The 72,089-nt window shown below is 44.5% G+C and overlaps 1 protein-coding gene across 2 annotated transcripts; it reads left to right on the top strand.

Annotated features, from left to right (window-relative positions):
* The first annotated feature begins 9,992 nt into the window (after positions 1-9,992).
* Positions 9,993-43,027, top strand: mxi1 (max interactor 1, dimerization protein). Of its 2 annotated transcripts, none has more exons than XM_056409265.1 (6): positions 9,993-10,338; positions 12,834-12,936; positions 16,951-16,980; positions 33,931-34,045; positions 38,299-38,485; positions 38,998-43,027. In XM_056409265.1, the coding sequence occupies exons 1-6, from the start codon at positions 10,110-10,112 to the stop codon at positions 39,159-39,161; spliced, it is 828 nt and encodes a 275-aa protein (XP_056265240.1). In that variant the 5' UTR covers positions 9,993-10,109; the 3' UTR covers positions 39,162-43,027. The 2 variants fall into 2 exon arrangements, with proteins under 2 accessions (XP_056265240.1, XP_056265241.1); XM_056409266.1 differs by lacking the exon at positions 9,993-10,338 and adding an exon at positions 12,163-12,634.
* The last annotated feature ends 29,062 nt before the right edge of the window (positions 43,028-72,089 follow it).

Consider the following 72,089-nt stretch of genomic DNA (forward strand, 5'->3'; position numbering starts at 1 on the left):
TGAAGTAAGACCCATAATGTTGTCCATTTTATTGAGCTGCTGCGTTGCACTGGCTGACATATTTCCTTTATTAAGATGAACAGAGGCGTGCAGTTTGTTTTGAGTCAATCCCACACACACCTTGTCCAGCTGCTCTAGTACTTGAACACCAAATCTGTATTAATCCACTGCTGAAAATAGTCCCCAACAAATTACTCCTGTGTGAATAACATTTGCTAAAAACTGCACTGCACAGCTCTTTTAGGAAATTTTAAATAATTTATAAAAAATAAAAAAAATCTATTATTTGGGACCTGTTTTTAAAAGTATTAAGTAAGAAGTAATGGAGTAGTGACGCTGCAGACAGTGGTCAGCAAGTGTTGACATCCAGACTAACACATTGTCATTTTTGGTCTGTTTATGGGATTTGTTGACAATATTTTAGAAACTTCTGAATCAGGATTTTTTTTTCTGTTATATGTAACATTTGCTATTTGATAAATCAGAGGAGAACGGCTTCAGGGCTCAATTGCATTCATATTATCTGTCACACACAAACCAGATTGGGATAACCTCTCTGAGTGTGGACTAATCAACAGGAGAGACGTTGCATATGGTTTCCTGTCAGTCGTGAGATGAAATAATTACTAGTTCATTTATCTGGTTAGGGAGCTCGGTCACTACGTCAGCAAGCTTCCAGTACACACTATTTCGTGAAGAAACGAATGTGCGACTTCCTGATCTGATCGGGTTAAACCATCAACAGGGATGACGTATCTTTCTCGTCTTATTTCTCCACCGACTCCCATTACTGCCCTCCTCCTATACAGGTCATTAGCTCTTTGAACCTGTAATCTCTCTCTCTCTCTTTTTCTCTCCCTGTCTCCGGCCTTCCTCTGCTCTCTCTCCTCTAATTTGCAGAGAGGACACACTACCCCAAGGCCCTCCTGTCTAATTTGGCAGCATCCCACATCAGAGACACGAGGTAGAGGCGGGTGGCAGGAGGAGGAGGAGCAGGAGGGTGGGGGTGTGGGGGGTTGTAATGTTTTAGGGGAGCGCCGTGCCACACCTCCTCCAGTGGAGCTGCAGAGGTACAGAGACAGCAGTCTGAGGCCCCCGCAGATAAATGGCAGGTTAGCACGGAAACCAGCAGCAAACAATGTTCACAATGGTGTGTCGTTGCCTAGAGAAAGGACACGCTGTGTGCCCCCGCTCGGCCTCCCCGCCGAACTTTCCACTTTAACTGGGTTAAAACGTGCTTGTGTGCTGGTTTTATGTGATCCCTTAAACCAGGGGTCCCCAAACTTTTTCCTTAGAGGGCCACATAACGTTTCCCTTGGCTGCTGGAGGGCCAGCCCGGGGGGGGGGGGGGGTGCAGTGTTGCCAGGTCCGCGGTTTCCCCCCCCCGTCGACAACGCTCGCAGTGGGTCACTTTCCTATCTCAGGGGGGCATCATGAAGGAGTTATGGGCATATTTTGAGTTCTGATATTGGGCTGCTTTTTAGGCTGGTTTTATAGGCCATTGGGCTGGTTTTGGGCTGGTTTTGATTGGCCATTGGGCTTGTTTTGTCACACAGACCTGGCAACCCTGGGGGGGTGCTAGTGAGAGGTGAGAGTGTGCTCACCTGTGAGCGCGCATCACGGCTGAGTGATGCGCGCGCCACTCGCTGTCTGTGAGCGCTGCGCGTGCAGACAGCATTTAACGGAGCGGAGCTATGGAGGACTTAAAATGACTTAAGTATAAATAAATGAATGCATGAATAAATACAAGAATAAATAAATAAATGCTTAAATAAATGTATAAATAAATAAATAAATACAGGAATAAATAAATAAATGCTTAAATAAATGTATAAATAAATACAAGAATAAATGTATAAATACAGAAATAAATACAGAAATTAATATATATAAGTTATAACTCAACAGGACATCATTAAATAAATGTATTTCTACATTTCTGGATTTCTTCATTTATTTATATCTCTATTTGTGTCCACACGTATTTCTTCATTTATTTATGTGTGACATTTACGTGTCCGTATATTCAAATGAGCTGGGCGGTCCGAACCTCATTGTTGAACAGGATTGGTCAAATCAGGGAGCAAGACAGAAGCAATCGATCCCTAGCACTTGGACTTGTCGACGAACAGTGTTTATTATGCATTCTTGTCTGTACATTCTAAATACTACTGTTGTTGAGTCACGGAATGTAATTTAAGGATGTTTTCAGCCGAGAAGTTAGTAGTTTAAGCATAAAATGTGTGGTCGGTTTATCGAGATTCAGCCTAATAAGGATATGCGACGGAGATTTGAGGTCCTGCTCGCGGGACCTCTGAGCTCCGGGCGCTCAGCGCGCTGTGTGGCCGCCGAGAGCAGCCTGATCTCGGCAGGACTTTTTGAAATGCTCAGCTGGCTCTGATGTCTCCGTAGCGGCTAAACATGAGATATAATTAGGTTTTGGAGGATCTAAAGAGCACAACGAGTTTATTATTTATTAAAAGATAACGTTACGTCAATTTGACTGAGGGTTAAGATTCATAACTTCATATTGTAGCGACCCTGGGTCAGGATGGAAAGCTACGAGACGTTGTATAGTTATTACCGTTTATTCGTAGCCTACGCCAAACAGTGAACACCGCAACACATTCTACTCCACTGTAAAGTATTTTACAGTGAATAATTGGAGTAAATTCATGAGCAAGAACAGTTGATGTGGTGACGTCACACGACCAGAAAGACCGTCCTGCATCCTCGAGAGTCCGGACTCCCAAGACCAGACTCCAAAGACCAGACTCCAAAAGAACATGAGTCTGTACTCAGTGTACTTGGAAATGATAAACGGCTGAAGTCAAAAATCTGTCTAGGCTAACTTCTGCTAACGGTTAGCTGAGCGAGCCAACTTCAGCTTCATGTGCCAGGCAGAAGTAGTAGAGCACAACACACCAGGTGCATCACACTCCTGTGACCAATCATGCTTCAGACAGAGGTTCGGACCGCCCAGCTCATTTGCATACCAGGACACGTAAATGTCACACATAAATAAATGAAGAAATACGTGTGGACACGTAAATAGAGAAATAAATAAATGAAGAAATACAGAAATGTAGAGATATATTTATTGAATGATGTCCTGTTGATTTATAACTTATATTTATTCATTCCTATATTTATTTATACATTTATTTAAGCATTTATTTATTTATTCCTATATTTATTCATGCATTTATTTATTTATACTTAAGTCATTTTGAGTCCTCCATACGGAGCAGCGCGTGCGCTCTGATCGCTCTTTTAATGAAGTATCGATACTAAAAATATGCTAAATCACATCGTTTTTAACGTACGGGTACTTTGTTAGTATCGCTACACCGTGCAGCGTGACAGCAGCAGATGTAGCAGACTAACATTCAAGCTAACCTAACTTCCCAAACGCTGTGGACATCTGAACGCTGATTGGCCGAGACGTCCCATCAAAGATGTTTTATTGCGAAGAGCACCACTCCACATTTTCGCCGCGTCTCACTGCAATCTCAACGGCAGCGGGCCAGGTGAAAAAAATAATAAATCGGAACGCGTCTCTGTTATTGTTCAGGGGGCCGGTCCACATGGGGAGGCGGGCCGGATAAGGCCTGCGGGCCGTAGTTTGGGGACCACTGCCTTAAACCTTTAATAAGCATGTCTGACTTGTCTGCATTACTTTGTATGGCTCTGCATGTACCCCTGTGTGTGTGTGTGTGTGTGTTTGTGTGTGTATGTGTTTGTGTGTGTGGGCGTGTGTGTCACTCTGTGTCTCGCCCCTCCTATGCCCGGGGGAGTGTGTGCGTGTGTATAATTGTCTGCAAAAGTGTTTGTTTGTGTTACACATTTTTTTTATTCTGTTTACAGATGTAGTTTTGCGTCTGTGTTCATAACTCTGTGTGTGTGTGTGTGTGCACTCAGTGTAGCCCTTTGTATCAGTTCCTTACGCACCCAAGTTTGTTTGTTTCTCTGATGTCTGCAAATATTCTGTATGTGTGTGTGTGTGTGTGCATGTGTGTGTGTTGTATGTATTTGTGTAAGTGTGCACTCACAGGCTCTCTTTCCGCCGAGGCCATTGTCACCAGATGTCAGTGCCTGGGAACAGAGGCGAACAATGGTCACCAAGAGCCAAAGAGCAAGTCTCCTCGGGAGGGGCAACACCAGTCTGCCGTCCAACGGGTTTATGTTTCATCCACCGTGTCGTTTCATCAGCATGTTTGTGAGTAACTTGGTGCTTTGGGTGTTGTCTCTCTCTCTCTTCCTCTCTCTCTCTCTCCCTCTCTCCGAAGACAATGAAATATATATTTTTTTAAAGAATAGTGAAAAACAAATATGCACCAGGGGAGAGTATCGAGACAGGAAGTGACAATTGAGATAGAGAGGTGCAGATGTAGTCGCATCAGCAGCGCTGATTTGAGGAATAGGGCGGGGTGCAGCTGTATAATGTGTTGTTTTGATACTGTATCGCAAGGAAGGGCTGAGAATATCCTGCAATGGAGATAATACCCAGGAAGCCTTTCCCAAGCGGCCGCACGGTTCGAGCCAAACAAAAGAACAGCCCGACTGCAATCTTGATGGAAGACAGATTTGTATCTTGGACAGAAAGCCCTGACAAAGCAGACAACCGCACAGCTCGGGCCCTTGGGAAAATCAGCACTGCGACGGTAGCGTAGCCCGCGGTGTCAAGAGGAGGTCAGCTGAAGAGGCTCCCACGAAGAGGAAAAATCGGGAAGAAAACAAAAATGCTTTGTCACTCTCACCCCGGTCATTTTCCTTCAAAGAGCGTTCCCTCTCTCTGATGGACGGCGGTTTGAGCAAGCAGCAATTACGCTCAGGCACCTGTGCTAACTTGCTGTCGGTTTGCACACCGAGTTTTGTAAATACGGTGCGACGGAAACACAGTGGCAGCTATTTGTTGTGTACCTCGGGACAATTCAAACTGGGATTTGCAGATTTGTGTGCGTTTGTGATGTAAAGTGCCACCGAGGTTGGTTCACATGTAAGCCGGCAATTACAGTAATTGATCTGTGGAAGGGGGGGAAAAACAGGACATTCAGTGTTTGTGTGTCAGGCTTGACCTCCCATGGAGAACAAATACACATTGTGACTGATGAGGAGAGGACATAAAGGTTAAGGATGAGGGTTTCTCTCAGAGGCCAGTGGACAGAGGCCGAAACAAAAGAGAGAGGCTGATTTAGGGCGCATGGTTCCACCCTGCAGCTGACACTCGCGTGCTCTTTATTCAATCGACGGAAGTAACCGTATATAATGTATTCTGATATGCAGCTTTTAATATGAAATGCGAACAGTGTACAGTGTTTTAGGAATGCCGCTCTGTTTTGTTTCACCTTTACGTTCATTAAAAGTTCATACTTTTACTCATTCATCTTGTGGAAACAGCAGAGGGTCAAAAGGCCGACTGGATGAATTGGAAGCACAAGGGTGCTTCTGGTGTTTTGGAAAGCTCAACAGACTACGGGATACCAAGCTGTGAAAAGGTCAGCAGACTGAATGGCCACTCTTCAAATATCTACGCCCTGCTGTCAGGACAAAGGTTTCACTCTGGAACGCTGTGCATGTTTATCGTCAAGAGATTCGATGATATTACCTCAACTATCACTCAAATTCTTTAAACCCTTTTACCCTCTTTTCCTCCTCACTCAGTCGCCCTTTCTTCCCATTTCTTCCCGCTCTACCTCCCCGAGTTGCACGTTGTAGACGCTGCCTAATTACCCGTGAACGCCACCAGTTGAAGTGGTCCCCAGAGAATGATGTAAATCTCTGACATTTACGAAAATGTCAGTGACTTTTTAGGGGAAGCGATGAGGGCCGAGAGAGACCCATTACAGCTTGACGTTTTTTATTGCGTCGATGTGTCTCCCATCCCTACGTTACCGCCTATAGAAGATTTGAGAGTTTCATTTTGTCGGATACTTTAATATATCCTCAATCCATAGAGACTGAATAGATGATATGGACTCTGGGATGAAGCAAGATGGCTCCGGCAAACAAAACTGCATTTTTTCCCAGGAGATTTGTAATGAGATCAATGTTCACCGTGCCTGAAAATGGTTTCACATCCCTCGAAAAGAAATGGCTGCTCATGATAAATGCTGGGCTTGCGTTGTCGTCATCGTCACATTATGATCTTCATCCTTGTCAGCTGCAACATCAGCTCTACCATCCTCATATCACTATTGCGCTCTCCCTTCAAACTCTCCAGACGTCACCTAAGCATAAGTACTTAAATAAATTGTTGATGAAAAAGAAAAACATTCCGTTTTTTCTCTCGCCGCCGGCTTGATGTAAACACTGGAAAATTACGTCATCAAAGCAGAATATCTTAAAAACAATACTTGATATTAATCCTTGACTTCTTTCTTTTTCAGGGATTGTATAAAGGCAGTTTTTTAGTCCATGATTATATGAGTTGACAGTTACTTACAATTCCTCCTTAACAATGATTGTGAAGTTTGGTTAATGCTGTTTTGCGAGTTACATTCGTGGAATTCTGCCCTATGGCATTTCTGAGAATAACACCACGATGAGCATTAACACCTGTGTGCGGGATCGTAGCTTCCACTCCATCTGTGGAGGACCAGCGAGAGTATAAACCAGGGGTCGGGAACCTATGGCTCTTCCGGTGACGGCATATGGCTCCCAGACAATTTTGAGTTAAAAAAAAATATATATCTCTATCGCGCCAGATTACAGCAGAAGTAATGTAAGGTCCCTTTTCTTAAAGAGCACGTCTTTATTCTTTTATTAAACTAAACAGCCGTCTGTTATTGATCGCATCTAACCAGCAGCATGTCACTTCTTTCTCTACGTGTCGCGTTAACACTTCTCGGCTCCCCGTCTCGCGTGCGCAGAGCTCCGATGCCGGCGTGTGCGCGCGCATCAGGGCGAAGCGAAGAAAAAGTCACCTGCACCCCCCCCCCCCCCAATATTTGTCTTTTATGGCTCTCCCAGTCAAAAAGGTTCCTGACCCCTGTTATAAACAAAGCCTAAGACTAGAGAGAGCCACCATGCTAACATTCTCACAATCACAATGCTAACCGGCTTAGTTTAGCGGGCTAGCACTCTTACATTTGGTAATTAGCACTAAACCCAAACCTAGAAGTTTTAAATGATAAGTGTTGGTCATAAACAAGAGTTTTGGACAATTTAAAATGTATAGATAAAGTGAATTTATCCTGCATGAAGCCTGAATATTCCAAGCAAATTAAGCTAATTTTATGGCAAGACAACTGACAGTTGACAAGAGAAATGTCACGTTTGTGTTGGCACGAAAAGAAAAGTGGGGCGATCGCCAAAGCCAGTAGGATTTATTATCTGGGGACCATGAACCAATTTCATGGAAACCCAACAGCTAAAGATATTTAAATCTTGACCTCAGTGAAGGAGGAAACGTCCAACATTGCCATCACTAAAGCCACTGGCATGATTAAAAACTCTAAATATCCCCATGTACCAGATTCTCTAGTGTGAGGACTCACTGATTCTTTACTAGATTGTTTTGAGTTGAATACTTTTGGCTTTAAAACAATTGGTTGGAAACAGAAAGCTTTTGGTAGCGTCACATTGGGTTCTGTGAATTTGGGAAGATGTTTCACTATTATCTATCTTTTTTTATTATCGACATATTTAACCACAATTAGCTATATTGCAGCCCTAATTTAAATTGATTATCCCAGGTTCATTTCCATGTAGGAGCACTTCATTTAATTTGCATTTAGGAGACAGTAGTATTTGTTTTTGCTATTTGTTGCTTTCCTCCCTTTCACATACAGAAGTGTGGGAGGTTGTTGTGCTTTGCCTCTCAGTTCCAGAAAGCTCAAAACTCAAATGTTTGACCTCGGTGCCTTTGTCTCCTATGGCTTCAATCTCAGGTTGTTTTGACATACAGTACGTGTTGCATTTTTATTACTTTAACTGGAAAGATAGATAGATAGATAGATATATACTTTATTAATCCCCAAGGGGAAATTTGTCGTGACAGTAGCAGCAACACACAAGAATAAAAAACAAAACACAGATGAATGAAGAGGAATGGTTTGAACTGTCATTGTTGGTGGAGGCTACAAACAATGTGTCTGTCGGACATGTGCTATACCTCTGAAGTCTTTACCTTCATACTGTGACCAGTGATGCCAAATGGAGCTGCTTTTCAGTATTCCACTATTCTCCCTCCGTGCAGTAGGTGACCTGACTGGTCCCACAATGGCGTGTGACCTGTTGGGCTTGTCACCCTGTGTGATCCTTTTTGAGAAGAAAATATGGTCAGGCCATAACAACTTCTCATGCCTGTGAGTTGAAGGACATGCACTATAGGGGGAAAACGCAACCTAAAAACAACAGCCATGAAGGATACACTATGTAACATCAAATGGGGAAGCTGGCCTAAAATCTTAAAGAGGGTGTGGCCGAGTGCTTTTCTCAACAACATCTTGTCAACGTGCAGGCGGTGGCAGCCTCCAGGCTCTCGTGCGATCCCATGGGACTGCTTTGCATTGGGTTTCCTTCCTCCACAGCTATACCCCTCACTGGTGGTGGAGAGGTGGGGCAGGGGCGGCAGGGACCTTCAGAGATTCCCTTGTGCGTCCGACTTGAAAGTTGCTGTCTCTGTGAACTATACATCAAACGGTCATGGGCTGCTGCCGGCTGTTTGAAGTAGCAGGAGGGGAGGGGGTATCTGAGCTGAATACGGGCCTCTGCCTCGACACGTTGCGCTACAAAACGGCGTCTGCAGTAGTGTAAAAACAGCTCAGCTAAAGGTCTCGTGAGAATGGCACAAGATCAAGGCTAAGGGCTTATCTCTCAGTTACCACTGCTGTCATGTAATGGAGCATCTACTCACTATTGTTATTTTACACATCATTTTTAAAGCTACTCGTCAAGATTAGTGTTTCTACTGCAAGGCTCGACTGAGTGTGATGCGTTTCAGGTGTAGACTATCATGAAAGCAAACACTAATCACAAAGTTACCACAGCTGCTACTTAAATGATTTTTCTACCAGCTACTGATGCCATAATAGTAGCATTAGTAGGCCTGCTTCTGCTGCAACTAATACATCAGTTGGCTACTTTAAGTAAAATGTCAATTTATTTTGTTGCAAAGTAACATACTTCATAAGCAATGAAAATAGGAAATCAGTGAAGCTATTTCCTAGAAATCAGGGTTGAATTGTGTCCACTCATCCTCCTGATGTCAGACAGGTAACACCCTTTGTTATATTTTCATTTTCTATTCCTGTCGTAAAGGCAAGATAACCACTGCTCCATCTGAATTGAGCTTAACTAAAGGGCTGGAAGTACAAACTGATAGAATAGGCATCTCTGCATTGATATATGTATAGTGTACTCTGCATAGATCTATGTGTGCGGGTATCTATTATATATATTACTGTGTTACACAACTTTCTGAAAGGAACACATGTGGCTATGCATTTATACCATACCTAAAGTTGATATTAACAGAACATCAAGCCAGATTGTTTTAAATCACGTCAATAATATTTCAATGCAAAATCTGAACAACTTTTTTAAATTTAAAACCAACACTTGACCACAAATGATAAGTACTCATGTGCATGTGTTTATCATTTGCCGACATAGTAAAGTGGCACGTTGATTTAAGTGAACTATCAGTGGACTACTGTAAAACTATTCAGATAACAAATACGTGTATCTCTTCTGATACCATCATTAGGCTTCATTGTACTTACATATACCTACATAATACAAATACATATATACAACCCAGATTATCTATGACATGACAAAACGGTGTGATCGTACGGTCATATTGACATGTGCCTGTTTATTTGTTTTGTTTTATTCTGGATAGGTATAACATAAATAGTTCTGACCGACGGGCACAAGGACCATGCGGACTCCTCAGACAGAGGGGGGGCCGGCCTCTCGTTTTCCCATGCACCACCATCTACTGACATTGGCCACTGCTCCACATTAAACACCCCGCATTCAGATAAAGCAAAGAGGAACCATCGCACCAGAGCAGCATCCACCGGTAGCTGCCTCACTGTCCACCGCAGCTCAGCCCGTCTCCACAACCGAAGCCGCACACACACTAAAGAGGGGGGGAAATGGCCAAAAGTGAGATGCAAAGAGGAAGTTTGAAGAGTGAGGAGTTCTTTTTTGATTCCGAGGCGTCTCTCATGGATCAGCAAGATTTCGACATGTCGCGTTGCCCCTTCAATGACGTCTTCAACTCCAAAGACTCCCACATGGAGCAGATCAACACTTTCCTGAAAAACGTACAAGTTTTGCTGGAAGCTGCTCGGTTTCTCGAGAGCGCCGAGAGGAAGGACGGAAGTGAGTTTTTATGTGCTGCGTTTTGATCCTTGTCATTTGTCTCTGAATTTCAGGAAAACAAGACTTCATTGTCAATAGTCTCAGACAACAAAGGGCTGAGTTCATTCAACTCAGCACCACTGCCCGCTATAAGCACAGCCTGCACCGGGCGAATAGGACTGAGTTATCCTCTGGAAGTATAGGAGAGGATAATAGGCTCAATGCTTTCATTGGGTTCCGGACTATTTTTGTCTGCGTTACCTGCATGTTGGGCACCGAGCATCGCTTTGCGCCTGCACAACTCTCATTTCAGGAATCTGTAATATGTTTCCCATATTATGCATAGATAAAGTTATATGACATTACGATTGTGTGTGTGTGTGTGGGTGTGCATGTTGGCAACCACTCCGATGTGATCTGACCACATTGCAGCGCCCTCCAACTCAGTTTAAGATGATGTCATTGTGCCCCCGCAGACTCGATAAAAAAAAACATGTAACTTTATAGGTATATATATATATATATATACCTATAAAGTTACATGTTTTTTATATATATAACGCAAAGGAAATTACTGAATGGTGAATCGGACATCTGCCACACATGGAAACGTCTCGCAGGGCTTTTTGATTTAATTTGTATAATTTATAAACCCTTAATAAAGGGTTAATTGCAAGTGGCCTCTAAAATTGCAAATACATCATGACCCACGTAGCATTTAATGGCAGATCATTTGTTATACATGCACTATTAAAAACTACTTTTCAAGAATGAAATATTAATGATGTCCTAGTTTCCTTTTAACAAGTCATGATTCAAAGACAGTGGGAACAAAACAGTTTTTTTCCATCGCTTTTCGTTCAAGGCTGTCGAGCAGAAAGGCAGCGCATAAGGGCTTGTGCGCGTGACAGAACACCTTTGAGTAATATAACCTATTATAATGTAACGTGGCGATTTTGCAGCTGCAGTTCGCAGCACCACAGCTCTTCTCCGGATTGTTTGCGTCCTGCTATTTGTGGGCGTGCCCAACCGGTTTCCACATGGCGCAAAGCTCCTCTGCGGTTGGTCGGTTGCGAGCTCAACCCTCAACGCCTGTCAAAGCCATCCGCCAATCAGACGCCCGGTCGGTAGTGACGACATGTGTTGCTGGGCCTGGCTTCAGCCAGCAAGTACACCCTTTGGTCGTGGTGGATCATGGGATTTGTAGGGCTTTTTCTTTTTTTTGTAGAGAGGAGATTAGTAAGAGTGAATGTGAGAGGAAATAATGGCACAACATGAGTATCTGTGTTTTATCAGTAACATATTAAACAACCGCTTCAATCGATGACTGGTAGCTCAAATTAATTATTTTTTATTTTGCAAAGAAATGGCCTGTGCATATTTTTCATATCATACTTATTTCAGGCCTGTGATCTAGAATTATGGTGAATATTTGATCATAATCTAATTATAATTTATTTCATCATTATTTTTCTTAAGCAGCAATAACCTCGACTAAATTTACCAGGAATAATAATCAGATTAACGAAAACAATATATGTATATCCTGACCTGTGCACTTTGCAACAGATGTATTTAATCTTTAAACGGACCTGTCATGATTAAAGGTCAGTCATGAAATAATTACGGACGGTATTTTACTTGATATATTGCAGTAAAGCCGTGCTAAATTGTTAAAATAATGTATATTGGTCATGTTTGACAGTATTGTGTAAACGCGCCGAAAGACTCGGTTTCCCAGAATCCACCGCGCAAGACCGGCCTCTCTTCCACTCGGTCGCCGCCTCTCAGCTGTGCAGCTAGGTAAACAAACAGGAGAGGAGAGGAAACGAGCAGCAGCAGGTACTTTGCTGGCTCACTGCTCCCTCGGGGGGATTTTATATTGTTTATATCCGTTTTTGTAAACATTTAATATCGTGTTTCCTCGGCACTTTTAATACTTTAATACACTGATTTTGACATTTTTCTTATAACGAAGCCTAGGCAAGGATTGGCTGTAGCTTGCCAGTTTGAAAACACTGGATTTTTTGTCTTCTTCTTCCCTCTCTTCTTTCAACGAAGGCTGCAGATAAATCAGCGAAGACACTTGACTGAGATAATATCGCGACGTCTTTGAATTACCACGCGGCGTAATAAGAACCGGTGTCATTCAAAAACGACCTGTCGGTGCTGCTTTTCGGCGAAGCCAAACGCGAACCTAAAGGGAGCCTCGCTGACGTCAACAGCAGCCAGCCTCGGTGCAGAATGACGGCTGTTCAGCTCATAAATGTCGAGCGGTTGCTGGAAGCTGCGGAGTATCTAGAGAGGAGAGATAGAGGTATATCATTCTATGCGTGTCAATAAAAAAGCTTTTGCCGTTTCACGACACACACACACACACACACGACGAAATAGGAAGTGTTGTCCGCAAATGTCACCGAATCGGCGACGCGTACGTCCGCGTCAAGCTGAGGGATTGTTGGATGTGCTCGCGAAAAAAAGTGCCCAGAGCTAGCTAACATATTTTCTTTCAACAGAGTGTGAACACGGATATGCTACGACGATTCCATCAAGTCCGAACACAGACTACCAGAGGCAAAGGAAATTCCGAAATAAGAAGTTTAGCAGTAACCACAATCGGTAAGAAACGTCTCTCTCGCTCTCTCTCTCTCTCTCATCCCCGTGGCAACTGTGGGCACTGTTGACACCGCATACTTGTTTTTGCTTTTACCGGTAGGTGCTCGGAATGTGAGCTGTCTTTTACAGGAGCTGTAGGGGGGGGGGGGGGGACTGTTGCGGACAGCATGTGCAGTTTGGTCGATTAAGCTAAATTAATTACAGATAAATAAATAAAGTTTGCAGGTAGGTTTCCTTAAACCCGAGATGTGTTTATTACATGGGGGGGGCCTCCAACGGCTCCAACGGCTCTGCTGGCTTTTCCTCAGCTGATTGTCAAACGGACTGCAGTGGCTGAGGTTAGGGACCGTGGTGAGAGTGTCGGTAAAAAAAAAAGAACAAGATCTGTAACTGTGTGCATTTCCTCTCCCCCTGGTTGAATACGGCCACAGTTATTATTACATATATTTTTATGGAAGTCCTGCTCATTTCCCCCAATGCCAAATGTATCTTCCAGAGGGAGAGAGGGAACACTTTGCCTTTTGCCCTAAAGGTGTGTGTGTGTGTGTGTGGGGGCACTGCTATTTATAACAACTGCCAGTGTTGTTTGCAGCTTTCCAAAGGTGTGCATGTGGAGACATTTTAAGGATTAATGCTTTTCAGGGTAATCCAACATTTGTTGCTAGACTTGTTTTATAGAATTGAAAGAAAAGCATGTTGGCACCCCTCGTGTTTACTTGCTGTATGCATCATCGAGCATGCGCAACATCAAGCTGATGATGTGTGTTCTGGAGCTTATGGTTTATCGTCTGTTCTTTTGTGCAGCTAGATGTAACACTGTCTGATAATCACATCGTCAGCTGCTTGAGCTCTTGTCAATCACAATGCTCTGACTGGCGAAAGAAGCCTTTAATAGTAGGAGAAGCAGACGAGAATCTCCCAATTTAAGACTCATTGGGATTGTGTTTTTTTCTTTTTCTTGGTGCTAGGCTGTTCTCATTAATCTGTCCATTGACAGTCATAGATCAAAAGCAAGCCTCTCTCTCTCTCTCTCTCTCTGAGCCTTTTAATATTAATGTAAGAGCGGGCTACAAACAGGAAGTGCGCATTACTCATCATGAGCGCAGAACGCTGCCTACTAGTTCTGCACGGCAACAGTCGTGATCAGATGTAGGTCTGAGGCTGTTGTCATAAAGCCCCCGAAGAGTTGCTCCTAATAGGGATCTTCTTCATGAGTACACAGAATAACGGCGTTTTTGGCTCAGTATCATCTTCAATGTAAATATGAAATCCGCTGGCACATAAACGCTTGTCAGGAAGCATCTTGGCCTCTTTAGGAGGACGAGGAGGGTGCACTCATCGAAGAAAGTCCGCGCAATTATACACATAAGACTGCGGGGATGACGTTTGATGTCGCTCCCTACAGAGACGCGTTCACATCTCACTCAGTGAGATAACACCATTTAGCTTTTAACACCTCTTCTCAGCCTCGTGTTTTTTTTCTCCATTCCCACCGGATTTGCACAGCTCGCAAACCAACAAAAACAACATTATTTGTGTACGCGTGTCTGCGTCTTTAGTGACCTGCGTTACCCAGTTGTCTTATTTATGGCTCCCCAAACAGAGAATGAGGATAAATCTTGATCATGAGTTATAGATGTGAATCATTTTTTTCCCCACCTCGCAGTGACATATTAAGAAGAAGCCCGAGAGAAATAACCTGCAACTGAAATATACATCATCTTCCCTGTGTGTGTGTTCTGAATGTCAACCGGAGATAATTGACCAGCGCCAATGGCGTCGAAATGAGATCACACAGCACCTGCACCTCAGTCATGTAAATGCTCCTGTTTGTTCCTCATTTGTTATCACATTGAGAACATTCCTCATTGAATGTTGAACTGACTTCTTTGAAATATGATTACATATTGATTTCAATAGCTGCGAGAGCCCGTTTTCTTCAACCCCCAGTGTGCGGCGGCGGCGGCGGCTACCCAGTAGCGCTACCTTCTCAGTAGCGTGTTGAGGCTTAAAGCGATAGGCTTATCTGACTCTGTCCTCGCTTGTCCACCGTTTATAGCAGGGTTGCTTTATCTCATTGACCCACTCTGTGTGCTGCATATACACACACACACACACATACACTGCAGAGTATGCTGCAGTTGTGTGTGTGTGTGTGGCCAGTGTGTAATCTGTATTGCGTTGTTGTGGAGCTCCAGACACAGAGATATCTGATTCAGGAGAAGGGGAAAGCAGGTCTGTGATGATAAAAGCCAATGGGAACGCAAGCTGACTTAGTTTGATCTATAGGCCATACTAAGTGTGTGTGCGTGTGTGTAACAGATGGTGTGCGTTACATCGGCATTGCCCTAAAATAGACTCTTTTAAAACACGCTGTACGTCGCTTGCCATGGCCACAATTGTAACATTGAAATACATTTATAATCAAATTGTGATGAGGGTTTCCAAGCAACACACACAGTGGCAGCCGATGACGCAAGTCACGCTCTCCAAAGAATTTGGGGTAATCAATGCCATTATAAAGTCATTTCGTATGTCATTATATTCATTTAATTTCATATATAATGATATTCATTTTCCCTTCAAATGAACCGTTTTGGAGCAGCGAGACCATATCTGAGGGTAGAAGTAGCCGAACCTTAAGGAATCCCGCTGTTCAAGCTTTATTTGTGATATGTGCCTGGTTGCAGAGCACAGCCATGCATGACGACGACGGAGCCGTGTAGAATACGTGATGTGTGAAACGCGCCAGAAGAATGTGTGTGTGTGTGTGTGCGTGTGCGTGTGCGTGTGCGTGTGCGTGTGCGTGTGCGTGTGTGTGTGTGTGTGTGTGTGTGTGTGTGTGTGTGTGTGTGTGTGTGTGTGTGTGCGTGTGCGTGTGCGTGTGCGTGTGCGAGCACCTGGCCACACACCTGTTCATGTTAAAAATCACACACACCGCCACAGTTGACTGAACATCCAGTCTCGCGTACCCCAACGTCAGGAAATGTAATTTATTCAGATAGAATGCGCACTGTGTTTTTATTGGCGTGAATAATTCAACTTGGGGGGGGGGGTGGGAATAATAATTTCCGCAGGGCCATTTTCCTTCTGGCTGAACCCAGAGCCTCGGACGGGTCCCTCTGTCTTATCCCGCTCTGCCTCCTTCCTCCCCACATTCTTATCTCCTGCCTTCCCCACATTTCCCACTTCCACGTTTTGGCAGCTCGTTATTAAAATAACAAAAAGAAGAGGAGGCGACGGAGGAAAGCGTATTGCACTATTGATTACCACACACACACACACACACACACACAATACAGAGAGTGCTGTGTACATGACTCAGGAGAGGTTGTTGTCCGTCATCCACCCCCTAACCCCCTCCTCCCCCGCCCCCTGAGGCGAGCCGGAGTGCAGCTCGTGTGTATGTGAACTTGGCCGTTGGAGCATCAGGAGGCGGGCTCGCCTCCTTTCAGTATGTGGCCACACAAAGAGACTCTTAGGAACCAGCTGATTCACTTTACATTATTAACAGAGCACTGAACCCTGACTGCCGCTGTGTACGTGAGTGTGCGCACGCCCACACACACACACACACGCACAGTGAGAACTCTCGTGGCTGCAGTGTCACACACACACACATAGGGTTGAGCCGTGCATTACTGAGGAAGAGGCTGCACGAAGCCACGCTGAATGCCTGCCTGTCACATTGACGTCTCTTATAGTGTACAGGCTCCAGTGGCCCCGGGGCCTTCGAGTTGGTCTCGTTTGAGATTAATTAATAAGCCCATAAATCGAAATCCGTCACGGTAATTCACTGTGCCGATCTCTGGGCCCCCTGCTAGTCTCGCTCATAAAGTTCTCATCTTTTACGTCGTGCCCGTTTGGCCCATCAGAATGGGCCAAACGGGCACGACGTAAAAGATGAGAACTTTAGACAGACACTGTGTGGCTCTCGACTATTTTGCTTGTTGAACATGTCCAAAAAAATCTTGAATTTGCTCTCCGTTTGACGACGTCTGTTTTCTGTCTCCGCAGGTCCACACACAATGAGCTGGAGAAGAATAGGTGAGTCGGCGTTCCGTTCCCCCCCCCCGCCAAAAATGCATTTAACCTTTTGAATCGCAGAGCACGCGGGCACACCAGCACGCCCTGCAATGACATGTAAACAAGTCCATCAAGTCCTACTTTCATCGTGGCCCACAATGTTTTGTTCGCCCTTCCTCGTGGGGAACTCTTCCTCTTCAACAGGTCGTCACATCTTAACCCTTGTGTTGCCTTCGGGTCATTTTGACCCGATTCAATATTTAACCCTCCTGTCGCCTTCGGGTCAATTTGACCCGATTCAATGTTTAATGTCGGTGTTCTTTCGGGAGTCAACAAACAAACATAAAGTACCTCACACTTAAACTTGGAAAACAATATTAATTCTAATAATTTTCTGGAGATTTTAATAGCTGGGGTCATATTGACCTCAAGGGTAAAATATGTTAGTAAATATAAAGGTAATAGGAGGGATAAACATTGAATCGGGTCATATTGACCCGAAGGCGACAGGAGGGTGAAACATTGAATCGGGTCAAATTGACCCGAAGGCAACACAAGGGTTAAAGTCAAGGACATTCCCTTCTTCCGCGTTTCCTCCTTTTTCGAGCGCACACCTTTTTCTTTCTTTTTTGAGAGTTACGCAACACGCTCCGGTTGCCAGGCGAAGGGCATCGAGTTACAGCGGCAGCGCATGCAGGCGGAGCCGGAGCTCAAAAGTCAGTGTTTGTTTTGATGCAAATGTGGCTTTTTTTCTTCTTTTTTTTTTTTTACTGCTGCGTCGAGTTGGCAACAATGTCCGCCTTCTATACGCGGACAACATGTCCTTTCAGTAGCTTTTGCCTGCTTGATCACGATTGTGTTCTGGAGTTATATCTCTGCATTCATGATCGTATCCACAGTGGAAGAAATGTGGGGTATTCAGAGGAGACGATGGTTTACCACGTCATCGTCCGAGGGAGCGAACGCGGCTCTCTCTCTCTCAGAAGCCCTTATCAGATGGAGTTCACCCACATCGGGCGCTCGCTGGTGTTAATGCTCTGTGGCTTCGCGGGCTTCAAGAGCCATGTCGTTACGGTTTGTTTTCTTCTTCTTCGACACCGTAAATAAAGAGCGGCTAGACTTTAGGGTAAAAGGAGAAAAGAAGCACGCCTTCCATGTCATTATCTGTGAGGCTGTGGGTACAATGAAAGCATGTGGGAGGCCGGATCCATTCAGCGTAATCACTCATCACCTCGGGCCTGTTTCTCTCACCATTCTCCCTGGCAGCCTTTGCTAAAAGGATGGGAACATTGGAAGGAGAGGCGTCCAGTGAGTTAAATATAGACAGGAGTTGATGTGTCATCTTGGTGCTCTCATACGCGTTGCCACACAAGGCCAGCCGGTCGGCTGACTGGCCTCGGCAGATTGCAGCACCCGTGCGGTTTTGCATTTCCCTGTATTCCACCCACGCAAATCCATTTAAAAAAGAAAAGAAAAAAGGAAGGGTGCCGGCTCAAATGTTGTTTTCCTAGGACCCAGTGCGGAGGCTTTTTTTTCTTCTCTCTCGTCACTCCTTCCACGTTCACGCGGCCAGGCACTTTTTGTAGTACGGCCTGTTCCTATGACCATTTATGGGCTTTAGTCCTCTCTGCCAATCAGAGCGGACTAGTGTAAAGCCTGTCTTCGTCTTCAGAGCGTGGCGCCGTTGTTTTGCTCTCAGTAGTTGAACAGTACACGATGAATTAAAATGTCCATTCGCAAAGAAAAAAAAAGGGGTAACAATTGAAATTGTAATCCATCTTTTTTAGAAGCACACTTAAAGTCAGAATCATTTATAATCCACCCCCACCCTCTTTTTTGTTGCCATCTGTTAATCCAATTCCCACATGCCTTAATGTAAGCTATATGTATCGGGCATAGTTGTTCACCCAAGTGTGTCCGGCTTACGCTCTGTGATTCTACAGCGGCGGCGGCGGCCTTCGTTCCATCTCAGCAGGCGTCCGAGTCGTGTAATTTGGAGGCAGCTCCTTTATGGTCCAGCCTGTCTGGTGGGGGCCCTTCTTTTTTTTTCTCCAACACTTATCACCCTTGTATATCTGCCGCCAGCCAGACGATATGCCTTGCATGGCTACCGCAGGCCCCCTTGATTACCTCTTTGGTGAGTAGAGTCGCCGTGACAGCGGAGACCAAAGGATTTGAATAAAAGGTACAGAAAGAGGGGGGACCAACATTCCAGATGCTCACACTGTGCGGCGGGACCAGATAGCATGGTGCCTGTGCTGCTTTGATCATGTACCTCCTAACAGCCCCAGTCCACCTCCTCATGTCTCGACTAAATGACGCTGCAGTCAGGTTTAACAGTGAAAGGCCTCGATGGATGCCGAGCTTTGATCTCACGGCCTGTTAGTTCTTTTTTCTTGACAACATGTTGATAACAAATGTCCCAGCTCAGGTTAGTTGGCTGGTCCTTTTTGTCTTGAAGTGTTTTACAGTGAAATACTATATTCCACAGCCCAGGGTTTAAACTGGGTTCAACCAGTTTCTCTTCCCTTTGGATGATGACTCTGTTCATGGATAATCAATACAGGAGGCTTCTACTTGCTACAATGAATCCTGTCGCTAATCATTTACCCTCCTCCTCCATGGCGACCTATTCATTTTAATATTGTTTATCAAGGCCAGGCTTATATACACACGGCAAATAATTTGTTCCCCAGTGCTCAGGAGGTGGAAGCAATATTAGCTTTTCCACGAGATTTTCTTTCTCTGTTTATTTTTATTTTTACGAGGGCAGTTAAGCAAACAGTGTGGGTTAAACACTTCTCAGTGTGTGTGTGTGGAATATTAAAAAGGATCAGTCTTGCCCATTAGACTCTGGAGGCAGAGCGCTCGTCCTTGGTTGGCATGTCAGGAGCATCCATGATGTCCACTCTCTCGGGACTTGTTTTGGCTCAGCGGTATGCGAAATGTCAAATAAAGATAATTACGCCTCTTTTTTTTACGATCACATTTGAATTGGGGTGGCTGACCTCCACGATCAGTGTTTCTATTTCCTGTGTGTGTGACAAAGTTTATGACCTTGTCGAGACATATATACGGTCTGATTTTAGAGCTCGCTCCTCTTATTTAGCGTTGAAATATCCTTGAATGTTACTGATCCACGGTTTACGTTTTAATAACATGTACACCCAGGCAATTCAACCCATTGAATATCACTGGATTGGTGTCACATTATCAAATGCTACATAACTCATGTATTTCCATCTTATCTTTTTTTCTTTTAACCAGTGGGCTATAAACTCGGCGCTCGTGTTCCTTGCCTTGAGGTTGGATGAGCGGTCGAACATGAACAATAAGCCGGGGCTACATGTTCTCTGTCTGCGCCGATGCTTCTATGAAGAAAAGCCAAACTGCCGCAGCCGTGGTTCCGTTGTCCGCCCGCTGAGTGCGCGGCTATTCTCGGGCTCTGCTGCTGGGGCCTAAAACCCCGGGACCATTTGTCCTGACCGACGTGACGACTTGTAAGCTTTTCTCGGCTCCGACAAGCAGCTTAAGGGGACTTGACCTTTGAGTCTGGTGAGCCCAGCTAGAGCACGCACACGTGCAGGGGCACCCCTATCCCTCCCCCCCCCTGTCGCTTGCCACCCGGCGCTCGCCCTCAAGAGTCCTATCTTGGCTTTCGGCTTAGCCTGAGCGGACGACGGGGTGTTTCAGAGGAAACAGGAAGTCAGTGACAGGCTGACGTCATTGACAGGCTGATGGGATAGGTGGAATACACCTGACTCAGGGAAGCCTTTCTCAGCACTCAAGCCGCGTTGCACACTCCCACTGCGTCAGCGCGCCTGAGCATTCCCAACTAGTGATTAACACACGAGCCGGTATCAGGGCGGGTCTAATCACCACGAGCGGTCAGACAGGTGACCAGTTGTGGCTGCGCGGCTGCCCCCAGGGGCCCGGCTGTAACGAGGAGATCGTGTTATGTCCTTAAACTTAAGTTGGCTCTTAAAATGGTGAAACTACCTCGTTTAAAACGGTGTGCTTTGCACTGACTATACTCCCTTCAACCAAGGCACGATACTTGCGTTTTCACTTGTGCCGTGTGGGCGTGCGGCTCGGAGTCGAGGTTGAGGAGGAGTGCATTATCCTGCATTGATTCGCCTCTCTGTCACACCCACCTGCTCGGGGGTTGCCAGGTTTCTGACGGTCAAGAGTTGTTCCAGGGTTGGCACCATGACTCACTCACCTTTCCTTAAAAGAGGCATCCAGAGAAAATCCATATGCCCAAAGAGAAACAGTGAGTTGTAAATACACATACAAGTTTTCTTCGAAGCCGCATTGCAATAATATGCACAATATATGGAATGGCATCTATATAATGGATTATTATACCATCAACTTATATATAATGTTAAATTTTCTGTTATTTCAATATCAAATGCCGTAATTTGAGCGGATATTCACACACGCCGCGGACATATAATCGACATTTCCACCGGCTCGCTGTCAGGTGGTCTCAGGAGCCGTCTCCACACAGATGTTCTGGAGACAGGTGTAAAGTCGGCCCTTCGCAGGGGATTGGATGTCGGACGCTTGAAGGCTCCCCCATCACTCCAGTCTTGCCTCGCCCGTCTGACCCATGACTCGTGCCATGCTCGCGCCTTCCTGTTGTGCCCTTATCCTGCAAAAGTGCGTCTGCATAGCATTCCCTGGCAGGACAGTGTAACCACACGGAACACCGTCCGGAATGGCACACAGGCTTATTTTTTAATGACCGGAGCGGGAACATTTTCAGTGATTTATTTGTGGTTTTATTCTAAATGGATCAACTTCAAAGTGGGGACTGTGTGTCCAGACTGTACTGCAATAAAAAATGTTTGCAAAGTGTTCAGTTCCTCCCACATACTGCGCTGCTCAACTTGTTCCATTACTGTGCAGAGCTGGTTGATAAGCCCACTTTGGGCTCCGTTGAGTCTGCGATCACACGCTCTTCCTGAAAGATATGTTCCGGTTTATCCCTCCCCCCCTTCCCTGAGAGACGTGTCACGTTAGCAGCCGAGCTAACTTAACCTGTACCTTTAAGGAGGGAGAGGGAGAAAGAAAGAGAGAAAGGGGGGGTGGGGGTGGAATAGGATGCTTGATAAAGACACAAGACAGACTGAACTCGGCTAAATCTGACCGCGGCTTCTATTTTTAGCCGTACAGCTGGGGAAAAGCGGGGAAACACCACTGACTTCTGACCAATCACAGAGCTGAGCGTTTCACCAATGAGAGCCGCGAGATGCCGGAGCAGCGAGTCGAGTCTCCTCCTCCACCCCTGAGTCTCGTAAGCGGCTACCTCGCGTCTTCTCTCATCGCGCTAAATGTCATTATCAGTGTTGGGACGTGATGTTCTCCGTGGCAACGGGGCTAAGCGAATTAGCAAGTTCAATTAGTGAGTTTAACCTAAGGGAGCGAGAACGTGAGAGTGTGTGTGTATTAAAACACATCCACAGCTGTAAAGATGATGTGGTCTGACAGGGCAACCCCTCCCTCGGAGTCCCTCCCACACACCACACAGAGCCTACATCTGGCTGGATCCTCGTGGCTTTACACCTCGCCCGTTTCCGGAGCCATATTTAAGTTTTTAATCCAAAGCCTTCAGGTGCTAAAGGGCAAAGGTAACGCGGGTGCAGCGGGATTTAGGAGGCAAGCACACACAAACCCGGTCACATGATCTGTAAGCGCGTGTGCTTTTAAAGGGATTTGGGGGAATTCACTAGTGACGGTGAGATGAAGCCTCATGAGGCATCGAACCACTTCAGCCGATTGGTTCGAGAAAGGGTTCATTTCTCGAAGCTTCATGTGCTCACGAAACCACCTACTGGCCAAGTGTATAATCACAGGCAGCTGTATCAACCACATAATGTGATGCATTGCATTTGTGTGTCTGTTATGGCTGTTGGGAATGACTATGAATTACAAAAATATATGACCAAATCATTTCTGTACATAAATTATCACATATGTGCATAATACAATATTTTTTTTAAGTATTCTGTGTGTGTAAATATTCCCAAAATGGTAGTATCGTATGATATGGCAGGTTGTGTAATAATGTTATTATGTCACTTTAGGAAAATGGCATGGGCTTAAGCAGGCAGAGGACAGTGAACGTGTGTGTGTGTAACTAGGAAGAGGGGACTGAATATGCGTGTGTAACTTGGACAGTGATGTACACTAGGACAGGGGACATTGTATTCATTTTTATTCAGAAATAACAGTTTCTCAACAGTTCCATCTTATCACCTCTCCTTCTCTCCTCACTCTCCAAACTATCTCTCTCTCTAAACTCTCCAAACTCTCAACCAACAACCCACATGTTGAATGGAGCCTGAGGGGTTTATATTGCTGTCAAACCTCCCGGTAATATCTGAACCACTTCCCGAAGCAGTCACGTGGTACAGCCGGGCAGCGAGGCTTCGGACGTCATCATGTTTGGCTCCTCCCCTAAATGAAGCAAGCCTCGATACGCGCTTCGAGGAAACGCCCCCTCCATTACTCGACACACGCTTCGAAGCGTCGGCACATCTCGTAACAACACTAGAATTCACCAAAGACGTGGGTGCGTTGATTAAATTGGTCGTTTCCCTTTAAGGTGGCACAGTGCACCTGAAGGCCCCCTCTGGCTCTGTGCTTCTCTTTCATTAACTCTCTCTGTCTCTCTCTCTCTCTCCTCCAACCTTTGTCGGCGGAGCAGATTAAAAGGCAGTGTGTGTGTGTGCACGTGTGAACTAGTCCGCGTGTTGGTGATGGGCTTCGGCCCAGAGTCTCTTGGCCGCACCCCCTCCCTCTCCCCTCTCTCTGATCCCTCTCTACTCCGATGAGCTCCAATGCACGTGTGTGCGTGTTTGTGCACGTATTCGACTGCGGTCAACTCAGCCGACACTCGGATCTCCGTGGTCAACTCAGCCGACACTTACATTTCTGTGCACCTATAGACTGATGACGGGTAACGCATTCGATTCGAGGAGCGCGCGCGTTTTTTTGAGTTAAGTTAGCGGATCACGTGACAAATACACAAATTGCAACTCAGCCGACACTCGGATCTCCGTGGTCAACTCAGACACCCACATTCATGCCTACCTATGGGTTGATGTTGACGGTAAACGATCAGGATCAGGAGCGCGCGATTTTTTGAAGTTAGCGGAAAGAACTACTTGAAACAACATCCGTTTTTCAAAAAAGATGGCGACAAATCATACACTAACATATACAAGTAAACAATTAACAAAGTTTTTCAAACCCGACCGCCTCGCTTCGCCTCAGTCTCCTCCGTTTTCTCTTCATCACAATCTGTCCTCCATCCCTCCTCTGCACTCCTCTCTGACGCATGTGTCTGCCCATATAATCAACTGTGTTTTCGCTTTATTTACCAGTGGCGGCCTTGCGATTGGTTGAGCGGGAGTGGGGTGCGTGGGTCGGGTTTTCCTGCGAGTCCAAATTGATTTTTGACCACCATTTGCATTTTATTGCCCCCCTGATTCCAGTGCGGGTTCAGCCGCAAATCCATATGCGTTTTTTTTTTACAGTGAGCTTTATTGCAAATTGGAAAGACACTCTCGATCTCTCGCTCTCTCTCTCCTCCAATCATGCTGAACCTCTTTTCGATTGATGTCAGCTGAAGTGCTTTATATATGTTTTTCCTCATAAGCCCCAGCATTGACTGATGCAGCTGTGTTCAGGACAATCTTGACTTCCATTATCCTGGGAATCAGACATCATCATCCAAATTGGGAGATTTCAAATTAAAAGTCCTAAATGTTTAAAGAAATGTCATTTCTTATTTAGTGCTTAATATGTTTTTCTCATATGGCCCTTGAGCCCCAGCACTGATGCAGCTGTGTGTGGGACAAATGACTCTTGAAATCTGGAGAGAGATCTAGGGGAGATATTTCAAATTAAAGTCCAGTCCTAAATGTTAGAGAGAGGTCATTTCTTTCATGTTTGAAGTGCTTTATATATGTTTTTCCCATAAGCCCGGCATTATTAAAGTGCAACTGTTGGGACAATCTTCATTTGTGATCCTGATTATCAACAAATCCTCAGTCCCAAATTGGGAGATATTTCAAATTAAAAGTCCTAAATGTTTCAAAGAAATCGGTCATTTCTTTCATGTTTGAACATGCTTTAGTAAAAACGACTGAATCATTACGACATGGGCTGCAGGGAGGGCGACACCCAAGAAAGAGCAGCTTTTATTTTTTTTGAAGAGCATCTGGATGAATTGAGCTGTGTTCAGGACAATCTAAATGTGTTTCAAAAGTCATTTCTTTCAAGTTGGAGGACTTTTCTAACACTTTATCTGTCACTGTCAGATGACAAAACAATCTTGACCATGATCCTGGGAATCAGACAAATCTACGTCCAAATTGGAGAAATATTTCAAATTAAATGTCCTAAATGTTTCAGAAATCGGTTTCATTTTCCATGTTTGATGTTATATATGTTTTTCCATAAGCCCCGGCATCTACAGCTGTGTTCAGGACAATCAGCTTCCATGATCTGACATGTGTTTTATATATGTTTTTCCATTGACTGCCCCAGGCATGTGACTGCAGTAGCTGTGTTCAGAGACCCTTGCTCCAGATTATCCTGGTCCAAATTGGGAGATATTTCAAATTAAAGTCCTAAATGTTTAAAGTAATCGGTAATTTACTTAATGTTTGAGGTGCTTTATATATGTTTACCCGAAAAATCAGGAAATAATTTGGGAATTGTTAATAAAACATGATTTACCCTTCAACTTCCACTGATATGCATGCAAACTAATACATTGTTTCACACACACACACACACACAAACACACACACTGACAGAAACACATAGACACTCACTGTAGCGTTCCGTTCGTTGTTGTTTTCTTAATCCACTAAAGAGCTGCAGAGACAGTGAGTTTCCTCTCACGTGCATGACAGGAGACCGTTCATTTCCTTTTCTTTCGATTTTATTTTAAACAGCAAAAACGCTGACAAAGTAAACAAAATAATAAACGTTCAAAACGATCTCATGGTCTTACGTTAAAAAAAACTATATCTCTCATGTCTAATGCGGCTCTGTTCTTACACCTGCTGCCGTCATGACGCCATTAAATAGCCTGGCTCGAGCGTCAGTCATTAACATAAAGATCTTGTAATATATTCAACTTATAGTTCCTCCAAAATGAGCATAAATCTAAATATTAAATTATAAACAATTCTGAAACTTAAATATACTAAAAACACAGTTGTGGCTCTTACACTCACATACGTACACACACACACACACAGGCAGAGACACACATACTCACACACAGACACACACTCATACACACACACTCTTACACACACACAGACAGACACTCACACACACACACACATACTGACAGACACACGCACACACACACACACACACACAGACACACACATACAGACACATACATACAAACACAGGCAGAATCTCACACACACAGGCATACTCTGCAGACTGACCCTTGACCTCCCAATTGTCTCTCAGATATAACCTTACTGCTTTATATTTAATATATTATATTACCTAAATACGTACACACACAGTCTTTTAGTTAATTGTTCAGTCTTTTAATTGTTCATAAAGATCTGGATTCTTTTCAGATTCAAAGAGGGGCCTCTGAATATGAATACCCGTCATGTGAGAGGAGACAAACCCCCTCCCTCCGCTCCACAGTCATAAAGAGTCATAAAAACCAGAGGATCCTATAGGAGGCATCTTTAGCAGAAATAAACAACCCTGCCCTTCTTTTTGTGTTAACGCAGCGTTTCAGAGTAAACCAAGGCGCCGAGCAAACACAGAGGCCTGTTGTGTTTCCCGTAGTTGGTTGTAAACGCTCGTGTGTGTGAGGGTAAAGCGCCTCGGCCATGATTGTTAATGCACATTTCAGGTTTGTTCTACTGTGCAAATAGTTGCACTCAATTTCCATATGAATCGAGCCACATGCAGGTACTTTATGTCGTCGTGTTCCACTGCCTGCGAACAACATTTGTTTAACCCTTGTGTTGCCTTCGGGTCAATTTGACCCGATTCAATGTTTCACCCTCCTGTCGCCTTCGGGTCAATATGACCCGATTCAATGTTTAACCCTCCTGTTACCTTTATATTTACTAACATATTTTACCCTTGAGGTCAATATGACCCCAGCTATTAAAATCTCCAGAAAATTATTAGAATTAATATTGTTTTCCAAGTTTAAGTGTGAGGTACTTTATGTTTGTTTGTTGACTCCCGAAAGAACACCGACATTAAACATTGAATCGGGTCAAATTGACCCGAAGGCGACAGGAGGGTTAAATATTGAATCGGGTCAAAATGACCCGAAGGCAACACAAGGGTTAAAGCTGCGATCGTTCGCCCTCAGTTAGAATATTCGTTGTGATCCACAGCGGATTCCCTGCAGTCGCAGCAAAGCATCATGGGGGACGTGTGCATGGATTACCACGTGGGTTGGGCCTCCGCTCCTCTCCGCGTACATCGCATGTCAACATCTGCAGAGTGCGGAGGGCTGTGCCACGTGTTTGCATGCGATGATGTATTTGGGATGTTGTGGGGAAATTATGCTGAAAGCGAAGAAAGAAAAAAACATCTGTGACCAGGTTTTTTTTTCTGTTTGACTGAGCTGCCCCTGCAACACATAGTGAGATCATTTGCCCTTTGATTTGATGCAGCGCTCAGTGGACGTGGCTTAGTCTACTTTAAATGAGGCTTTTGTTGCACTCAAATCACTCCAATAGTCTTTGACATCGCTGTGAATCGTGAGCCGTGGCTGCTTGAAATGGGCCTCGCTCCATGTCGAGTCGGTAGAGGAACAATAGCGCTCCCTTTCAAAGTCAAGTTTCTATTTTATTTTTCTCTCTCCAAGAGCGCCCCGTGTAATGATGTCTTAATTTCCTTTTGCATGTCAATTTAGGAGATTTATCGCTGAGACGGTCATTGGCAATGTGTAATTAATGTAATATCTGGGTGACGGGTCACATTTCCTCCCACTCTTGTATAAGTGTGTGTGTGTGGTGTGTGTGTGTGTGTTAAATTGGTTTGAGAGAGTGTGGGATTTGCCAAAGAGCAGTGTATTGACTGTGATCTGGGCTGGAGATCTGACCCTCCCCTTATAGGAGCACATCCAGTAATTATGTCAGACATCTCGGATGGCCTGAGAAGTTATCTATTATTTATGTATTCACAAGTTTGGAATCTAGGGCAACCATATTTTCTCGTTCCGCCCATCGCCCGCGCTTCGACTAACGCCGTCGGTTCCAGGGGACTTCGGATGAAGAAGCAGCAGAAACTCTGCACGCGTAGTCGGAGCTGTTTTCAACACGATGCAATTCTGTCCGTGCCACTCTTCTGGCCCACGTGTTCTTGTATTGCCTTTTTTAATTTTAATCGCACACAAAGAACACTCGCGTGAATATGCATTCCCCTTGTTGTCCGCTCAGCCCCTTCCCCTCTCGATACTCGCCGCCCTCGGGGGAAAACAACGCCAGGCGTCAGACGTACACACACGTCTGACTGCGCACGAGATAATGAAGTGAGGCTTTGGCTTTGTGTTATTAAAATATAACGGAGAGCGTAATTGTCTAAATTGCTCCCTCGATGTCTACATAGCCAACGAGAAATGTAATTAAAGTAACAGGAAGCTCCCCGAGCAAGTGAAACGAGGCCTCGGGTAATTAAGTCAACGGTATTACCTTGCAGGTAACAAATCAAACATGTTGATGACGTGTGCCGAAAAAACGCCTGAAGATTAGACGCTGACGGTGTCGGATAATGTCGGACATTAAAAACCAAACCGTCTCAGGAGCTAATTTGAGGGCTACGTGGCCTTTTGAGGCCATTAAATATATCTGGCAGAATGCTGTAAAAAACTAGAAGGAGGATGTGCTCTCGCGCTCCTCCCTCGCATTAATCCCTCCAGAGAGTCGCCGGAATATTTTCCAACACCACACTGCGCCGATTGCTCCATAACGCGCCGTCCACGTGACAAAAATATGAAAGGCTATTTGTCTGCCTCTTTTGATTAGAGAGATATCAGATCTCAGAGTGTGTGTGTGCGTGTGTGTGTGTGTGTCCTTCAATGCCCATCCAAAGGCACATGCACTCTGTGTGGATGATACGAGGACGAGGGAGGTTGAGTGCAGCGCGATGTCCATATGGTGAGCGTAGGTTCTGCGAGAGCGATGGTGGGCGGCTCGCCCATCTACCATTAGGGAGGGCTTCAAAGTGCTTCCTTTAAAAAGGACTCTCCGCTTCAATCACGTCGGAGGCGGTTTGATGTGTTTTCAAGAACAATTGAAGCGACTACAGTGAGAGCCGTGGAGAAATGACGGCGTGTTTGCCTTTCCTGTGATTTTTTGTTGTTGCTTTCAACTAAATTGAAGCAAGTGGAGAAGGCTGGATTTGGGAGAAAAGGGGCAGGTCACGCATGTAGAAGATGAGAGGAGAGAGGATGAGAGAGGATGAGGAGGAAAGGTGTGGTGCAGTGACCCGGGGCCAGCTCGCTGCTCGCTCGCTCACATGTCAAAGCCAAAAGGCAGAGATGCCTGCCTGCGTACCCATCTGGGGCTCACACACACACACACACACACACACACACACTGGCAGAGTGGATGCGCCCCATTGTCTCAGGAGGAAAGGGAAGGCCGGTTGTGTCTGTGGCGAGCCCGCAGGTGGTGCCTCTAGGATTTTGCATACTTAAATTCTAATATGTTTGAAGGGTGTGTAGTGGGATAATAAATATGCTTTTTATTTTGGTCTTTTACATTATTATTGTTGCCTTGATCTGTTCTTGCAGGATATATAAGGCAATGCATTTTACACCCCACATTTAAAAAATACCTATGTTGTTTCAGGGTCGTGTCTGAATCAGAGCACCATTAATTGGGACTTCTTTGTGTAGAGGAGCGAATGAACTACATTGACTACAAGTGAATATGGAAAAAACTTGCATGATACAAATGCACACATTTATTTCCCAGGTAACTCTCGTGAGGTCGTGGGAGATCAGCAGCAGTTTTGGAAGTATCCAGTTACATGAGCAGTCGATCTGCATTCAGACTCTGGTCCACAGACTGCCTCACTCCCAGAGAGAGAGAGAGCAGGTTTCTATTCAAAAGCAGCTGTATGCAAAGGTATATCCACAAGGCAGCAAAACACAAACATGCTCTTGTATTCGACAGGATTCTCCCACATATGAATAGCAGGGGGAAAAAACAAGGTTTTTCTGCCCGTGCTGTCTTATTGTCAGCGAGGGATTTGATATCCCTGCTGTGCGTGACAGTTTTGAGCACAGGTCCCGGTAGCAACTGGCCACGTGTTATGTAATCCGCCACAGATGAAGAACTCCCCATTCAGGCAACCTACAGCTTGCTGTGCCATTCATTAGACACTGGGAATACAAAAGGGCAGAGCAACAGCCTTCACAACTCTGCATTCAGGAGATTTATATATATATATATATACATATATAAACAGTGTATCTATTTTGTCATATATATATTTGTATATACAGGACTGTCTCAGAAAATTAGAATATTGTGATGAAGTTCTTTATTTTCTGTAATGCAATTAAAAAAACAAAAATGTCATGCATTCTGGATTCATTACAAATCAACTGAAATATTGCAAGCCTTTTATTCTGATTTATTGCTGATTATGGTTTACAGCTTAAGAAAACTCAAATATCCTATCTCTAAATATTAGAATATCATGAAAAAGTATACTAGTAGGGTATTAAACAAATCACTTGAATTGTCTAATTAACTCGAAACACCTGCAAGGGTTTCCTGAGCCTTGACAAACACTCAGCTGTTATAAATCTTTTTTTTTACTTGGTCTGAGGAAATATTAAAATTTTATGAGATAGGATATTTATATATATATATATATACACACACATATATATATATTTTATCATCTTACTTTGACAACAGAGCCACACCGTGGCCTGCTTTTAGCTCTGAAAGATGCTCTAGCTAGAGAGCTCTTCTCTCTGGAGAGCAGCCTATCTACCCCGGGATGAAAGCGATGCCACATTGACAGCAACTCGATGTCACGTCCGTTAACCGAGGATGCCTCACCCTTCGGGAGCTTCAGCAGCTGAGGACACGGAGTTATGGGACTTCACGGTCTTTTCTAAGAGCTATGGGAATCAGTTGCGTTGTGTTACTTTGCTATGAGAGGGCAGAGGCCTGCAGGTACTAATGGTCACAAGCCGCCACTCTTATATCTCATATCTCAAGCTCTTTGGCTGCGGGCCTGCATGATGAACGAGCCTTTTGAGGGATTGGAGACCTGTCTTTGGGGGGCATCACCAGTAGCGAAGAGCGTATGACCTTTCACCCTTTAGCGAGACAGTTAGAGATAGGCCTGGTGGTGCAGATAAACCAGTCTCTTCCATTATCTGTAGCCGCCTAAAGAACATAATGTTTTTTTTCCCCCCACCCCGGAATGAGTCCTGGAATACTTGTAAATACTTGTTTAACCAATTACCTAATGTGTAGTAATCACTCTCTCACCTCCATCGGCACCTCTTGTGCTTTGTGTTGTTGTTGTTTTTCTTGAGTGCTCCACAGCCGAGTACAGCATGCACCTCGAGATTAGGACAAATGTCACGCTGACATCCCGTCGACCAATGAGAGGCCCGGTGAGGCCGTGTGCCAGCCCCGCAGCTATATGCACTCTGCTATGTGAGGAGATCACGGCGTACCGAAAGTAGCCGAACTCTCAAAGTGCTGACGGAGAGACTCGTCATCACGTGGGTGCGAAAGGGTGTTTATGTTTCGACGCTGACTCGGCACAAAGTGTCCCGACAAGGAACACTCCTCCCGACGCGCTCTCTGAATAGCAGTCTTAACGCCCAGATATGCCGTGCCACCGAGGTGTATGTGCGGTCAGCGTAACCCCCCCGCCCACCCCTCTCACACACACACACACACGCACACACAACTTCCTCCCTACATTCATCATGTCAGCTCGGGTCAGAGAGAAGGGAGGGAGGAGGAAGGACAGGAGTGGTAGTAAGTAGGGGTTATCTGAGGTTGTCTGCAGAGACGGCTGTTTATAATCTTTCGCTGGGAGCGGAGGACGAGAAGATGGCGGCCTCCCGCGTCTGTAGACCACTGTGTCCTGCTCTGCTCTCGCGGCCTTCGTTCTTTATCAGGCACCGTACGCCCCAAATGTTTTGATTTGTGACAAAGGAAAGCGTACAATATGTCCTGACAGTGTTCACATGCACGAGGAGTGAGAACGTTCGTGTGTTTTGTTCTGGCATGTAACGTGAAATCACATTTGTGTCAGCTCTCCAGCTACAGCTGCACAATAAATAATGTATCGGCCTCTCAGCAATGCTGCAACGTTCCCCCGTGCATGGCCTACTTACTTTGTAAATGGTTATACAGTTTCCAGAAATGCCTTGGTTTATATTTATAAGTAATAATCAGAATTACAGTGTTGAAGAAAATGGGTTAAAATTGGATCTACTGAGGTGGATATTTTGCCTCGTTGTTCTCTCGCTGGCGTCTCCTCGACATCTGCCGGGTGGAGCTGCGTATACCGTAAGAGGAGGGAGTGATTAATTGCCAGCTGATGTCTGAATGTGCACGTAAGTGCATCCGTGTGTGTGTGTGTGTGTGTGTGTGTGTGTGTTGGGGTTCAGATGAGACAAACGCAGATGGACGTTTTAACGAGTAAAGAGCAAAGATGGACTCTGCTCTCTCCTGTAAAGTGAACTGATTACACAGACAGATGACCTCAGCCGGACCATCATCATTACAAACTCGTGTGTGTGTGTGTGTGTGTGTGTGTGTGTGTGTGTGTGTGTGTGTGTGTGTGTGTGTGTGTGTGTGTGTGTGTGTGTGTGTGTGTGTGTGTGTGTGTGTGTGTGTGTGTGTGTGTGTGTGTGTGTGTGTGTGTGTGTGTGTGTGTGTGTGCCATTTCTACTGCTAACGACTGAATCAGGGGACGCAGGATACACTCACACATGTTCTACCGGTGTAAAGGTTGCTCTCCTCTTATCAACGCTGTGAACTTCCCCTTCACACACACACACACACACACACACGCTCCATCCAGTGCTCACATGTCTCCACCAGTCTTAAAGCAGCAGAGCGGAGCAGAGAGCAGGTTCTCGCGGTGTAATCAGTGCTGTGCATTCCCGCTGTGCTCCCCTGGGCTTCCCTCCTTTGGAATCCCCAAAGACGTTGTTCCTGAGGTCCTGGGTGGCTCCACCTCCTCTTAACGTCTCTCCACTTTTCTCCCTTCTGGCGAGCTAAAAGGGCAGCTCCTGCTAATGGAGCGCTGATTGCGTTATAACCACAATTATCCCCTTTTTACCTCTCAACTCGGAGCCATTAGCAGGATAGATAGGAGCCCCGGCCTGTCTGCGTGGCGGAGCAAAGGACTGTCAGGATGATGGAGCGCACAAGCCGAGCGGGGGTCCAGGAAATACCATTACACCTTTCCACCCCCCTTTCCCGCATACACACACACACACACACTCTCTCTCAGCGGGAAAAAAAAAACTTGTTTGTAATGTAGCCGAGGAGGGGTAACTGAAGCCGGGCGCAAGAAATACCAGCGGAGGATAATGTGTCGTCCCGAGGCTTTTACGCGAGCCGTGAATCCGAGCAACCTGCTGTGAACTCTAAGCCGGAGCTTTACAAAACACCAGGCGGGTCTGCAGCTGCTGCATTGTCACGGGGCAAGACGACAGTGTGTCTTAATGAGCACGCAACGCCAGGGGGCAGAACGCTGCGGGTCATTTAGTGCAGATCGGGTGAAAAATGGAGAGAGAAAAAAACCCCACCCTCTGGTGCTCAAAATCCTTTAAAGGGGAGGAGCTTCAAAGTGTTGAGGGGGAACTTCCCCTTTTTACAACCCTGTGTTCGTGACACATTGTTGGCGTGTGTCTCATGCGTCCGTTTCTCTTTCTTGTTTGTCCCCCTGCAGACGAGCTCACCTGCGGCTGTGCCTGGAGAGGTTGAAGTCCCTCATTCCTCTGGGGCCCGACTGCAACCGCCACACCACCCTGGGCCTGCTCGACAAAGCCAAATCACACATAAAGGTATGAAGGGCACACAGCCGAAGAGCCGCGTGAACGCGAACAGCAAAAAAAAAGCGAAGAAACAGAGGCGGCATCTGAAATGTCTTTGACCCCCCCCCCCCCCCACACACACACACTCCCCCACCCCAAGACATGAGGTCACAGCAATGTGGTGGTGATGAAGTCTTCTGCAGACCCAGATGTGTATTGCTCAAATGACCAGTTGACAAAAGCATATGTTGATACTAACGTGCTCCCATTAAAACAATAAATCCCTGCATGGATCATATTTGTTCAGACCTGCCAGATTCAACTCTTAATAAGTAACTGATCTTAATAAGTAATTGATCTTAATAAGTAATTGATGCAATGCCACACACATTTTGTATTTTTTTTAGGGCTGGGCACGTTAACGCGTTAATCGTGCGTTAACGCAGCACTTAATTAACGCCGACAATTATTTTATCGCGCATTAACGCATGTTTTTATTTTTTATTTTTATTTTTTTATAATTTTTTTTATTTTTATAATTTTTTTAGACAAAAGACAATACATAGACATAACACCTAGAGGACTATAAACAATGCAGACGACAAAACAATGGACATAACATCATAAAGTCAGAGTATTTGTGGGGGAAAAAGAATCTCAACAAATGACGGCAGGTATGAGACGCCTCAAGACACACATCACACGGAGAATACACGGTTGTGAAAGGAGAGGACTGCAAAGCGACAGCTTCACACGTGCACCCTGTTGCTCTCACTGGGACGACTGGACATCGGGTGACCAGACGCCCAGTTTTCCCCGGACATGTCCTGCTTTTGAGCCCTAAAAATGCGTCCGCAGGGATTCCAAAACGTCCGGGATTTTGCTTCGTCGGATATTTGTTTTCTCTGGGTTTTCATAAACTCGTATTTACCCCTGACAAGTTTTGGAAATGGTATCTTCTTACGTGAGCTCTGACTGTAGAGGACAGTCATTGGTCGACCGATCTCAGGGTTGCCAGATACACGATAATTATCCTCCAAATACAACCATTTTGAGCCTTTGGTACGATACTTCACCATCTCCAATCTGGCAACACGGAGCACCTCGCCTCCACTAGTTCATTGTTGTTTATGCGCGCCGGGCCCCATAACACGACCACAGCAGTTTATGCGCGCGGCTCCTGCTACGCTTCGCTGCACTCGTGGCACAAAGTCCTGAGGGGCTCCACAAAATAGGCAACTAAAAATCCTCATCGTTATAATAATTATAATGACGATATTATTTCAGTCTAGAAATATTAGTCACACTTTAGGCATGTACATCACAAAACAAGCAGGACAAGAGATGTTTAATCTCAGCCCCCAGACGAAGTGTCCTCTTTTTCACAAACTCAAATCTGGTCACCCTACTGGACATCACTCTGTAACCACAATGACCTCGGAGTGACTGTGCATTATATTGATGAGAAGTGGGCGCTGCATTCACATGCCCTGACTGATGAAAACAGAGGAGACACATGATGCTGAAACGTGCGCGGGACACTTTACTGAAGTTGCACAGCAGTGGAATGTGTCAATATATCCAAAACTGTGTGTATGTTTTTTACCAAAAGAAACTGATAGTGTAGAACCGGATGTTTTTGTATCTGGGGAGAGGCTAAAGGTTGTATCTGAATACAAGTACCTGGGAGTACTTTTTGATTCTAATTTGTCTTTCAAATCACAGGTGAAAAAAGTTTGTAATCGGGTAAAATACAATCTATCCAATTTCCGATTCTCGCGCAACTACATGTCAACAGAGGCAGCTAAAACATTCATGCATTCAATGGTTATTTCCCATGACCTACTGTTTAACAACCTGGTCACATGCTAGTGCCACTACGCTCAAACCATTACAGTCATTATACAAGCGTACGCTCAAATCTCTTGATAAAAAAAAAGTTCTGTCACATCACTGTCCTATACTAAAAAAATACAACTTGCTTAGTTGGGATAACTTGATTAAATATGTGCACGTCTGTCTGATGTACAAAATCATACATGGATTGACCTCTCCTCCTCTCAAACAATTTGTCACCACACGAACTGGATATCGGCTCACAAGAGGTGCAGCAAGAGGGGATTGTATCATCCCTCTCAGGAAAAGTGCTTTCAGTCATCCTGCTTTCTCAGTACAAGCAGCAGTTGACTGGAACTACATTCCAGGATCTATCAGAGAGCTACAATCATTCAACTCTTTTAAAGCGGAAACAAAGAAATGGTTCATTACTACCCAGCTGTCAGCACTAGACTGTAACGGCTCCTCCCTCCTCCATCTGCCCAGGTTGGACTTTCATTTTGTCTGTCTGTCAGTTGCTGTCTGTCTGTCTGTTGTCCGGTCTCTGTATGTCTTGACTTGCTGGTCGGCCGTTTGCTCCACCTGCGTGTCTTCTCTTGTCGTTCACCTGTTTGCAGTTATATGTCACATTTAGTCTGTAAGCTTTTACGTTGTATCTCTGACATTATGTTTTTATTCTGTCCATTTTAACATTGTTCTCCCTTATTTTATTTGCTTTATCTGTAGATTGTATTTGTAATCTTATGTTTTTAGGTTTGTTCTTAACATCAGCAACATTGGGACTACAGATGAAAAATAGCCTCTTGGCTAACTCTGGCACATTTACTGCAAAGTTTTTATCAATGTGCACCGTCCCTTATTAAATAAACCATTATAAAAAGATAAAGTCACCACACTGAGCAGATAGAGCACCAGAGATGATCGCTGCTGCGAGACGACTGCCTTTGATCATGTCCCTGCTTCAGTCTCCAGCGTTCTGTCACAGTGTCTCTGCATAACAGTGCATTTGACAATGTCCTGACAGATTTTATGGCACTTTAGTTCATATGGCAGAACATTTAAAATAAGTGTCAAGTTCTAGGAATTGACAAACTGCACTGAAAGTGTTTTCTGGTGTCTCACTCTAACAGGGACAACACATGTTATGGCACTTTCATTCATATGGCAGAACATTTCAAATAGAAGTGCGCTATACACTACTTTTGAATGAATTATTGGATTTTGCGTATACAAATGCGATTAATCGCGATTAATCAGGGAAATCATGCGATTAATCGCGATTAAAAATTTTAATCGTTGCCCAGCCCTAATTTTTTTTTTAAATTGCATGTATTGATTGAAGTGTGCATTCTTGTATAGCAATTCTCCTCGTATAGCTTTTATGTAATAGATTACAATTCATAACATCCGATGAACGGGAGAAGTGGAACACGTCTGTGAGTTATTCCACCCCAAATAGTTTGATAGAAAGCTGTCTGTCGACGTGTGACCGTCACATCATTTCCCCAGAGCTTAAACAACGGGCGTGGTGAGACCGAGCTTTATGTCCGGGGAACGCCCGCCATGGCGTGCGCTCATGTAGCCAAGACGGGGAGCATAAAGCCGGTATTGTTGTTGTGAGCCCCCCCCCACACACACACACACTACTGCCGTCTCTCATTGACGAGCTCGTTGTTTTTTTGGTGCGCCGCCAGCTCGTCGCGCTCGTCACAGCCGGCGAAAAGCGTCAAAAAGAGGCCACGAGGTCAGAAGCGTGACGCGTGGCCATATCGGCCCGCGCCGCGACGGACATCACTGCGTACGGGTATCGCAGCCGGAGGGAGGAAAAGTCAAAGCGGGGTTATTCAAAGTAAAGAGCGCGCCACGTAAAGCCGTCATTCGGTTTGCATCGCTCCAGCTTCAGTCGAGTGAAACTAAATGTTTATTGGATATCAATCAAACATTTTATTTCAGACTCGAGGTCCACCGATACATATTTATTGACAGGAACTACTCATACTATTTTAAAGTGTTGGACTATAGATAACGCGCACTGTCGGCGGAAAAAAAAACCGTGACAAAAGGCCACGAGGCCAGAAGCGTGACGCGAGCGGCCGTGTCGCCGTACGGGTATCGGAGCCGGAGGAAGGAAAAGTCCAGAGGAACCGAATGTTCAGTGGATGAATCCTCAAACGGACGCTGTTTGTTCGTTTGTATTCCTCACAGCGTTTTTGATACGGACCGATTTCCAGAGAGACAAACAACATCGATCTCTCCTGGTCTCCTCTTCCAGCTTTCCTTCTCTCACCCACCTCCTTGTCTCGTGTCTCACCTTGTTCGCCCCACGCCATTTGTATCTGGCCACCCCCCCCCCCCTTACACACTTAATCTGCACATCCCCCCACTCCCCCCCCAAGGTTTTCATGTCGTTTACCATTTCTCTGTCCCTTTCTCTTTCTCCTGACCAGAAACTTGAAGAGGCCGACAGGAAGAGCCTCTACCAGCTGGAGTCTCTGGAGCGGGAGCAGAGGCACCTCCACCGCCAGCTGGAGCTGCTGAGGGGCGGCGGCTCCGCGGCCCAGAGCAGCCCGGGGGACGGGGAGCGGATACGCATGGACAGCGTGGGCTCCACCCTCTGCTCCGACTCTGACCAAGGTGAGTGGGGGGGGGGTGGGGGGCCTGCAACGAGGCCTCCGGACCCTCCACCTGCGCCTGGACTCATTCGACCTCCATTGAGGGTTCTGAAAGCGATCCACACGCGATATCAAGGGAAAACAGGGTTTCACATGCAAATGGTCCCTGAAAGGTTAAACTGGGGTTAGTCAAATAGAGAACACGCCACGTTAAAGCCTTCATTCGTTTGTCATCGCTCCAGGTTCAGTGAAGTGAAACTGAATGTTTATTGGATATCAATCAAACTTTTATTTTAGACTCAAAGTCCACCGATACATAATTATTGACACTTCTTGTACTATTTTAAAGTGTTTGACTAGAGATAACACGCCGTGTAGCATCGTTGGTTTTCTTCGTGGGATTGACCGACGCAGCCGTATCCTCGAAGCGACCCCATTCTCCCGGCATCGATGTCCTTACTGTCCCACTAAAGACTTCTTCTTCTTCTTCTTCTTCTTCTTCTTCTCTCTCTCCCTTCGTCTCTCCGTCCTCAGAGGAGATCGAGGTGGACGTGGAAAGCACGGAGTTCTCCCATGGAGAGCTGGACAGTGTGAGCACAGCCAGCACCAGCGACCTGGACGACCACAGCAGCCTGCAGAGCATGGGCAGCGACGAGGGCTACTCCTCCTGCAGTGTCAAACTTGCCTTCTCCTCCTAAAGCCCCCACACCACCACCACCACCACCACCTCCTCCTCCATGCCAAACTTCGCCTGCCCCCCTCCTCTCCGTTTGGTCCATCCAGCCATGCCTACACACACACACACACACACTCACACACAGCCACCGATGACGATAGCAGCTCCCTCCGAACCAACGCCGACAGCAGGGACCCAAACGGTGATGTCAAACTGCCGATTGATCTTTTTAATCTTCTTTTAAAGGGAGATCAGAGACTTGGTGGATATGAGGAAGGAGAAGAAAAAAAACACATCGTCTTGATTTTAAAACCCCCAACGCAAATTGAAATGATACATTTTCCCTTCACAAATGCACTTACATCGATATGATATTGAAATATTTCCGAGTTTCTGTTTTCGGTTCTCTCTCCTGTGGTGTGTGTGTGTGGGGGGTGAGGGGGGGAGGGGGGGTGAGAGTGAATTACCCCCCCCCCCTCCCTCCCCCTCGTCTTATTATTTTTTCATTGGCTCTGCTCGACAAGGCGGGAGCTCGGACTCTCATCACGGTGCTATTGTGACCAATGGGGGAGGCAGCTGAGACCCACCACCACTACGCTTCTAAAGCGAAACAAAGTGTGTCTGCGCCAAATTTTTTTTGTTTTCCGACCGAGCGCGGAGGGAAAAAAAACGACCAAAACAAATTGAGAAGAACAACAACAACAACATTCCTGTCAAATGTGGGTGCTTTTCAAAGAGTAGAAATTGTAACTTGTGTGTGTTTTTTTGGTTTCTCGCTCCTCGACAAGCAGCTCCGACAAGCTGTCCTGCACTTGCCTACTTTCGAGCTGTCCGTAGAAAAATGGCACAAACCGAGACAAATAACAGCAGCAACGATGAAAACGTCCAAACAACAACAAACTTTTGGAATAGATGTCCATCCTCTTTCCAGCAGTAACAAGCAATAACACTTGAAGTCCTTTTTTGTCTCTTTACTTTAAACATAATTACATTTTTTGTCCTCTCCTCTTCTCCCCTAAAGACTGTGTGACCGTCCAAAAAGCTGATTTCTTTTTTTGTTTTGTACATACAAATAGTTTAATGAATTAAACCTTATAAAGGAGTAAACAACAACTAAAAATGTTAGAACCTATGGATAGAACTATTGCCTCTGTTGCTGTTTGACCTGTGTTTATTGTGCATTTAAAATTCTATTTTTGAAAAGATTTTATCCTCTTCGGCGCGGCAGTGGATGAGGGAATGGACACTATGAGTTTGTTCAGTTTGCAGGTGGAAACTTTTAGAAGTTATTAATCCTGTTGCTGCCCTGAGAAGGAAAAGAAAAAGTTACTCTTTAAGGTTTTTTTAAATGTAAAAAACGCCCTGACGTAGCAACTTCCCATCCAGTTGCGGGAAAATCGACCCAGTTTGACTTGTGATGGGGAATGCTGAGTTAGTGTGGCACTCTTTTTTTAATTTATTTGACTTTTTTATTCTCTCTTGTTTATAATATCCATGAACTGGATGGGGGGGTGGGGGCATTCCCACTGTCGGTCAGGTGATCTGTGGAGGAACGTGCGGGGGAGAAGAAAACGGGTTACATGATGTCAATGTTCGCCATCCCAACTCCACTGGCATTAAGAATTGCACTTCAGCCACAGCTCTCTGTATTGTTTGTTTTCCACTGTCTTTCTCTCTCATGGATCTCACGAGAATCCTTTTGTATGTGAAAGAAGAAGAAGAAGAAGAAAAAAAAACACCTCCCTTTTTAAATATTTATTTCTCAATCCCTCAAAGAACACAAGCAATGGGGAAAAAAAGAAGTTAACTTATTTTTGTTTCTGTCTTATTTTACTCCAATTTTTGATGCGTATATATATATTTATATATACATACATATATATATTCAATTAAATGGACACTTGAAATGTAATCGGCCCCTAAGCTGCTCCCAGTGCTGAGCCTCGCCTGTCGCGTGGTCCGGAGCTGACTCCACCCGGCCATGGTACCAGACCTCAAAGCAACCGGATCAACAACATGGCGCCCATACCAAGCCTTCTGATAAGAAGGGGGGCAGCATTGGCCATCTTGTTGGTGTTTTATCCTGCTAGGTTGTGTTTGGGTCTGTCCTGAAAGGGGGTCATCTCTGCACCAGACGAATTGATGGCCAAGACTTTACTGGCAACTATTGAGCCGGCTACTCCACCGTAAAAAGGGTCTAAAGCTCCACTTTCCTCTGTGCGGGGGGGGGGGATTGTAGTCTCTATTAGACTTGTGTTTTTAGTTGACAAAATGTGTCTTACATATACAATTCAATGTCTCCGACTGAGGATTTAAAGAAAAAAATAAACACACAAAAAAAAAAGAACAAATCCTTTTGGTTTCTCTAAAGTCGAAAGGACATCTTGTTAAAGGTGTAGAGTTTGAGCTGTGTTGAGGTTGTTGACTTGGCACTGAATCAGAAAGTCACCGCTTCTGGTGCTTTATTAAATATATATATATATATATATATATCTAAAATAAAAAAAGAAGCCAAAACCGCCTCAGAACACCTCAGTGTCCTCTTTGTCTCCTTCTCTCTTTCTCTTGATCTCTCTTGATCTCTCTCTCTCTCTCTCTCTCTCTCTCTTGATCTCTCTCTCTTGATATCTCCTTCTCTCTCTTGATCTCTCCCTCTCTCTCTTGATCTCTCTCTCTCTCTCTCTCTATCTCTGCGAGGGACAGTTTACATGTATTCTTGCCCCCGTTTTAAGTTACTAACCTTCAACTCTTTGTTTTGTTTTTTTGCTCCTCATACGTTGGTTTTCTGAACCCTCCCTGCCGCTGACAGGAAAACAAAAGGTCCCCGTGTTTGACGACACATTCATTCCCCTCCTCTCGCGGACCAGATGGCGTCCTCGTGGTGTTTTAACCTGCTCGGAGTCAAATATATTTGTACTGCATCGGTGACGATAACGACGTGTGCCGGTCGTCGTTGTGCATCGATGAGAATGTGTGAAAAGTGTCTGGCGCTCATTGTGTCGTCTCGTGCGGCCCACTAACCGGATCTGGTATTCCCAGATGGGATGAATCCAACAATAACAACTGATTTGACTGAAGCCAGGTCTGTCATGTGAGTGTACAGTGTGTGAGTGAGTGAGTGTGTGTGAGTGTGTGTGTGCTCAATGTTCTTACCAAGGCTGAGCTTTTTCGAGAGGCGCCTGGTCCATGACGAGTCTGCACTGATCTCAGTTGGGCCGATTCCCACCTGCTACTCGGTAAACATCCGACTTCTGGACAGCATTTGTCATGAAAAGACAAATATGTATCCGGCGTCCGGTGCAATCACTCAGAGCGAACGCTCCGTCACAAAAATGTGCAGCTATGATTTTTGCACTGAAAGCTAACTTGAGCTTGAATGCCGGCTGGTCCCCCCCCCCCCCCCCCCTCCCGTTAGCTGGGGGTGTCTGACTAAAGAGTTTCTGGCACTGCTGAAGATTTTGTTGCTTTATCGCAAGATGGCATATCTTCACGAAGCTACGTCTTTTTCTCCGTGTTTTTCGGGTTGCGGTGTCTTTTGTAGGCCACACAACACTCTGGCGTCGGCGTCGAGCTAACGGGTCGGCGTTGAGCTAACGGGGGTCCACGAGGTTTGAACCTAGCGAGCAGCCGCCGCCCCGTAGGGTTGATCGTCCTGTTGTTCTGAACCTGTGGCCCTCCTTTGTAAAACATGCAGTCTGATGATGATGATGATGTGATGATGATGATTCTAGCCGCGTAAGTTGAGGATGCAATACTTCAATTAAAAACACCAAGATTTTCAAACCTGAATGACTCCACCGGCCTCTTCGTACCACGCAGTGTGCGTTCATGCCGTCAAGCAACGATTCCTGCAGCAACACGTGCTTTATTAAAACTATTTTAATGTGGTTTCTGCTTATTTCGTGCTTTTTGTGTCGGCGACTCCGGTCCATGTAGCTGTGGACGTGATACCTCAGAAGCACCTGGAGCTAAATTCATCAAATGAGGCTCTTCATGTCCACTCTGACTGGAGGATGAACTGATATTAAAATTCAGTGGATAAAAGTGTCTCCGTAGCCACAACAACATAATTCATAAGCTAACTAGAATGGGCACTCGGTAGAGCGCAGACCTTCGCATATCACAAGATTGGGCATTGAATTATGAACATAAAAATTTACCGTGCTATGGTAAAAATAATATTTTGACCTTTTCATGACCTTGACCTTTGACCCGATCAATCCCAAAAACTAACTTAATGGTCCCCGGATAATAACCAATCATCCCACCAAATTTCATGCGATTCAAAGAAGATGTTGACCTTTTCATGACCTTGACCTTTGACCCGATCGATCCCAAAATCTAATCAAATGGTCCCCGGATAATAACCAATCATCCCACCAAATGTCATGCGATTCGGTTTAATACTTTTTGACTTATGCGAATAACACGCACGCACGCATACAAATACACGGCGATCAAAACATAACCTTCCGCATTTTCAATGCGAAGGTAATTATGACAATTTCAAATAAATGCCAAAGAGGAGGATAAAATTATGATTTTTTTTTTAATGAATATTTTTTGGGCAGACGTGGACGTAAACTCCAAGGTTGAAGGTGAGCGGAGACACAATCGCCACAAGGTGGTGGTTCTAGTTCATATTATTAGCAGCCTTCTGGTATCCGAATGGTTCTCACTGACTAGAGTTACATAACGACATACGCTTTGTGGGTTCCCATATTCTGCTAAAATCTTGTCAAAAAAAGTAATACATCATAAGATGGTGGTTCCCAATATTGAGCTCAGGACCGCTTCAATGCATTGTGAGATGAGTTAGAGAAAAATCATATTCAATCCATATTCATGCTTTCCGTGATCATTTAGTTTGACTTCCTCATGCCTGTAAATATACAATATGAGAAGAAATAATGACTACTGTCTCACAGTTTATGGATGAATGCAAACTGTGATCAGGAAGTCCCAAGCAGAGAGGGAACCAGAATCAGAACATGTGTAGATATGACAACTCTTCATTCATTTAGTTGAACTGGAAAAGGCATAATTATCTATTTTAATGATCTAGATTCTTAACATGAAAGGTTATTCTTGGCCTTGAAAATAGTAGTTTGACCAGAAAAAGCACCGCCGGCATCAACAATTTGATTATTAAAGAGAAAAACAACAATCAGAAGACAACAGCTTGACCACTGAGTCACAGTGAAGACAGGGAGAGGACGTGTTTAGGAGAAATGTATTTAATTTGAGAAAGTGACTCTTTTATTGTTCTTGTGGAGGAAACTTAATTAAGACTTCCGAGACGTTCAATCGAAACATAAACAACTAGAATGGGCACTCGGTAGAGCGCATACCTTCGCATATCACAAGATTGGGCATTGAATTATGAACATTTTGGCATTAGTTGCATGCCAATTGGACAAAAATGTATCGTGCTATGGTAAAAAAAAGAGTTTGACCTTTCCATGACCTTGACCTTTGACCCGATTGATCCCAAAATCTAATCAAATGGTCCCCGGATAATAACCAATCATCCCACCAAATTTCATGCGATTCAAGAACATTTTGACCTGTTCATGACCTTTGACCCGATCGATCCCAAAATCTAATCAACTGGTCCCCGGATAATAAACAATCATCCCACCAAATTTCATGCGATTCGGTTCTATACTTTTTGAGTTCTGCGAAAGATTTTGACCTGTTCATGACCTTTGACCTTGACCTTTGACCCGATCGATCCCAAAATCTAATCAACTGGTCCCCGGATAATAAACAATCATCCCACCAAATTTCATGCGATTCGGTTCAATACTTTGTGAGTAATGCGAAAGATTTTGACCTGTTCATAACCTTTGACCTTGACCTTTGACCCGATCAATCCCAAAATCTAATCAACTGGTCCCCGGATAATAAACAATCATCCCACCAAATTTCATGCGATTCGGTTCAATACTTTTTGAGTTTTGAGAATAACACGCATACAAATTGCATGCCAATTGGACACAAATGTATCGTGCTATGGTAAAAAAAAAGATGTTGACCTTTCCATGACCTTGACCTTTGACCCGATTGATCCCAAAATCTAATCAAATGGTCCCCGGATAATAACCAATCATCCCACCAAATTCCATGTGATTCAAGAAGATTTGACCTGTTCATGACCTTGACCTTTGACCCGATTGATCCCAAAATCTAATCAACTGGTCCCCGGATAATAAACAATCATCCCACCAAATTTCATGCGATTCGGTTCAATGCTTTTTTAGTTCTGCGAAAGATTTTGACCTGTTCATGACCTTTGACCTTGACCTTTGACCCGATCGATCCCAAAATCTAATCAACTGGTCCCCGGATAATAAACAATCATCCCACCAAATTTCATGCGATTCGGTTCAATACTTTTTATTTGTATGCGTGTTATTCTCAAAACTCAAAAAGCATTGAACCGAATCGCATGAAATTTGGTGGGATGATTGTTTATTATCCGGGGACCAGTTGATTAGATTTTTGGATCGATCGGGTCAAAGGTCAAGGTCAAAGGTCATGAACAGGTCAAAATCTTTCGCAGAACTCAAAAAGTATTGAACCGAATCGCATGAAATTTGGTGGGATGATTGTTTATTATCCGGGGACCATTTGATTAGATTTTGGGATCAATCGGGTCAAAGGTCAAGGTCAAGGTCATGGAAAGGTCCAAATCTTTTTTTTACCATATCACGATACATTTTTGTCCAATTGGCATGCAACTATGCCAAAATGTTCATAATTCAATGCCTAATCTTGTGATATGCGAAGGTATGCGCTCTACCGAGTGCCCGTTCTAGTTTATTTATTTATTTGAATGCGTGTTATTCGCATAACAAAAAAAGTTTTAAACCGAATCGCATGAAATTTGGTGGGATGATTGGTTATTATCCGGGGACCATTTGATTAGACTTTGGGATCGATCGGGTCAATGGTCAAGGTCATGAAAAGGTCAAAATCTTCTTTTTACCATAGCTAGGTCAATTTATATCCAATTGGCATGCAACTAATGCCAACATGTTCATAATTCAATGCCCAATCTTGTAATATGCGAAGGTATGCGCTCTACCGAGTGCCCGTTCTCGTTTATTTATTTATTTATTGGTATGCGTGTTATTCGCATCACAAAAAAAGTTTTAAACCAAATCGCATGAAATTTGGTGGGATGATTGGTTATTATCCGGGGAGCATTTGATAAGATTTTGGGATCGATCGGGTCAAAGGTCAAGGTCAATGTCATGAAAAGGTCAACATCTTCTTGAATCGCATGAAATATGGTGGGATGATTGGTTATTATCCAGGGACCATTTGATTAGATTTTGGGATCAATCGGGTCAAAGGTCAAGGTCATGGATAGGTCAAAATCTTCTTTTTACCATATAGCACGGTCAATTTTTATCCAATTGGCATGCAACTAATGCCAAAATGATCAGAATTCAATGCCCGATCTTGTGATATACGAAGGTATGCGCTCTACCGAGTGCCCATTCTAGTTTGAAAATGTCTCAGTCAAGGACCAAGGGCCCTAAAATGCTGGTATATGAAGTGACGTGATATGTATGTGAACTTTTTAAATGTAAACGTATTAACATTAACAGCATTTTTACTTTCCCCCCAATAACAGCAGAACCAGCAGAACCAGCAGTCAAGTTTGAAGACGGTCTGTCTACGTTCACAGACGTTATCACTGCTTCTGATGAACATCATCTGACTGTCTGCTCTCGGTGTCACATGAGTCAACACGGTGCGTTCTGCCCGGCTACCTCCGGCAGTCTGCACCAGCCACAAGTGTGTAGATCACAAGATGTCTGCGTGATCAAAGCGGTCCTGTGGGGAGACTTACAAGCTTTTTCTTCTTCTCCTCCTTCACCACATGAGCATCCACCACATGTAGGCCTACTATTCCTCTCAAGTGATCACACAGCTTGTGAAAAAAACACATTAAGAGGCTCGACCTCCCAAGTTGTACAAAGCCACGCATTGACAATGAAGATGTTGATCATAAAGCACTCACTGGAACTACAAATAATCCGGTTTAGATTACATCTCCACGTCAACTGTCGCTGGCGGCCCGTGGCTGTGTTCCTCTTAAAGCAGAAACAAGGACACACACGGTTTGAAGAAAAGAAGAAAGGATAACGTGCACGTCTCATTAGAGAAAGTACAATAAGCTCTCTTTGTTAGCAAGTTTCCACTTTATCCTTTTTATGTTTTATTTATTGTGAAATGCAGAAGCAGAAGTATTTGTATCAATCACACTGACTTAATCTCATATTAAACACAAGCAAGGGCTCGGCTTTGTACAGTACTTACTATGTGTGTGTGTGTGTGTGTGTGTGTGTGTGTGTGTGTGTGTGTGTGTGTGTGTGTGTGTGTGTGTGTGTGTGTGTGTGTGTGTGTGTGTGTGTGTGTGTGTGTGTGTGTGTGTGTGTGCGTGTGTGTTGAGTTTAGGAGACAACAATCATTTTGAATTATCAAACTTAATCCTGGTCCTGATGAGAGGAATGCTGCCACTTAGAGGACACAAACAGTTCCTGTTGATCAACCATCAGCTGATCTAAAATGTATTTTACTTTTATCACCAACAAAGAGAAATGATAGTGTACTTTGTAATATCTCTACTATCCACACATCGTTATTGATATGAATTAAACTGCATCTGTAATGGCATGAAGTAATAAATAAACCCAGACGATAGAACAAATCATCTGCGCAGCAATTTATACTTTTTTCCAATACTATTAAAAAAATGAATATCTCTCCAGGGTCACTGTTCTAAACCACAATGCTCTAATAACACAGCGCAGTGCGAACCACTAGGGGGCGCGAGAGGCCTGGACATGAAGAACACCGATTTGACGTCACCGCTGTCTGACTGCGTCCTTTTTAAGTCCGCACACATCTGCACATTATGTATTCTCTATTCACATTTCACAGCGACGAACGATTTCCATAACACACATGCTCTTTTTTCTTCTTCTTTTTTTCTATGCAACTAGTTATGATTGCACTAAGTATTTATGTTTCTCCCTTTTTAGCTCGGAGTGTAACACGATGTCTCATTGTTGTTCGGTCCTGTTGAACAGAAACACATCCCTCTTGAAGCCCATTACCAGCTGCAGCAGAGAGGAAGCTGCAGGTGTGTCTGCGGCCGCTAGAGGGCGCAGCTCCCCCTCCGGAGAGGAGACGCTTCATTCTTTTTGAAATTTTATATATACTTTATTGAAAATGCACAATATGATATACAGTGATCAAATAACAAGTATTTTCATTTTTGTGTGTTTATGCTTCAATCAGACTACAATTCTATAGAAGAAAACAGGAAAAAATAAATAAATAAAAATGACAGGCAAAACTAAATAACAAATTGTAGTAATAATGAATAATGAAACACCCACCCACAGACTTACCCACAGACTCGTCCACGGACCCACCCACAGACTCACTCACAGACCCACTCACAGACTCACCCACAGACCCACCCACGGTCCCAGCCCACCCATGGCCTTCATACTCTTTCACAGTTTGCGAAGTACAATATTGTAAAACTAAAGTTAAGTATTTAAGTTTAGTTACAGTTAGTCAGACAGAGAGAGAGAGATGCTGGAGATTCAGTTGTATATTTATAATTCATATTGTTTTGGTTTTATTAACAAACTACAGGGCGCCCTTCTATTGGTTCACACACATAAGGGCTTGTGTTGCTGATGTTGTTACATCTGTAGAAGTTGAGCCCACTCTAGTATCTTATATTCTGGTATACTCTTTCCACCTCTGCTGAAGACACTGAATGCTATATTTGCTTCCATGATGTGTTACATCATCTGTGGTGTTAAAAACAAGTTTTAAAATACACCCGCTGGTGAAACCCATGTGATGCTCTGCGTAAAGTAGAACATATATATTTCCATATCTTGAAGAGTGAATTTAGCATTTTCAATATTCCCATCCAAACAGAGTTAAATACATACATTAAGATGCATACAGAGCCTATAAGGACTGACTCAGACTATCTGAACATTATGAGGAGTCGGCTATATCTCATTGCATCACTGCGAGTCCCATTGCTGGCCATCCTGAGTAAATTGAATTGTGACTCCCACGTCAAAGAGCCTGTGAGAGAGAGATTACAGTATGAAGAAACAACAGGAATGCACATGTGTGTATGATAAACACTGTCAGTCTGTGTGTTCGAGTCACAGCTGCAAAGAAAATCAGACCTCAGAGGAGTATTGAAGGAATCGTCTTTGTCCCCGTAAACAGAAAAACATTAATTAAATAGAAAATGAGACTTAAATCCATTCAATCCATAAGTCTTCTCATCTATTTGTGGGAGCTGAATATGGAAAGGAACCCCAGTGTTGTGTTATGCAACTGCTCCAAACATCAGAGGAATCCCGGTGAGACCCATCTGAATTTCATCAATCATTGGAAGAAGAAAACCCACGCAGACCTTTTAGAGGAAACACTGATCACTCCTGTCACACTTTTGTGACAACTTTCTCATGTTGAGAGATCAAACTGCAAAAACAATAATATAAAGCTGCTACATAATAACTCTACATTTTCATATTCAGGGGTTGCCAGTAAATTGGAGGAACATCCTTCTAGTTTGACAATCAATACATCATACTGTAGCAAATAATCAGCTTAAAGCTGCGGGAAACTCAAAATCCAGATTTTGTAAAGACTAATTATGCATTTATTGTGTTGCTTATCTTACCATCCGTTCCTAGAAATGTCATTTTTAATTGCTGTCTTTTCACTGAGCTGAGCTCTGCAGTATCAAACATATTTGTCTGTTTTATTTATCTTCATGTAGTGTGATTGTTGTATAAAAATCAGACGGCAACATCTGGGTCTGAAAAGTGAGGTCGACGCTGACGTGCATTCAACTTGCATTCTCGCTAATGGCCACCGGGGGGCGACTCCGCCTGTTGCCAAACAAGTCTGGTTGTATGGAAGTTTATGAGAAAATGACTTCTCACTTGATTTATTCCCTCAGGAAACATTGTAAACATGAGTTTATGTTCTCAATTGCTATAGCTTTAAGTCTTCTTCAATACAACATGGTTTTCATTTCATAAATTATGGTCCCATTTAGACTAAAATAGATGATAAAGCAGGCTATGCTTCAGGGCTTGGTTACCTTGGGATTGACACGGCGTCTGGGAGTAGTCTTGTTTTTTTTGTCTTTGAACTTCAACCCGTAAAAGCAGTGTTTCTCCAGTTCACGGAAGTTAATCATCACATTTTATTCACATAAAAAATGTCTTATTCAAATTTGGGTTGTCTTCAGCTCCACTGTCTCGTGTCACTTCAGGGTCCAATGTCAGCTGTTGCCGTGGCACTGAGGTAAAACCCAGCCATCCAATCAGAGGCTCATTACAGCTGAAACGGCAGCTGTAATGAACTGATGATAGTTTATATAATACTGGGAATGCGAGGCAGACAGTCCGTGGACATGAAGCCGATATTCACTAGACAGACGTTTTGCTCCGAGTACAAATAGAAGTGTGATGTTCTGGAAAGCGCGCTTCTATTTCCCGGTGGGTTGCACTTCAGTCGAGGTCACCTCTCACTCCTTCGGTCCTCGAGTCCTTTTAATACCCTGAAAAGTAGATATATCTTCTTTTTGTTGCCACTTTGACGACTTTCTAAAAATACTGTGGCCGTTTTTTTTGCGCAAAGTGCTTTGGAATCAGATCACCCAGATCCACTGACGGATGAAGGTCGTTGATGTCACGCGGGTCAAGTGTGTGCGGTAATCTCACACACTCGCTGCTCTTGATTTTTTTTTTTTTACGTCAGTGTGTGCAAACAGAGAATGTCGGCCACGCTGCCTCATTAAAATGTTTCTGGTGAGCTTTGGGAGTCCTGGAATGAAAAGAGAGAGAGAGAGAGAGAGAGAGAGAGAGAGAGAGAGAGAGAGAGAGACTGACTGTTGGCTGGCTCTGCCGCTTGTGAGGAATGTCACGGGCGTTCACTCCCTTCATGACTCACACTCTGGACTTCATCCCTATATTCTGGTTGTTGTTGTTGTTGTTGTTGTTATTGTTGTTTTTCATCCCCGCAACACTTCCATTGCAGAGAAGTGATTCCATCCAGCCAATTACTGTGAAACAGTGGGAGTGCATGAGGGAATATAAGGGGGGAAATGAAACAGGCCATGTGGCTGGGGGGGGGGGGGGTTCCTCTAGTGATGGGCATGAGTCATCGTCCCCACGGCAACTGGGCTTGTGACATCACAGCACCCTTATCTGAGGAGGAGACCAATTCACCACAAATGTCCTTGAGGTCTGATGGATTAAGGAGGCACAACAAAGTATGCCTCTCTCTCTCTCTCCCTCTCTCTCTCTCCCCCTCTCTCTCCCTCTCTCTCGGTGCTGTGGGGTAAGTCGTGCCTTCAGGATGAGGAGGAGACCCAGCAGGCACGTAGGTCGCTGCCCTCACTTCATCTTACGTATCCTTGAACACAAACTCAAAAGCCTGGAAGGAAATTGCGCGCGCTGCAAGACCTGCGAGTCACCCGGACAAAGATAAACCGCCGAGTGTTCCAGGCGAGGTTTCTCGTGTAGTTTGCCAGTTGCTTTCAAGTAGCACATCCATCAGGTGGAGAAGCATCTCCTGGAGAGGGTTTTTTAAATAGATTTCTCCTCAGTGGCTCAGGATTCCAAAAGGCCAACGATGGCTTTCTCTTAGGGACAAAAGTCATTAGGAAGCCCAGAAACTCATTTTAAGAGCCACTATAAAAGCAGCCTAAAGCATGACAGTATGCAGAAGATACTTTTTATAAATTATATATATTTTATGCGGAGAAATGAACTCCTTTTTATCCTCTATATTGCAGTATTGCAGCAAGCATCTTGTACAACATTTTTTATTTCCTCACTCAAGTGCGTGAGGAAGTGCAGAGCAGCATTATCACGCAACAACTGGTCCCTGGAACCCATTGGCTGTCCCACAAATACATTTCCTTTTTAGCAGGTGGGGAAGCCTGAGGAGACAGGTGGAGCGTGTGTCAGTCGTTGTTGTTGTTGTTGTTGTTGTTGTTGTTGTTGCTGCTGCAGCTGCAAATAAATCAAACACAGGCGAATTGTGTTTCCCGTTTCCCTCGGGAGGCGGTACTACGATATCAAGTATATTTGAACCTTCAATAAAGAAACAGTAAACGCGTGTTCTCAAGGTTCAGGGTTCAAGGTTTTTTATTTGCCATCTGTGCCTAGACCAGCAGTCCAGACACATCGAATATGAAAAGTATATTAAAAAAATAGTACATAGTGTATTCTCCCTTTATTTAGACCTCAGAAGAGCCAGTTACAGGAACGTTAGCTCTGGGTTTCACCGGGTAATTCAAAGACGGCCTTGTGTACATGGAAAACTAGATGAATGAGAACCCATCTGAAGCTTCTTTAACCATTGTGACGGGTTCAATAGCCCCTCATAATCGATCGTGTGCATCACTTTCTGAAATGGAGTCTTTCTATAGCGACTCCAAGACGTGAGAGTGATTCAGACACTTCACTAGAGAATTGCCTTTATGGAATTTCTGCTCAAAAGAATGAAAAGAAACACGTCTCGCGTGCTTCTTGTTGCGTGATCACACTTTATTAACATGTTTTCACCTTCATGCAACAATGCTCTTCAAAACACGCCGTACTCTAATACATCACTGCGTTGTACATCCGAGGGAATTTTTATACAAAAGCAAAAACATAAGGAACATCTAATAATTATCTTTGTGCAATGTGTGGGTGTCCCGTTGTGTGTTTGATGTTACGCGTTCTCCCTTTCTGTGATGATGAATTTGAACAAGAAAGCGACAATAACCTAAGACAATTACATTACATTACATTACATGTCATTTAGCAGACGCTTTTATCCAAAGCGACTTACAATAAGTGCATTTCAACCTAGAGTACAAACTAAGAACAACAAGAATACAGGAAGTAACATTTCCTCAACATAGTCGAACTACAAAAGTACCATAAGTAAGAGCTATTTAAGTGCCACTGAAGTGCAAATCTGTGTTTTAATCCAGATATAGTCGGAAAAGGTGTGTTTTCAGTCTCCGACGGAAGATGTAGAGACTTTCTGCTGTCCTGATGTCAGTGGGGAGCTCGTTCCACCACTGAGGAGCCAGGACAGCAAACAGTCTGGATGTAGAGTGATTAGCTCGAGGTGCAGGAGTCACAAGTCGGTTGGCTGTTGCCGAGCGGAGCGAACGTGCCGGGGTGTACGGTGTGACCATATCCCGGATGTAGACGGGGCCTGATCCGTTCAGAGCACGGTACGCCAGAACCAATGTTTTGAAGCGGATGCGAGCAGCCACCGGTAACCAGTGAAGAGATCGGAGGAGCGGAGTGGTGTGGGTGAATTTCGGGAGACTGAAGACCAGTCGAGCTGCTGCATTTTGGATGAGCTGCAGAGGTCGGATGGCCTTAGCAGGTAGACCAGCCAGGAGGGAGTTGCAGTTGTCAAGGCGTGAAATGACCAGAGCCTGGATCAGAACCTGCGCCGCCTTCTGAGTAAGAAGAGGACGTATTCTCCTGATGTTGTGCAGCATGTACCTACAGGAACGCGTTGTCGCAGCGATGTTGGCCGTCAGGGAGAGTTGACTGTCTAGTGTCACCCCGAGGTTCCTGGCAGTCAGGGTAGGGGCCAACACTGAGCTGTTGAAGGTGATAGTCAGGTCATGGGTGGGGGAGCCTTTCCCTGGAAGGAATAGTAGCTCAGTCTTGTCAGGGTTGATCTTCAGGTGGTGAGCAGACATCCACTGAGAGATGTCAGTCAGACAGGCAGAGATTCGCGCCGCCACCTGTGTTTCGGACGGTGGAAACGAGAAGATCAGTTGGGTGTCATCAGCATAGCTATGGTAGGAGAAGCCATGCGAACGAATGACAGAGCCGAGAGAATTTGAGTACAGAGAGAAGAGGAGGGGACCCAGGACGGAGCCTTGAGGAACCCCAGTAGTGAGAGGACAAGGATCAGACACAGATCCTCTCCAAGTTACCCGGTAAGTGCGGTCGTTAAGGTAGGAAGAGAAAAGCGCGAGTGCAGTGCCTGAGATCCCCATGTCCTGAAGAGAAGAGATCAGGATCTGGTGGTTCACGGTGTCAAATGCTGCAGAAAGGTCGAGAAGGATAAGGACAGAGGAGAGAGAGGCTGCTCTAGCAGTGTGAAGCTGCTCAGAGACAGCAAGGAGGGCAGTCTCTGTTGAGTGGCCGGCCTTGAATCCAGACTGGTGAGGGTCAAGAAGGCTGTTACTGTGGAGATAGGAGGACACTTGGTTAAAGATAGCTCGCTCCAGAGTTTTGGAGAGAAAAGGAAGAAGAGAGACCGGTCTGTAGTTGCTGACTTCAGACGGGTCGAGCGTGGGTTTCTTCAGGAGAGGGTTGACCCTCGCCTCCTTCAGAGAGTTAGGGAAACAGCCAGTTGAGAGGGAGCTGTTAATAAGATGGGTGAGAAAGGACAGAAGATCAGGAGCAATAGCCTGGAGAATGGGAGACGGGACGAGATCAAGGGTGCAGGTGGTCGGTCGAGCGGAGGTCACCAAGCTAAGAACTTGATTGGGAGACAAGGGGGTGAAAGAGGAAAGAGAGGGGGATGAAGAAGTTAGTGTTGGTGAGGTGATAGAAGATGGATTAGTAAAGGAGGAGCGTATGTCGTCTATCTTGTTTGTAAAGTAGTCGACAAAGTGGCTCGGCAAAAGGGTGGAAGGAGGAAGGGGACAGGGGGGATCAAGGAGGTTGGAAAAGATAGAGAAGAGTTTTTTGGGGTTAGAGAAGGAAGACTGAATTTTGGTCAGGTAGAACGAGCTTTTGGCTGCAGAGATAGAGGTAGAGAATGAGGAGAGGAGAGATTGATAGAAGAGCAGGTCTAGTCAGAACTAGCTTCTTAAAATAGAATCACATTAATAAATCATTAATCATATTAAAAGGTTCAATGGGATTTTAAAGCCGTTCATATTTTTCAATCACCCATCCATGTTATTAAACCATATACAGTAAATAGTATTTTAATAACATTGTCACCCATAACTCATTTGACCATTAATGCCATGTTTTTGAATCCTCATTGTACAAAGACAAACTCATAAAACGAGATTTGTTTTTCTTGACCAAAATCACAAAGATGATGAGATAAGTCATTTGTGTGTGTCTGAAGTCTCCTGAATGTGTGGTTTCAGAGATGTTTCGACATTTTCTGTAAGAGAAGCAATCCCGTTGGGCACTGGGCAAACTGGGCAAACTGGGCAAACTGGGCAAGATCCTGCAGGAGCTGAAGTCAAGGTCGAAGTGTGTGGTGTGTGCGTGTGTGTGTGTGTGTGTGTGTGTGTGTGTGCGTGGTGATTTACAACCCCATCTCCCCATGCTTTTATCTGTATCCTTATCCAAACCGTGGCACCATTTCCTCAGAGAGTAGAATATAGTGTTCACACACACACACACACACACACACACACACACACACACTTGTGTGAGGCAGTGGTAGATCATGAGCCGGTGAATACAGGATGATGCACGGTAGCCCAACTGACATGAATCACAGGTTCTGTTTTTTTTTTTAGCTGTTCCCTCTCGTTTGTCTTTCTTCTTCCACTCCTATCTTTCTACTCATCCCTTTCCTCCTCCTCTTCCTCCTCCTCCTCTTACCTGCTCTCTTACTCACTCCCCATTTCTCGATTTTCCACTCCTCTTACCTTCTTCCTTATGCTTTCCTTTAGTCATTCTCTCTCCTCTGCTGATTGGTCCCTTCCCTTCTGTGTCCTCTATTGGTTCTTACTTACGACTAATTACTAACTTCCTTTTACCTAATTAGGGTTAGGGTTTTGGAGAGTCACATAAATGGTCGAAACCCCTTCAAGAATCCAAAGGGTGACGGGCGTAGAGAGAGGGAGGGGGGGGGGGGGGTCTGCAGGAGCTTCTGAAATCATCCGACAAGCCCTCCTGAGGAAGTCGACTGGCGGTGACACATCGAGCGAGGAGCACTTGCCGGTGTGTGGGAGGCGACTCGAGGGGCAAGTCACAGCCTAAAAAGCATCCGCTTGTGTATTTCTTCTTTCCTGTGCAGCATATCTTTTTGTTCCATATATGTCGAAGCCGGTCTTGGACCAGCGGCTTTGTCTTGTGATAAGCGCCACCTGTGTGTGTGTGTGGGTGTGTGTGTGTGACTTCGAAAGCAAAGACATGCAAATGAGCAGCGTCTCAAGGTCATTGGGGTTACAGTCGGACGCAATCAATTCATACATGACTAACAACCGGCGCTCGCTCCCTTCCTGTCTGCGCCCGACAGACGGGCGGCCGCGCCGACTCTCGTCCCCGTGTGGTTAGGGAGGAGCGTCCATGTCGGCCGGCCTCTCTGTTCTGCTGAGCGCCGTCTCTTTAGATATGATCCACGCTAAAATAGGAAGTAGCACTTCGCTGATGGAGTGATGTGTCGTTTCCACTGCCCTGCTCTACACACACACACACATCTACATAGATAACCGCATGTATGGTGACACACACACACACACACTTCCGTGGCGCTGACTCGTCACGATGTCACATTGCCACACAGACGGAGGCTGCATGCCCTCGTTGAACACTCAAGGTCAACTGAGAGTATTTTAGTCAAGCTGTCGCTACAGTCATGTAAGGGCTGCCGACAAATCTGTTTCACCCTCCTCCTCCTCCTCCTCCTCCTCCTCACCCTCCATCTCGGTTTGGTATGATTTCCACCTCTCCTCCCTCCATGCCTATTCCACATGTCTTTCTTTCCCCCACGTCTACGTCACGCCGTGTGACTTGTCACGCTGTCGGTCGCCTTCGGAGAGGTCACGGCCGCACAGCTTCACTTATCCCTCCAATGTGTCTGCTCTCCTCTGAGGGCTCCATCGCTCTTCATCCGTACTGAATGAATATGTGACAGTGAAAGGAGGGAAAGTGGGATCATTGCGGGTCATTAGTCTCAGATCATGATGGTCTTCTTCAGATATGGGAGACATGGCAGAAACAACAGGGCTTGCTCACGGTGGATATTTTTGACCTGTCAAACACAAGTGTAACTAATAACATTCATAATGGATTTAAGAAGCATTACCCGGGCAAAAAAAACCGTTGTTTGCTGTGTTCGGGAAGTACATCTTTCAAATAACGATCACAATGTGAAGCATTGCACTTTTTTCCCAGCAATAAATAGTGGAAATGCTAAAAGAGACATTAAAATGTTTTCGTTTCATTGGTTAATGTCTTTGGTGCACTTTGGGACACATTAACCACCATGTTTTTTTTACATTAAAACTATATGGAATGTACCCAGTAATATTTTTAAAATAGGATAAAAACAGGAATATCTGAACCCTAACAAGTTTCATAGGTCCATCTATGTATATAAACATGTTCTATTATATGTTATATACAGGACTGTCTCAGAAAATTAGAATATTGTGATGAAGTTCTTTATTTTCTGCAATGCAATTAAAAAAACAAAAATGTCATGCATTCTGGATTCATTACAAATCAAGCCTTTTATTCTTTTAATATTGCTGATTATGGCTTACAGCTTAAGAAAACTCAAATATCCTATCTCTAAATATTAGAATATCATGAAAAAGTATACTAGTAGGGTATTAAACAAATCACTTGAATTGTCTAATTAACTCGAAACACCTGCAAGGGTTTCCTGAGCCTTGACAAACACTCAGCAGTTATAAATCTTTTTTTTTACTTGGTCTGAGGAAATATTAAAATTTTATGAGATAGGATTTTAGAGTTTTCTTAAGCTGTAAGCCATAATCAGCAATATTAAAAGAATAAAAGGCTTGCAATATTTCAGTTGATTTGTAATGAATCCAGAATGCATGACATTTTTGTTTTTTAAATTGCATTACAGAAAATAAAGAACTTTATCACAATATTCTAATTTTCTGAGACAGTCCTGTATATATCTGATTCATATTATACAATATTGATATTGTATATTTATATGAAATAGTATTTTTTTATATTATACTGAATATTATTATAATATATATATATATATACTGTATATACATATTAATATACTGAATAGAATGAATAAGATGTATTTATTATGTCAGTGTTGGAATACATTTTAAATAATTAACTATAAACTAGAAATGCGTGTTTGATAGTTTTTTTGCATTGAATCATTCTGGGATAATGCTGAAAATGATTGGATGGCCCGACCAAAAAAAATTTCCACCAACCGCCACTGCTTGGATGGTTGAACTTCTTGATGTTGAAGTAATTTTACTCGGCCCTGAACACCAGAGATCAATTATCTGGTGATGTGGTTTCTGTAGATGGCATTGCCCTGGCATCCAACACCACTGCAAAGAATCTCGGCGTTATCATTGATCGGGACTTGTCCTTTAACTCCCACGTAAAGCAAATCTCAAGGACTGCATTTTATCATCTACGTAACATTTCTAAAATTCGACACATCTTGTCTCAAAGCAATGCAGAAAAATTGGTTCACGTGTTTGTTACTTCTAGACTGGATTACTGCAACTCCTTATTATCAGGCTGCTCTAATAAGTCTCTTAAGTTCATCCAGCTGATCCAGAATGCTGCAGCTCGTGTTCTCACTAACACTAAGAAAAGAGATCACATTACTCCTGTATTAGCTGCTCTGCACTGGCTTCCTGTAAAATCAAGAATCACATTTAAAATCCTTCTCCTCACCTTTAAAGCCTTGATTGGTGACGCTCCATCACATCTTAAGGAGCTTGCAGTACCTTAGTGCCCCACTAGAGAGCTGCGCTCATTAAATGCGGGGCTGTTGTGGTTCCTAGAGTCTTAAAAAGTTCCTTCTGTTTACATGGATCGTGGTTATCAGGATCGTGGTCCATGCCTACTTCTCATTATTAATCCTTTCTGTCATATTCATTAAATGTGTTGTAACTCTGTAACGCTATTCATTCTGGTCACATGGCATCTATTGCTTCTGTCCATCCGGGGAGAGGGATCCTCCTCTGTTGCTCTCCTGAAAGTTTCTTCCCTTTTTTTCCCCGTGCAAAAGTTTTTCCTGATCCCATGTGAGGTCCTGGGACAGGGATGTCGTATGTGTACAGATTGTAAAGCCCTCTGAGGTAAATTTGAAATTTGAGATTCTAGGTTGTACAGAATAAACTGAATTTTTCAGCGTCTTTCATCTTATTGTTTTGTTTTTTTTGCCCACGTTTCAAATGGTTTTATCCACCCTCGCCTTTCATCGTGTTGTTTCCGGAAGCTTTGTTTCAATGACAGAGCTCTAAAACATCTCTGCATCACCTGCTGAGCACCATGTGGCAGGCGATGTTAGCAACTAGCTGGTGAAGACAGATCACATTACTCCTGTATTAGTTGCTCTGCACTGGCTTCCTGTAAAATCAAGAATCACATTTAAAATCCTTCTCCTCACCTTTAAAGGAGGAAGCGCTGTGCCAACGGCTGCTTGTTTCAGTAGTGGCGTTTTGCTTTTACCTTATTGTCTTTTTTTTGCACTTTTCCTCTCTCTTTCTTTTTCTTTTCTTTCACGTTTGTCTTAGTTACGGTCGGACACTGGACCATAACTACTTTTTTCGATAATTCTACTGTGGCTTTTGTTCACTTTGTCGTGACTATCGGAGAGCCACAGCAAAACAATGACGGGGACTGTCGTCTACTCGCGCGCTCAGCTGATCGCGCTGTGCAGGCCGAAGCTTCTGCCTGGAGACAGACCTGTGATCCCGCTGGAGCTACGGAGAAGGGCTCGCGGCTGCAGATCTGGCGTCAAGCGGAGGGCTAAAACGAGGAGATACAAACCCTCGGTACCGTCGATCATAACGGGGAACGTGAGGTCTTTGGCGAATAAGACGGATGAGCTCGGCGCGCTGGTAATGACCGAGAGGGTCTTCCGTGAGAGCAGTCTCTTGTGCTTCACTGAGACGTGGCTGCACGCGGACTATCCGGATCACAGCGCGTCTTTGCCCGGCTTCAGGACTGTTCGGGCTGACAGAGACGCTACACAGAGCGGTAAGAAGAGGGGGGGCGGGATCGCTGTTTATGTGAATGAACGGTGGTGCCATCCGGACCATGTGTGCGTGAAGGAGCGCTTCTGTAGCCCGAACATTGAACTGTTGGCCGTGGGGATGCGCCCGTACTATTTGCCGAGAGAGTTCACGTCCGCCATTTGGTTGTCGTGTACGTGCCGCCATCAGCTGACGCTGAGGAAGCTGTGGACACCATCCACTCCACTGTGTCTGCTCTGCTGAATCATCAGCCTGGAGCATTCATGGCTATCACTGGTGACTTTAACCACACCACATTGGAAAAAGCTCTGCCAACCTTCCATCAATACATAGACTGCCCAACAAGGAACAATAAAACTCTGGACTTGCTGTATGCTAATACTAAGGATGCATACAGCGCCACTGCCCTTCCCCGTCGGCAGGTCTGATCATGACCTGGTCCGGCTGACACCCAGGTATGTTCCTCTGGTGAAGAGGCTGCGGTGACCACCAGGACTGTGAGGAGGTGGTCTCTGGAGGCTAACGACGCTCTACAGGACTGCTTGAGTCAACGGACTGGGATGTGCTGTGTGGACCGCACGGGAGGACATCAACAGTATGACCGACTGCATCACGGAATACATCAAGTTCTGTGAACACACCACCATCCCATCACGGACTGTGCGCTGCTTCCCCAACAACAAGCCCTGGATCACCAGGGACCTGAAGGCGCTTCTTAACATGAAGAAAGCTGCTTTCAGGTCTGGAGACAGGGATGAGCTGAGGAGAGCCCAGCGCAACCTGAAGGTGAAGCTCAGGGAGGGCAAGGACTCCTACAGGAGGAAGCTGGAGGCCAAACTCCAGCTGAACAACACAAGGGAGGTGTGGTCTGGCATGAAGCAGATAACTGGCTTCAAGGTGGGAGGGAGACAGCCAGGGGGCTCCCTGGTGACGGCCAACGTGCTGAACTGTTTTGCCAATAGGTTCAGTTCACAGCCTCCCCGTCTCCTCCACACATCACACCTCCCAAACACCTCCTCCTCCTCTGTCCCCCCTGCTGAGCTGCACATCCACCTCGCCCTCTATAACAATGGGCTCCTCCTCCCTCCCCCCTCTCTCTCTCACGACTGACCAGGTGAGAAGACAGCTGGAGAAACTACACCAGCGCAGAGCTGAAGGTCCTGATGGCATCAGCCCCAGGGTCCTAAAGACCTGTGCCACCCAGCTGTCTGGTGTCCTGCAGCGCCTCTTCAACCTCAGCCTGAGGCTGGGGAAGTCCCGTGCTGTGGAAGACGCCGTGCCTGGTCCCTGTCCCAAAGAAGTCAGCACCATCTGGCCTCAACGACTACCGACCGTCGCCTCACCTCCCATGTGATGAAGGTGCTGGAGAGGCTGGTCTTGGCCCACCTCCGCCGCAGGTGAAATCATCGTTGGACCCTCTGCAATTTGCTTACCAGCCTCATGTGGGAGTGGACGACGCCATCATCTACCTGCTGCAACGAGCTCAGTCGCACCTGGATGGAACCGGTGTCTCTGTGAGAGTCACTTTCTTTGACTTCTCCAGTGCATTTAACACCATCCAGCCGCTGCTGCTGAGTGAGAAGCTGCGGGTGGCCGGTGGACGCGTCCACCATCTCCTGGATCACTGACTACCTCACAGGCAGACCACAGTTTGTCAGAATGGGCCGTGTGCTGTCTGGAACGGTGGTCAGTGATGTTGGAGCCCCACAGGGAACTGTTCTGTCTCCCTTCCTCTTCACCCTGTACACCAGTGACTTCCAGTACAACACGGAGTCATGCCATCTGCAGAAGTACTCTGATGATTCTGCAGTGGTCGGGTGTATTAGGGATGGACGGGAGGAGGAGTACAGGGCAGTGGTGAGTGACTTTGTAAAGTGGGCCGATGAGAACCACCTGCGGCTGAACGTGGCCAAGACCAGAGAGATGGTGGTGGACTTCAGGAGGAAGGCGACAGCTCCTACACCTCTGAGTGTCCTGGGAGTGGACGTGGACATGGTGGAGGAGTAAAGGTACCTGGGCGTCTCCATCGACAGCCGACTGAACTGGAAGGCCAACATCAACGCTGTGGACAAGAAGGGGAGGAGTCGACTCTTTTCCTGAGAAAGCTTCGATCCTTCAACGTGTGCAGCAAGATGTTGGAGTTGTTCTACCAGTCGGTTGTGGCCAGTGTGCTGCACTTTGCCATTGTCTGCTGGGGGAGCAGCATCGGAGCCGGTGACACCAGCCGTCTTAACAAACTGGTTAGGAAGGCTGGCTCCATCATCGGCTGCCAGCTGGAGCACCTGGAACAGGTGGTGGAGAGGAGGACGTTGAAGAAACTGGTGTCCATATTGGACAACCCGGACCACCCTCTCCACCACCTCCTACAGGGACAGAGGAGTTCTTTCTCCAGACGTCTCCTCACGCTCCGCTGCCACAAGGAGATACAGGAGAACATTCCTGCCGACGGCTATGAGGCTCTACAACAGTTCACCTCTTGCCAGATCACCCTAACCCTTCTTATATTTTGTGTTTTGGTTTTTTTATTCTTGTGTGTTGCTGCTACTGACTCGACAAATTTCCCCTTGGGGATTAATAAAGTATATATCTATCTATCTATCTAAAGCCTTGATTGGTGACGCTCCATCACATCTTAAGGAGCTTGCAGTACCTTAGTGCCCCACTAGAGAGCTGCGCTCATTAAATGCGGGGCTGTTGTGGTTCCTAGAGTCTTAAAAAGTTCCTTCTGTTTACATGGATCGTGGTTATCAGGATCGTGGTCCATGCCTACTTCTCATTATTAATCCTTTCTGTCATATTCATTAAATGTGTTGTAACTCTGTAACGCTATTCATTCTGGTCACATGGCATCTATTGCTTCTGTCCATCCGGGGAGAGGGACCCTCCTCTGTTGCTCTCCTGAAAGTTTCTTCCCTTTTTTTCCCCGTGCAAAAGTGTTTCCTGATCCCATGTGAGGTCCTGGGACAGGGATGTCATATGTGTACAGATTGTAAAGCCCTCTGAGGTCAATTTGAAATTTGAGATTCTAGGTTGTACAGAATAAACTGAATTTTTCAGCGTCTTTCAGCTTATTGTTTTGTTTTTTTTGCCCAGGTTTCAAATGGTTTTATCCACCCTCGCCTTTCATCGTGTTGTTTCCTGTCACAACAGGAAGCTTTGTTTCAATGACAGAGCTCTAAAACATCTCTGCATCACCTGCTGAGCACCATGTGGCAGGCGATGTTAGCAACTAGCTGGTGAAGACAGTAGACTGAGTAGAGCGTTGAGTAGCTAAACAGACAGATATTTTACTGAGGAGTCCAAAACCTGACCTCAAAGGAGAGTGAATATTGGATTTATATTCTCCATCCGGATAAAAACACAGCTGTCTAAGAGCGAATGGTATTCCGTGTTTGCTGGTTTTGAAGACAACACAACTGATTTCAACTTTATAAGGTGATGAGCACCAAAACTCAACAGATACTGGTTTTAAACAACACTGCTGGAGGTTGCTGCCCGTTTACTAACGACAACACGAGCTACATTAAGGCCAAACCACTGCTATGAACGAGTATTACATTGCATTGACACCCATCATCACCAATAACTAGCATTATCACTGCCCGGGCTGCGCATGTACTCCTTGAACTTCCGTTATATCCAGGCAATGTGCATTTATGTGGTTTAAACATGTTTTTTATGTCTATTTTTTACTTTATTCTACTAGAAACATTTTGACTTTAAATCACGAGCCCAGGCCAAAATGTCTGTCTCTGTCCACATCTCCTTTGTGTGTAACTTTCAATGTAGGGATATCCTCTAATACACGTCGCATGATATCTAATTTCCCATCTGTGTGTCTTTCTCTGCGCGGGTGTGCGTAGGTTTGGCTTGGAGGATTGGGACTGCTGAGGCGGAGGAAAAGGCTTTATTTAAAAGGGCACGGCAGGCTGAGGGGCCCGAGCCAGTTGCAGCAGCTGCCCTGGGGCCGGTATTTCAAAACTTGTAATCCAGATCAGAATGATCCGGATAACCAAATCCCCCTTTCCTCAGCCACGGATCAACCTGATCCAACCCGGTATTTCAAAACTTTGCGGGATTGGATCAGAGTGATACCGGCAGATTGGGATTTCCAAATCCGTCCCCGCCCCCTGGATCAGACAGGAAACCGGAAACGGAGCGAACATTTTCCGGAATAAAGGAGAAGCTGGCACTATTTTTGTCTCTAAATCTAAATATAATATTGGTCAGTGTTGATGCGTCCTAAAACGAGATGAAAGGCAATCACTATATTGAGTTAACAAATTACGTAAATCCGCACAAAGTTGAAAGAATAGCTCGGCGAAGTCAAATAAAGCCGAGTTCGTGCAAACGCGAGCTAACGCTGCTCCATTGACTGTTAAGGAGCTAACACGCTAGTAAAGAGGCTAGCGTCTGTATGTCGTGATCCACATTTTAATGCATTTACTCGCAATGCATTGGGTGTAGATTTTAAAATGTGTTGTACATATCTCCGATGTGAGGTCCTCGGACAGGGATGTCTATGTGCAGTTTGTAAAGCCCTCTGAGGCAAATGTGTAATTTGTGATAATGGGCTATACAAAATGAACTCAATTAGGCCTAAATTGCATTTTTAGGAAACAGTTGTCAACAAAAGAGATAAAACCTTAATATGCATTTTCTTTATAGATGTTTGTGGAAAGAGAAGACAGCCAGTTAACACAGAGCTGCTCCAAATGCAATACCCGTTTAAGCTTTGGCTATGAACATTAAGTGTGTGTGCTGAATGCATGTTAATAAATACATTTGACTGATTTTCAACGAATACGTTGTATTTTTTATTTACTTACATTTTTCACTGTGTTTTCTGAAAAAGAAAGGAACGTGCAAAGAAAGTAAACATTGATCAAACAGCAGTCTAGCTATATCTGTATCAAACAATGAACTTTGGGAGCAGTTACACTTCAGCTGGTCCAACCCTTTCATGTAATCTCCCTCAAATCCACCTCTGAGGTGGGATCAGGATAATCCTGATTTTTAGGATCAAACTGATCCAGATTTCCCACCAAAGTTTTGAAATACTCAATACCAGTGTTTAATCCGGATAAAAGGCAGGATTGGATAACCAAATCCGAATCTGAATCTTCAGGATCAGATTTGCTTTGAAATACCCGTTTTTGGGATCTGATCAGGATTTAATCCAATCCAGGAGGATTAATCCTGGTGGATCATTTTAAAATACCGGCCCCTGGAGATGTCTCAGAGGATAATCATCCACACTCATGTTGTTGACTCAGACTTTCAGGGCTTGTCAGGTGACGAGTGCAACCACAACCCTGCTCAGAGGCTGAACTGTGCTGTCAAACACACCGGGTCACATGGTTTCTATTCCCTAATGAAAGAAGAGGAGGTGTAGTATTATAAATGACTGGTTTGGGATCAGTTATCCTCATGATAATTACCCGAGTGTTTCGTTTGACCCGATAATCCTAAAACATTTTGATAGCCTCCCAACTGGTTACGCTGAGGCTGATTCACCGTCACTGCACCTGGTTTGTCTTCGTGGAAGCAGATTTAAGAATGTAGCGCTGTGTTAGCGGGACAGGGAGTGAGTGTAAAGACAGTCCGATTACAACAGCAAATATGTCGGTGCCGAGACATGAACACATCACGGAAAGCATCACATCGACGAAAGGCATCAGACAGTGTGTGTGTGTGTGTGTCTGTGTGTAGGTGTGTGTGAGAGTGAGTGAAAGGGGATGAAAGAAGTCAAAGGTCAAAAGAAAGAGCCACATGACAGAAACTAGAACGGGCACTCGGTAGAGCGCATACCTTCACATATCACAAGATTGGGCATTGAATTATGAGCATTTTGGCATTAGTTGCATGCCAATTGGCTAAAAATCGACCGTGCTATGGTAAAAAGAAGATGTTGACCTTTTCATGACCTTGACCTTGACCTTTGACCCGATCGATCCAAAATCTTATCAAATGGTCCCCGGATAATAACCTATCATCCCACCAAATTGCATGTGATTCGGTTTAATACTTTTTGAGTTAGCCGAGTAACACGCATACAAATAAATAAATACACGGCGATCAAAACATTACCTTCCGCATTTTCAATGCGAAGGTAAAAAGCAAGTTAATTAAAAAAAAGAAGCCATACAGCTGAGAAAATGTGATAATGTCTAACTACATAAAAAGAGAAAGAGGGGGCTGATGAGTCACCAGTGTAGTTGGTATGTATGACAAGACACAGCATTAGTCCCGCCTGTCTCCATCAGCCTCTCTCTCTCTCTGCCGGGCGTTGATCTGGGCTACCAGGACCACCACATGACATTTGAAGGCGTGAAGGTGGGATCTGTTTCTCTGTAGTAGTCATGAACAGATTACACATGCTGTCCATAATGTGTTATACACACTATAAATAGGTCATGTCGTATTCATGTGTCTTTTCTCCTGTATTGTTCAGCAAGGTTTTCATTCGCCCTCCTCTCCCGCAGCCCCTGTGCCTGAAAGTGCCTTTATCAGCTTCATCGCGGCTCCAACCCCTCACTTAGCGTATATCTGCACAGCAGATTACTGGTTTGATGTTGGAGTTGACGCTCACACAAGGAAAACTAGAATGGGCACTCGGTAGAGCGCATACCTTCGCATATCACAAGATTGGGCATTGAATTATGAACATTTTGGCATTAGTTGCATGCCAATTGGACAAAAATATATCGTGCTATGGCAAAAAAAAGATGTTGACCTTTCCATAACCTTGACCTTGACCTTTGACCCGATTGATCGCAAAATCTAATCAAATGGTCCCCGGATAATAACCAATCATCCCACCAAATTTCATGCGATTCAAGAAGATGTTGACCTGTTCATGACCTTTGACCTTGAACTTTGACCCGATCGATCCCAAAATCTAATCAACTGGTCCCCGGATAATAACCAATCATCCCACCAAATTGCATGCGATTCGGTTCAATACTTTTTGAGTTTTGCGAATAACACGCATACAAATAAATAAATAATAAATAAATAAATAAATACACGGCGATCAAAACATAACCTTCCGCATTTTCAATGCGAAGGTAATGACTAACTCTTCTTCTTCTGCGCCCCTTAATCCTGTCGGCTTGGCGATAATACTGCAGCACGAGGATGGTAATTGCTACGTCAAAGCGAGCAGCAGTACCGCTCCCCCTTCTCAAAGTAGAAGAGGAGGACACCGTGTGAGTGGAATTAAGAGGCTGTGTGTCGTCTCTGCTGCAGGTACAGAGCTCCCAGTTTGTAGGTACGTGCACATGTGGGGTGTGTGTGTGTGTGTGTCATTTTTTTGTGATCAAATCTTTTCTTAGTTTTCGAGATATGCACATGCAAAGGAAAAGATGCACATATTGTATGTATACAAAAGGTACTCAGACAAAAACATAAAAATAACAAATAACAAATAAAATAAAACAGAAAATATATATGGGTCGACATGCAAAAACCTGCACACATATTGACATATATATGCACAAACCTGCTTACTCTAATACACACACACACACATAACTGTGTGTGTGTGTGTCCTTGAAGTGTGTCCACGTGTGCAAGATAGCTTGTATCTAAGTGTGTGTGAGTATCGCAGACATTCTTTTGTTATTTCATGCTTCCAGCCATGCCAAAAACAATAACAACAACAACAACATTAAGAGTATACTAGCTGCCCACCAGTCCAATTAGACGTGAGACCGGGACAGTGTAAAATCTGGTACGCCTGACACCGCCATAGTTCACACCTTATCATATCATGCACGGCCGCTAATGAGAGATCGCCGCGGCGACGGGGCTCATGGTGATGAGGGAGTCACGTTTTTCCGCCCCGCTCTATCTGCTGCGGATCTGCCGGCGGTCTGCTTTCTGTCCGTCTGGATTCATGTGATGCTGTGTGGCTCCCTGACGGTGGTCAACAGGAAATGAGGAGGGGTGAATCACATTGGGAACACTGCAGTGTCCTCACCACATGTCTTCATAAAGCCTTGGTGACCACTGCTGTCATTTCCTGGGAAATGCACAAGTGTTTCGCTCAAGTTGAAGACACGTCTTTACACCCATTTGCATCACCCCAGACGAATTTGCATTTACTCGCATCTTCCTGTTTATTTCATTTATTTTCACTGCCTCTTAAATGCACTTCAGTAAGAATGGAAATGGAGAAGTAGATCTGTCCAAACAACACCTCAGAGCAAGTCTTCTCATCAGATAGCAGTCATGTAGCAATACAAATGTATTGACGTAATGGCCGCCATGTCGATACCACAGGATTACAAACATTTCACCGTTTACTGGATCTCTTTGCACACATCAGAGAGGGCAGATCACGCCATCGAGGAAGCCTGCAGCGTCATTCTTTGCTATTCTTTCAACAAAGAAATACTCTCCAGTTCCGATATTAGAAATGCCTTTATAGCTTCACTAAACTAAACTCCTCAGAATGTACAGTTTGGAATGCTTTAATACTATATTATTACTATTAATATTATTATTTATTACTATGTTATTACTATGTTGTAATATTTAGTTTGAACGTTGTTCAAAATGTCCCTCTTTTAGTTCTCCTGTAATGCACACATGAACAGGAGGAGTGTGTGTAGCATCTTCCATGTGTGTGTTGTTGTGGTCATTGTCATTGAGAATGGCCTCTCCGTGACGCGTCAGTCACACATGTATAGCTGCACTGATTGGTCCGTGCTCTGGTTTACCGGATACAAAAAACAAATTACTTGAAGCCTGAAAAGACTTTTGTATGATGTGATATTGCGCAATATTACCAAACACAAAGGCTTCCTTGTGGTTATTGCACCGCTCTGTATCAACACGGCAACCTTTTTAGCCAAAAAACACAATTATTAAAATTCACTAAGAATCATTTCAGGACATGCTCGTGCGGGAGCTTGGCCTTTTCCTACACACTCTTTCTTTCTTTCTAACCCAGCAAAAAAATAACCATTTTCACAAACAACTAACCAATTAAATTAAAGAAGATCAATCATCAAAATGCACTGCATTCTCTAATGATGGCGCCACGGGATGCATCCAAATCAAATGAGGCGAATGCATTAACTGGAGAAACTTTTTGCCATCGATATTGAATGATATTCATTGTTTTTAATTCATGGTTTCATAAATCCACGACTAAACCAAATCTATACGACCTTCTCGTCACATATCTGAACACGGGGATTAACATCTTTACCACACAACTCACCATCATCATAAAAAACTCCTTTTGCTTTGGTGAAAACATTTAATTAGGGCAAAGTAGAGAAAGAAGTCAGTCCAGGCGAGGAAGCCTCATCATATGGTGGCCCCACAATGCTCGGGGGCAGGTTGTGATTTTGGATGTTGCTCAGCTGACAGGGTCACATCTTGTTTAATCAAGCTTATATGGGCTCTCAGGTCATCCTGCCTCCTTCATCAACTGTTTGTGAAGAAGTGGGGGCGAAGCAGCCAGAGCTTTGTGTTTTGCTGCGTGTGTGTGTGTGTGTGTGTGTGTGTGTGTGTGTGTGTGTGTGTGTGTGTGTGTGTGTGAGAGAGAGGGTTTTGACAAAAGCGTATATGAGTCACCACTGGATTATATATTAAAGCTTCTTGTTGTGTGCTGCTTCTCTCTTTTCTTCTTCTTCCTTTTCTGCACGAAGATTCTCCGCCAACTCTTTCTATCTAATTGGCCGACCAATATGAATACGAATCATTGTCATTAATGTTATTAAACAATATCTCAATTGATGCTGTCTTATTTCTGTCCCCAACTAAATGATTTCTCCACTAATTCTCTCCGACACACACACACACACACACTCACACACGCAGGTATAATTGTAATGCTGCCTGTGGCTGCTATGACGTGTTTTGAGGCGACCAGTCTCCGATAAAATGCCCCTGCACTCAAAAAAACGATTCAAGCCCTTCTTAGAGGTGACACATTTAAATATTGTTTGATACATTTAAATAAATCAATTACAAAACGAAGATATTTATATTTAATGGGTGTAACACAAAATGTATGAATACTTTCATTTATTAGATTCATTTAGGTTACACTCACAAAAACGATTCAAGCCCTTCTTCGAGGTGACACATTTAAATATTGTTTGATACATTTAAATAAATCAATTACAAAAATAGATGTTTATATTTAATGGGTGTAACACAAAATGTATGAATACTTTCATTTATTAGATTTATTTAGGTTAGATGGTGTGCATATCAACTCAAAATAAATGTGTTTCATTGGGGACTACCCTTTGCGTATGCTCCTTCTGAAAATCAGTTGTTTGCATGAGGTGAAGACACTTTCATGGCTGTACGGTGGTGTAGTGGCTAACACTGTCGCCTCACAGCCAGAGGGCCATGGGTTGAATTCCCAGTCGGGGCATTCCTTCTGTGTGGAGTTTGCATATTTTCTTAGTTAGTTAGTTAGTTTATATTTTGAGTTGGACAAACATAAATGAATTTAATTTAATGAATATCGTTATTTTATTTGAGATGTATTTGATACAAATGAGTTGGACAAACTTAATTACATTTTATTGCACTGATGTGCTAAATTTGAGTTGGAGTTGCATATAATTATTGGATGGAAAACCTGCCAACAATGAGTCATTTCTTTGAGTGTGGATTGACATCGTGAGGCAGGGCTGTGATGCCTTGTCAGCATCAAACCAGCGGGCAGGTGACCTGCAACGATGTCACTGATGACTTTGCGACGAGCAAAGTGGAGGAGACAAAAGAGGAGGTGGTGCTGTCTGATGCTGGAAGGTTTTGAGCAACAGTTTGACATCTTTGAAGTGTTTACCGTGTTTACTTGATACCTCTCTTGCTCTCCGGAAAAAAATGTGAGCCGACTCAATATTTCTGGCACAGAAACACGTATTTCACGAGGATATTTCTTTTGCTCTGACACGTAAACAAAAGTCATGACAGTTTGGCTCTCGAGTGAAGATCAGTCGCTGGCAGCCAACATTTCGAGAGATTGCGACAGTTGGAAATCCCTGATTGATGAAGTGAGAGTAAAAACATGAAATAATAAGGAGCAGACGTCTGGATTGTGTATCAAACCAGTCTGGTGTGGTGTTCTTTCCAAGAGCCATTTGCCAGATTGCAGATCTGGGAGATCAGATCATGTGGGATTAAGGACGAGGACGCCATCTTCCTACTTAACTGGCCAGCTGCCAGTTAAGTAGGAAGATGGCGTCCCCGCTGGTTGGGAATGCAGGATCGAGTGGATGAAACAGGAAAGAGGAGATGATTATGACGCCGTCATTTTATACATAATGCATGTATGTATAATAGCAATTGTGAAATGGCCTCAACAATAACGACGAGCGTGATTGAGGCACAGTTTCCGTGCCGACGGTAAAATGACGTCAGTGGGGCAGAGAAGACTTTTGAGTTTTTTTTCTTCTTCTATTGTTCCTTTACACATGTCACTGGGTTTGTTTTTGTTTACAGCACATTCCTTTATCGGCAATTTACTATGGTATGCAATTGCACAACCTGCGAGTCACGTATATTGTGCAATTCATAAATGTCATGTACATGACAGAATCAATTAAGCAATAACAAAGCAATGATTTGCCTGTCGTCACTCAAAGAGGATTACATCTTTCTTTCAGTTCATCTGATCTTCAGCCATAACAATTATTTTTCTTAAACTCAGCTCATCTGTGTGTTTTGGTTTTAGCATTTGATGGACCTGGGTATTTATGTTGCAATCCTAAAAAGATGGAGTCCTTGTTGATTTAGTGACACACACAATGGAGACATCATCAGTCATTCCTTAAGCAGCTAGAAATACAACAGAAAAGCAGTTGGTAACACACTGTGCTGGTATCGCTGACAAATGGAAAGAAAACAAAAGGCCCCTAACAGGGGGAGTTGGGCGTGATGTCATGAACATCTTGA

Source organism: Pseudoliparis swirei, chromosome 24, assembly GCF_029220125.1.
Source record: "Pseudoliparis swirei isolate HS2019 ecotype Mariana Trench chromosome 24, NWPU_hadal_v1, whole genome shotgun sequence".
NCBI lineage: Eukaryota > Metazoa > Chordata > Actinopteri > Perciformes > Liparidae > Pseudoliparis > Pseudoliparis swirei.

Excerpts from the sequence above, each read along its gene's own strand:
- mxi1 (XM_056409265.1), top strand. The coding sequence starts at position 10,110 with ATGGCCAAAAGTGAGATGCAAAGAGGAAGTTTGAAGAGTGAGGAGTTC. Across the intron at positions 10,339-12,833 it reads CGCCGAGAGGAAGGACGGAA|AGTGTGAACACGGATATGCT; the intron begins GTGAGTTTTTAT and ends TTCTTTCAACAG. Across the intron at positions 16,981-33,930 it reads AATGAGCTGGAGAAGAATAG|ACGAGCTCACCTGCGGCTGT; the intron begins GTGAGTCGGCGT and ends GTCCCCCTGCAG.